The sequence below is a fragment of the Gymnoscopelus braueri genome (genome assembly GCF_963280865.1).
Source record: "Gymnoscopelus braueri genome assembly, chromosome: 21".
NCBI classification, from domain to species: domain Eukaryota; kingdom Metazoa; phylum Chordata; class Actinopteri; order Myctophiformes; family Myctophidae; genus Gymnoscopelus; species Gymnoscopelus braueri.
The window spans coordinates 766,266-838,354 of NC_137623.1; the positions used below are offsets into that span (position 1 = coordinate 766,266).

The window sequence follows — 72,089 nt, forward strand, 5'->3', positions numbered from 1 at the left end:
CTCCGAACCCACATAGGGACGAAGGCTCCGCCCCTCATAGGGACGAAGGCTCCGCCCCCTTGTAGGGACTAAGGCTCCGCCCCTCATAGGGACTAAGGCTCCGAACCCACATAGGGACGAAGGCTCCGCCCCTCATAGGGACGAAGGCTCCGCCCCCTTGTAGGGACAAAGGCTCCGCCCCACATAGGGACATGGCTCCGCCCACATTGGACAAGCTCCACCCAGACTCCTCACGTGGGCCAATGAAACATGTTGGAGAACCAACTGCTCACGGAAACCTCACACGTTCCAAAACCTTGACTTTTCTGGGTTCAAATTCAAAGGCATCAAGAGTTTCTTGCTGCATTTGGAGCTTATAGATCTGCTACTTATACAGACTTGGAGCTTGTAGATCTGCTACTTATACAGACATGGAGCTTGTAGATCTGCTGTTTTTGATGGCTTTGTGTGACGCTGTAATATGATCAAGTAGGCACGTTAATTTAAGGAAAAAAACTCAAAGAGTTAAGATAAGATGAGAGGTTTCTGTATGACAGCATCATCAACGTCAAGTAATTTATGAACAAACAGATGAATTATGAATGAAGAAGCTTTGTTTTGAGCTGGACATGGTGTACATATAGGGTTAATATGAATAATGTTTCATTATGTTTAGATTTTTATTTTTTCCTTCTAGAGATAAACGACAAATTCACAGATTATTGCTTTAACCCTTTCCCTCCCTTTATGAGAGGTTAGATGATACACGGCATAGGATGAGAGACAGACAGACAGACAGACAGACAGACAGACAGACAGACAGACAGACAGACAGATGAATGCATTTTGATTGGTCGTTAGATCAGAGGTCATTTTGATTGGTCATTAGAGTTTCTGTCATTCATCTAATCTCTCTGAAAGCGAGCCAGGTGATTGGTCGGTGGTGGTGTGGGGGCGGTCCTTAAAGGTGATATGTGGGTTAAATGTGTAAACTGGACAGATCTCTGTTTTATTTTAAATCCATCATTTCTATAGAGCAGAGCAGTGGTTTGTTTTTATTGTATTTTATTTATTTCTCGGTGCCCCATAAGAGTACAAATGGAACCAAATGGACCTGTAAGGGTCCATCTGGCGCCCCCTATAGGGCAGAGCAGGCCCTTTCATTTTCTCCATTTCATTTTTTCCAAAAATATTTATATCAATTATTTTAAGCCTGAATCAAGCCATCCAGTGATTCATAAAACATCTGATTCTGTGAGAAACATAAAGTGAATATTTAATGATATGATACATATACTATATTTAATAAATACCCTTTGTTCACCAGGATCCTGGATGTCTTAGTTCTAGGCTTTACATCATTTATATAAATATGTTTGGACATCTCTATGGGAAACATCAATGGGTTTTGGACCGGTGGAACTACAAAATGGCCGCCACTGCTCTGCCCTATAGGAACCATGAGGGTCTCTGGACCACACTGTGGTTCTCTATAGCAATGATGGGACAATATATACATGTGTTACTTTGAACCAAAACTAAACATCACGTACAGCACCTTTAACCGTAATAATGTTAAAGGTAACTCCATGTGTTTAACCCTCTGCTGCCTGGACGTCCAAACCAACCATTAAACAACTTCAACGTGTTCTGTGTACATGTTGTCACCTTTAAACATGTCTACCAGTGACATCATCATCCATGTTGTCTCCTTTAAACCTGTCTACCAGTGACATCATCATTTATGTTGTCTCCTTTAAACCTGTCTACCAGTGACATCATCATCCATGTTGTCACCTTTAAACCTGTCTACCAGTGACATCATCATCTAAGTTGTCTCCTTTAAACCTACCAGTGATGTCACCCCCCTCTCTGACGGGTATCAAAGTGATTGCTGTCTTTGATGCATTCATTGATTAGAGAGCACTAACGAGTTTGACACTTTTATGGACTGACAGAAATACTTTGTGAATATTACTGTTACTTGGATCAGATAAAAGTATTTTGGTATAAAGTATGTACTGGATGTATAACTCATGCATTTGTTACAAACATAACTCAACATTCAGTGAGTTCTGATGATGTTAATATTAGAGACTTTCTGCTTCATGGACATAAATGAAAGGCTCAGCTTCCATTTCCAACACGGTGAACACAGAGACTGGTGGCTCCAATGAACTGCAGCGACCAATGAGGTATCTACGTTTCTATATCTATGATTTAACCTGCATACCAGTGACATCATCCATGTAGTGTCCGTGCTCCTTTAAATCACTGTGTTTCCCAAACAGTGGGTCAGGACCCTTGTTTGGGTTGCTGACACTTTTGTATGGGTCATGAGTAAACATCCCCTTTGTTTAGTTTCCTACTGTTTCCTACTGTTGACTGGCTTTTTTTATGTTTAACATTGTGAAGAACAAAAAAATAATCCATGAATTCAAGTCTCCATGGGGTGACTAATTGATAGACAAAAAGTGTTTTTTTGGGTGAACTATCTTTTTTAAGTTGCTTGATTTAGTATTTAGATATTTGATATTAATTTTTATCAGATACGCCCCCTTCATTTTAACCATGATGGATTCATTGAAAACACCTGTCCTTGGTTCTGGTGAGTGATATTGTCCTTTTCAATTACTGTTTTCATTTATTTTAATTATTTTCTTTTGGGAAATTAAAAAAATAATAATAATGAAGAAGAAACAAATAATTAAATAAATGACAAGTAATTGAAGAACACGATCTCCTCACACACTAGAAGGACAATATCCCCCTTTAGACGAGAACAGTCTAGAGCAGGGCTGCCAACATTCCACTGTCAGAATCCAGGAGTTTTCTTTGGGGGGGGGGGGCAAGCGGGGGTCTGGGGGTCCTCCCCCCGAATTTTTTTAACAGTAGATGTCATTTCCTGAGCATTGGAAAATGATGGGTAGATTTTCATCCATTAAAACGCTAAAAGTAGGCCTACAGAAATTGATTTGATGACAATTATTACAAGCATTGTAAGACCCATCTTTAATAATAACCATTCATTACTTAAAAGTTAATATCTCTGTATGATGGCATGCACAGATAGCCTGGCATTGGCCCAGACTGATAACGTGGATTCACTCTCACGTTCCTCCCCGGTATCAGTCTGGACTTCGAGCCCATAGGGAGCGACCGAGCGAGCATGAGAAATCTGATTTTTTAAAAATTCTTTTCACTGTTGTACGGACAGCAGTTGAAAAGCAGTCACTGGTTGGCTCGATCATTTACTGATTTCTCAGACTCGCTCCCTATGGGCCGAAGTCCAGACTGATACCGGGGAGGAACGTGAGAGTGAATCCACGTTATCAGTCTGACCAATGCCAGCTGGGGGTCCTCCCCCAGAACCTTTTTAACATAGTAGATGTAATTTCCTGTGTCTTGGCACCACCTGATTCTTCGAATGCTATCAATGCATTGAATGGGAGATTATCACGTTTTATCAGACCTTTGAATGGGCGAAATAGGCGACCTACTTACCTACCCGCGATTTATCAGACCATTCATTGGGTGTTATCAAGACATACTGACCTACCAACTGACATGACTTAATAGTTCAGTTTAGGTTTCGCTTTTGGTTTGACCATGACGGAGGCGCGCAGTCACAGGCGAACTGTCACCCCGTGAAGGACCACGAGGGAGCTAAGGCGACCGAGTTGCCGTCCTGAACGGTGTGACGTTCGCCTGAGCCTACTCAGCGCCGTTCGAGTTATGTACCGATAGGCACAGAATCGTAAATATTGTTGTGGGGACTGCTCCGCCTCCAAGTAGGTCAGTAGCTCCTGAATGAATGGTCTGATAAATCGCGGGTAGGTAAGTAGGTCGCCTATTTCGCCCATTCAAAGGTCTGATAAAATGTGATAATCTCCCATTCAATGCATTGATAGCATTCGAATCAGGTGGTCTTGGAAGTCTGATACCAAATCCAGGAGAAATCCAGGAGGTTGTCAGGAGACATGGTTGAAATCCAGGAGACTCCTGCAGGATCCAGGAGTGTTGGCAGCCCTGCGAGAGAAGACAGCAAAATAAAGTATCAGCTGTGTCGTCCGTTTAGACGGCAACGCTGTTTTCGTGGGTTGAAAACGTAACAAAGTGAATCCTCCTTCCAGAGTGGAAACCTTTGAAAACGCTCTGCATCGCGTCTCCATGGAACGGCCAACGGGGGGGGGGGGGGGGGGGAATACGCTAAACCTGTGATATCGGGGCTCACGATAGCGAGTCGTAGACAGTGTTGACAGATTATCTGTCTATGAAAACAAGCCCAAAAGAAGCGACTATTATACGCCACATGAGCACTTTAAACGTATATACTGTACGTCGGCTATTTGAAAATAGCAGATCTACAAGCTCACAATGTGACACGTTGTGAGCTTGTAGATCTGCTATTTTTTTTTAAAATATATTGAATTAAAATGTGGAAACATTCGAACAACAACAAATCTGGCAAAATAACATGTTGAGATGGGGTTTAGACAAACACATTACACATCAATCTAAACACCACAATGATCAACCATTGTCCATCTGTGTTCTTTATAAACCACATTAATTAACCAGCTTAATTAGGCTATTTATGTTATTTACATTTACTGTATGGCACACATTTAATAACTGTAAACCACCAGTGATTAAACATTAAATGTTGATCATTTTATAGACAGACTATATCTCAATAATAACATTAAAGTTTAACAATTATTCATGGTTCAACTTTTCATTCATCTAAACATCTAAACAGACTCAGTGAATCCTCATCGTGTTTCCCTTTCAGACAAGCCTTTATATCCGGTCATTTCCACGCACACACACATGGCCACAAACAGCTGTTTCCGTGTCCGCTCTAGAACGGATGTACAAACTACAACTCGAAATGGACAGCGTTTGAAACGCGGTACAACCACGTCCTAAAACCATGTTCTTCATAGCATAGCATTGTGACTAAACACACCGTGTCATACATGTGTTTAATAATGTACTTTAGTTGTTCTATCGTTAAAGAAATCATATTTAGTCTGTGATAAAGTGTCATAAAGGCATAAAGACACAAACAAGATGGCTGCTTCTGCAAAACACTGAGAGCCCTTTGATTGGCTGGCAGAGTGAGAAACAGCGCCACAGACTCACCATAGAGTCCATACAGTGGCCGAACACGGTATCGCATCCGTAATGAGTGAAGACAACCACGTGTTACTGATCCGGTCTGGGTCTCTAGACCGGATACGGAAACGGTGTTCTGATGTAATGTGTGCGGCGTGAACTGCCGGACCGGATTCGGGCTTTAAGACCGGATGTCACTGTTCAGTTTGGAATGAAAAGCAGCCTTGGTTTGCAGATTTAACAGATCTATAAATAAACGGACGAAATCGAAAGTAAATGATAGTTTTCATCTAAACTCTGAGGAACAAGAAGACAAGATGGAGGATCTTTGTTCTTCTCAGTCAGTGTTTTATCTGTAAAGTAATGGATGTATTTATTTATACATGTTGATGTGGAGCAGCTGTTACACTGAGACAGGTAGAGTTATATTAATATTTATATTTATAAATATAAATATGTTTACAAAGCGTCTGAACTAAACTGTAACTTGTCAGGATCCACGCCCTGTTTTTCCTCCTAAGAATGTATATAGGACTGAAGTGGTTAATGTATGTTTTGTAATAATAATCTAAATCTACAAAGTAACTAGTAACTAAAGTTTACAAATAATTGTAGTGGAGTAAAAGTATAATATTTGCCTCTGAGATGTAGTGGAGTAAAAGTAAAAATACCTCAAAAGTGTACTTAGGTACAGTAATTGAGTAAAAGTACTTAGTTACTTTACGGCACTATGTGTGAGGCGTAGTGAGCTTATAGGTGCGTCACATGAAGTATGAATCGGGCCGCCCGTGTTCTCTCCTCTCCCGTGAAACAGCTCCCCCTAGGGTAACAGCTTTCTATGGGTCACAAAGCTTTCAGTAACGTAGGCTCGCTGGAATGTGTTTTTTTTTCTGTTTTAAAAATGATTTAAAGTTGTTGAGCTACAGAAAACCTTAAAGGACACGTGACACAGACTTCAGCACAACTTCTATTCTATGTGCTTAAAGGGTTAGTTCAGATTTTGAGTATTTTCTGTAGGAAATACTTACCATTTGTAGTGGTTGCAAAGGTATTAATTGATTGCCCGAGTCCCATGGTCAGAGTTATGGTCCGGTTCTGATAAATATGAAGTAGTTCCAACTTCCGGTAGATTAGTAGATTTGGTGGGGGTCATTAAAAATAAATTAATTAAAAAAACTAGCGTCATTTGTATTGTTGACCTATTTCTACCATATAAAGCAGGTTTCGTTCAACTTTGACCCCTCTGTCACATGGTACTATTTTTTGTGTCATATATTTTGTGCGTGAGTAGGCTGCCGCGGCGCAGTGATTCTGGACACAAACATTAGTACCATGTGACAGAGGGGTCAAAGTTGAACGAAACCTGCTTTATATGGTAGAAATAGGTCAACAATACAAATGACGCTAGTTTTTTTAATTAATTTATTTTAAATGAGCGGCCCCCATCAAATCTACTAATCTACCGGAACTGCTTCATATTTATCAGAACAAATACCCCTCTTTGTATTTGTTTCTTACATGTATTTATTATTTCAAAAGTAATTTTTTTTCTAATTAAAAGGAAAAAAATCACACATTTTCCTCAATTAAAAACAATTCCAATATTTCCTGTCTAATTTCTCTTTTAGGTCTATTAGTCTATTGAGAAATAACTATTGCATAGGCAACATAATCATATGTTAACCAGGGACCCCCCACCCTGATAATCAGTTGGAATTGTAGGAGTTGAGGCGTTACATTTAATTTGACTCGATTCCATATATGATTATTGTGAAAATAGCAGATCTTCAAGCTCATAGATCTTAGAGCTTGTAGATCGGCTATTTTCAAAATGTCTGCCTCTTTCTTATATTATTTGGCCGATGTTTGTTTCACGTTGTGTTGAGTTGACGGAGCTGAAGCGTAAAGTGTGACTCATCGTGTTCAACATTAGTGAACCATGTGACCCGGCAGTGACCGGCACCGACCAATAGGACGATGTGTCCTGTGTTGACCCAGCTCATCTCGGCAGCCATTTTGTTTGTAGTTTTTCCTCCAGTGAGTCAACAGTCCAAACACAGGATGATGTAATAATACAAAACCAACAGGCAGACACATGAGCTCCTATTTCACTAAATGTAAAAACATCTTTATGTTTGATGAATGGACTGAATACTTTACACTGTTTACAGATAGGACCCCCCCATCTGAATAGTTTATGTGAGCATAATGAAGAATAGCAGAATAATAAATTAATATCCCAAATAAATGATACTTTTTTTATTAATTCTACAGTTTCACATACAAACGTAAAACTAAACATCTCTGTGCTTTATTGTCATAAATGTCTCTTCTACCATGAATCTGTCATTCATAATTATTGATGTAATTCACACTTAAACCCTCTATTCTCACTTAAAAAACAAACATATGTTTCTTGGGATGTTTTTTTTCTGTCAACATAGATCTCTTTGGCAAAAATAGCTGATCTACAAGCTCAAAACGATGTGTTGTTCTGTGTTCTACAATCCATGCAACTCTGTTTTATATTTAATTTTATAGAAGGTTCTCTCTCTCTCTCTCTCTCTCTCTCTCTCTCTCTCTCTCTCTCTCTCTCTTAAAGGTTGTCTCATGTGAGGAGATGTTTGCTGTCCATTGATGTAGAGTTTACACACAACATTTAGACTGGTGAGTTCTGTGTACAATCCATGCAACTCTGTTTTATCCTTTATTTTATAGAAGATTCTCTCTCTCTATCTCTCTATCTCTCTATCTCTCTCTCTCTCTCTTATGGGGGACAAACTCAGTTTATGTAACGGGCCATACATGTCAATATTGGTCGGGCGGGGGTTGAGGGGAGGTTTGAGACTTGAGTATCAGGTACTTGCATTCAGGGTTGTCTTTGAGTGAACACAAAACACAACATCTACAAGCTATTATATTGTAATACCTAAATATTTTACCACTGCGCCATCAATCCAGCCCCCAGGCTGGAACAGTTGTTAGAAATTTGATACTAAAGTTCTTATTCATATTAAAAAAGGGAATGATAAAAATGCTGCTGAGATTAATTCACATTCAGCCTTTCTAAAGGTGAAGCTCACAACTTGTCTTCTATTTTCACTATTTGAAACCGGGCTTAAGTTGTTAATTCATAAATACACGTTTTCCCTTTTCACTACTGGCTCATACTGCACCTAACATGAAAACAATGACCCAAATGGGTCATGATTGTGCAAATTACACTGTGCAAAGATCTAAAGTGCTCAAACATCATCAATAAGATCTACAATACATTTGTAAACATACAGTAAGTAACAGAGGACCTCTCTGTTACATTGTAATCATTGCTATAGAGAGTTTGTTCAGTAACAGGAGTCTCCATGTCTCTCTGCTCTTTAGTAAACAAAATCTGAGCACCTGCAAAATTATAAATCAATACTGTAGTTCTATTATTTTATGTCCATCACTATTACACTGGAGTACCATTGCATTCCTGTGTAACCTGTTGTCTTGGAGGATATACAGTTCACAGTTTAAACATTAAGCTATTCATTCATAGAAAGTGTTTATGGAAGTGAAATATTGATTTGTAAAGCTTGTAAAGGTTAGGATATCTGCTGTATGAACACAAGTACACAGTTAGTATAAATGTCACTTTTGTTGTTGTTGTCATCTGTCACCAGAACCATTAGAAGAAGCAACAAGGAAAAATGGGGAACCTTCTATCCTGCAAAGATAGGACACATCAAAGGGTATGTTTATTTACACAAGAAACTAATTGAATACCAGAGTCCAGTGTTTAAATACATTGTAGACATTCACTGTAAGAACGAGTATTGTTTTTTAATTCAAAGAAATCAGTCCTTAAAGGTAGGATAAGTGACATTTTTAGATTTTTTTGTTTTGTTAAAAAGGTTAAAGTACTATATTCTGATAGTAATCATTGCTACAGAGCGTTTGTTCAGTCACGTGGGTCTCTCCAGCTCTTTAGTAAACAGAATATAGTACATTTTCAGGTAGGTGACAACATTCATATTATTATTTATATTACTATTCATATAGTAACAGTATTTAAACTATAAGGGGGCGTGTCCACAGATAACATGTCCATAGTGCTCACACACAGCACTGTTCCAACCTATCAATCATTTAGGTGCTCACCTGTCATCTGTGTTATAAATAGGGGAAGGACCAGATCGTTGCTGTCGGACAGAAACCAACTATCAATTATCTTTTTATTAATCAGTGTTGATGACATTGTGATCTGTAGTGAGAGCAGTGAGCAGGTAGGCTAGAGGAACATCTAGAGAGGTGGAGATACAGTATGCTCTGGAAAGGAGAGGAATGAAGGTTAGCCAGACAGAATACATGTGTGTGAATGAGAGGAACCCAAGTGGAACAGTGAGGTTACAGGGAGTAGAGGTAAAGAAGGTGGAGGATTTTAAGTACTTAATGGAGAGTGTGGAAAAGAGGTGAAGAAATGAATGCAAGCAGGTTGGAACGGGTGGAGAAAAGTGTGAGGTGTGATGTGTGATAGGAAAGTATCAGCAAGAATGAAAGGGAAGATGTACAAGACAGTGGTGAGACCAGCTATGTTTTGTGATTTAGAGACATACAGCTATGTTATATGGTTTAGAGACAGACAGACATCTATGTTGTATAGAGACAGACAGACTGCGTAAAAGACAGGAAGCAGAGACAAAAACATTGAGGTTCTTTCTGGGAGTAACACGGATGGATAGGATCAGGAACCAGTACATCAGAGGGACAGATGGATACGGTACAGTACGGTACGGGTAAAAAGTAATCAAACTCAGTAAAGTAAATAGATTGAGTAAAAGTACTTAAAATTAGTAAAAATTAGGGCTGGGACTCGATTAAAAAAAATAATCTAATTAATTAGAGGCTTTGTAATTAATTAATCACATTTTATTTGCATATCAATATTTGACCTGAGAACAGTGAAAAGCATTTTTTTCAAATGGATTTTGGCATACATCTTTAAGTACATGTACTCAAGAACTGTACTTAAGTACAATTTTGAGGTATTTTCACTTGACTCTCGAGTATTTCCAATTTCTGATACTTTTACTTCTACTCCAGGCTGGTAGAGTGTGTTGTTGTTACTGTTGTTTTATAGTCGTTTAATTAATTATTAATAAAAAGCGCACGCATGTGACCGATCATACCAGCGCACCAACCCGGGTTGGTGCGCTGGTATGATCGGTCCGTCTGAAACTCGTCCAGTGAGAAACGTTCCGCGGTGCAAAAATAGGTGCGATTAAAATGCGTTAATTTTTTAACGCGATAATTTTTCTGTAATTAATTGATCGAAATTAACGCCATAAAGTCCCGGCCCTAGTAAAAATACTAATCACAAAGATGCAACCAGTTACACTGATTAAACACTAACAGGAGACAGTGCAACACATGCGCCACTTAAAGACATGCACCCACACGCACAGGCTGAATCAGCACATGTGCGCGGCTGCGCGCACGCACACTTACTTGCTTAATAGTAGAGCGGATAGTAGGAACAATCGTTCACTTTGTGATACAAGCGTGAAAATTGGCATGAACATTCCTTTAGGTCAACTCTTTGACTTTTTTAATCGAGCCACTCAAAAATCCAAGATGGCGGCCATTTTTCAAGATGGCCGATACCTTAGTGGGCAGTTAAGTGATATGATGGTTTATTTGGTGATACAAGCATGAAAATTGGCATGAGCAGTCTCTGTGGGTCACTTGACAATAGGCCACCCACAGCTACTTGAAATTTCAAGATGGCGGCCATTTTTCAAGATGGCCAACACTTTAGTGGAGCATTTAAGTTATATAATGGTTCATTTGGTGATACAAGCATGAAAATTGGCATGAGCAGTCTCTGTGGGTCACTTGACAATAAGCCACCCACAGCTACTTGAAATGTCAAGATGGCGGCCATTTTTCAAGATGGCCACCACCTTAGTGGACTAGTTAAGCTTAAGAAATCATTTAGTTGGTGATACAAGCATGAAAATTGCCATGAGCCGTCTCAAAAGGTCATTTGACAAGAAACCGCCCACAGCCACTTGAAATTTCAAGATGTCAATCTTTAAATGATACCTTTTCTCATAGAAATGTATTGGGTTCCTCAAAAAGCTCTGTCAAGAGAGGTTGTTTGACTGTGTTTTGTCTGACTCCTCGCCCACGACCTGTCCAGTTTGGTAAGACCTGTCAGGAGTTGCCTCCCACCGGCATAGCTCTCAGGGTTCACTGAGGTAGGCCTAAACAAGCTCCCTTACCACGACAAGGTAACAGTCACAAGGGAGGATATATATATATATATATATATATGTATATATATATATATTGTTTTTTTTAAACTAACAGCCATTACATGTGTCAAATAAATACTAAGGGGTGGGGAAACAAAAAATAAGATGAATAAATTAGCACAGTTGTGGTGCTGATAAGCACAGTTGTGGTGCTGAACGGACAGTGCTCCAAAATTATGAGTAATGGCTAATACTGAATGGCAATAGCCACGGAACCATGACAAACGATACTAAGGAACTAAACTGAAAATGTGCTTCACTGTTAGATATGGCAGTGGAAGGCAGTGGAAGCAATGTTACAAAGTAACAACTGAAAATTACACAGTAATAGACTAGATAAAAAGTAAAACATGATGCGTCGATGTGACGAGGGGAAGCCGAGCCATAGGCCTCCACTTGAAAACACAGAGGACAACAGGGAATAACTCTGGCAAAATAAACATGCAAATAGGTTCTAGCAGGGGCAACTACATAGGCATGTGAAACTGAGTCCATATCTGAAGCAGTTACACCTTCCAGTACATGCCTTGGAGCACCCACATTTGGTCAACTCCCAACAACTCTCCGCAATAGGTGGAGTCCAGAAGACTTTCCACTTCTCGTCCTGTTCCACCCATCCCCAGTCAGATGGGCTCGGCATTTGTGGATGTCGCTTCAATGCCTGTCCCCACACGTATCCAGCCTCATAAGAAGCATGTTTGGCATGCTCTTTGAGTGCTGCTTGAGTTGGTGGGATCAAGTCATATTGTCTTTGCTTTCTGGCAAAGAGATCAAGCCTGGCCTCGTTCACAGTTGTGACATCGCTGGACCGGTCATACATTAGATCTTCTTGGCCTCTTGACATGGATATCTTTGGTATCTTCAGTGTCTTCAGCAGATGTAGATGCTCTCTTTTGGGTCCTTTCCAGCTCTGTGTTGTTGAACCTAAGTTTACAGCTTGAATTATATTTTGCTCTGTTTCTTGTCGATGTGCTTTCTATGCCATCACCTTCATCTAGTCGGGTTGGACTAAGTAAGATAGGCAGAGCATTGATCTTATGAAATAATGGAACATTTCTTGCAATGGTATCATAACCAGTACGATCGTGCTCTCTGTTGAATAAACTCGGCTGAATGAGTTTTTCCTTGGTGACCTGCTGACAAATTAAACATCTGTCCCAGTTAGTTTTCACAACTGTTATGATGGCTTCTGCCATGTCTGCAGCATAGGCAGAGGCCGAGGGTTTATCCTTTTACCACCTTTTACCAAGCACTTTGATGTATGGGATACAACTAAGTTCGTGCCTTAACCCTACACTTAGTTCGATCGTTCATCCAATGCCATTTAAATCCTGAGCGATCTGTACACCATCCGGTTAACTAAAACCCCATTAACCTTGGCTCGGCTCTCCCGTGCTGGCACAACCTGTCAATTCAGGTGCGGCTATCTAACTGTTTTGGGGTAAATTAGACAGCATTTGGGATACCAACTTTCAATTAGCTGACATTGAACCCCAGTGATATATCACCAGTGTGCCCTGGTAGTGCAGATATTCACTCTTATCTAATCTATCTATGATCAACAAATCAACACAACTATATTGTGATGTGTTAAAAGTTGTTCTTTAGCATAATAATAATAATCGTCCTTAATGAAAAAAAAACATACATTTCTATGAGAAAATGTATCTTTTGAGGATCCAGGGGGTGGCCATCTTGAAAATAGAAATGTAAAGTGGCTGGGAGTGTTTTCTTGTCAAGCAACCCTTAGAGACTGCTCATGCCAAATGTAATGCTTGTATCACCAAATAAACCATTATATAACTTAATTGCTCCACTAAAGTGTTGGCCATCTTGAAAAATGGCCGCCATCTTGAAATTTCAAGTAGCTGTGGGTGGCCTATTGTCAAGTGACCCACAGAGACTGATCATGCCAATGTTCATGCTTGTATCACCAAATAAACCATTATATAACTTAATTGCTCCACTAAAGTGTTGGCCATCTTGAAAAATGGCCGCCATCTTGAAATTTCAAGTAGCTGTGGGTGGCCTATTGTCAAGTGACCCACAGAGACTGCTCATGCCAATTTTCATGCTTGTATCACCAAATAAACCATCATATCACTTAACTGCCCACTAAGATGTCGGCCATCTTGAAAAATGGCCGCCATCTTTGATTTTCAAGTGGCTCGATTAAAAAAATCGATAAATGACCTCTAAAGATGATCTGTACCAAGTTTCACGCTTGTATCACCAAGTGAACGATTCTCCCAAAATATTGCTTTTATCCGCTGCACTATAAGGTTGTCCATCGTGTCTGATGATGACATTCCATCTCTACTTCTTGTGAGTCCACCTCATGTGGCTGTAAATGGTAAATGGTGCATTTATATGGCGCTTTTATCCAAAGGCTGTGTAGCCCAATCCGTGATCCACACTGTCTGCCACAAGCAGAGCAGGTAAAGACACTGAGTCGGGTTCAGGCCGCATTTCCTCATGGCAGTCTTTAGCTGGTCTTTGTAGCGCTTTTTGGCGCTGACCATAGAGCACTTTACGTTGTATGCGTTCTTCTGGCATCCTAATAACGTGACCTAGCCAGTGAAGTTGGTGCTGGGTGACTGTAGCCTCCACACTGCTGCAGTTGGTCTTGCAGAGTATTTCGGTGTGGGGGACTCGGTCCTTCCAGGATATCCCCAGGATACATTGTAGACACCTGATGTGGAAGGCCTCAAGCATCCTGAGGTGGCGGCTGTACAGCGTCCATGCTTCACAGTTGTAGAGGAGGGTTGTCATAACAACAGCCAGGTAGACTGCTACTTTAGTATGGAGTTTAAGGTCTTTGTTCTGGAAGACCCTTCTCCTAAATCTGCCAAAGGATGATGATCTCTTTGCCACGTTAACAGAGAGCCAGCCTGCCTGTCGGCCACAACTGCACAGTCATCTGAGTATTGTTGATGTTGTTGATGCAGATGTTATTTTTGTGACTGCTTGGAACCTCCGGATGTTAAACACTAAACAGGTTTCCATCAAGTCAGAAATCCACAGTAATCCACTGTCCTTCTTGATCCTCTCATGGAGCAATACAACAGTGTCACACACAGGAGGAAGATGTTGAAAAGGACTGGAGCAAGGACGCATCCCTGGCGTACACCGGTGCGCACCTTGAAGGGTTCCGATTCCTGGCCACCAATAGTCACTTGTGACATTATCCCTTCATGGAATTGCCTAAGGATGTTGACAAACTTCAGTGATAATAATATATAATATAATAAACTTTATTTATATAGCACTTTTCAAAAACAGGTTTACAAAGTGCTTAACAATACAAATACAATACATACACAGGGAATATAAAGGCAATACAATGATGGAAAATGTAAAAACAAAGGAACCATATAAAAATAATAAGACCAAAAATAAGAGTGAAAGCAGAGAAATAGCTGACTATTCCTTCTAGCTAAAAGGTTTTTAAAAGTGGACACCAAAGTGGCCTGTCTAATTTGCAGGGGGAGTTGGTTCCACAGAAATGGAGCCCTAGCAGCGAATGCCCTGTCACCTTCCGTTTGTGCCCTGTCACCCAGGTTTGTCTGGGGGGGTCAAGTAAAAGTTTATGTGCTGATCTAAGATTGGGTTTGTGGGGAGACAGGAGGTCAAAAATATAAATAGGAGCAAGTCCGTTCAGTGCTTTAAAAACAAACAATGACATTTTAAAATCAATTCTGAACGCCACTGGTAGCCAGTGCAGTGAAGCAAGAACAGGGGTGATGTGGTCATACCTCCTGGTTCTAGTAAGAACTCTAGCTGCTGTGTTCTGAATTAGTTGAAGGCGATTGATTGACTTTTTGGGGAGTCCAGAAAAAAGTGAATTACAGTAGTCCAAGTGGTTAGTGACAAAGGCATGAATAATGGTGTGTGCATCGCTGAATGAGATAAATGATCAGATTTTTGAAATATTCCTAATTTGGAAAATGGCTGTTTTGTTAGAAAAATGCTTTGTGAAGTTGAGGTCTGAGTCAAATAGGACTCCCAGGTTCCTTGCTTCATGGGTGCACTGTAACCCCTGTGTGTGTAGTAACTGCGTTACCATGTCTCTACGGGTTTTTGGTCCAAACACAATAATTTCTGTTTTGTCATTGTTTAGCATAAGATAGTTATTTGACATCCAGGATTTTATGGCAGAAAGACAGGCAATCAAGGGGGAGACAAGAGAAACCGGAGAAACTGTGGCAGGGTCTGATGGGTCTAAGGAAAAATAAATGTGTGTGTCGTCAGCATAAAAATGGAAGGAGACGTTAAAATTGCGAATAACTTGGCCTAAAGGAAGAAGATAAATACAAAATAATAACGGACCAAGGATTGACCCTTGGGGGACGCCACAAGTGACATCTGCATGGCTAGAGGACGCATCGCCAACTGAGACCGTGAAGGTTCTGTCGCTCAGGTAGGACCTAAACCAGTCCAGTGCAGACCCAGTCACACCCACCCAGTTTTCTAGTCTGTCCAGTAGAATTGGGCAGTGGGCAGCCAAACGTTCTCAGCAAACATCGCATCAATGACACGCTCATGCAGATTTCTCCTCTACAATATCAGGAGGATTCGCCCCTTCCTCACTGAGCCTGGATGAGGTGCTCAGCCAGGCTCTTGTCCTTCTCGCCGATCTACACGGTCACAGCTTTTTTCTGTTCTGGCCCCACAGTGGTGGAATGAACTCCCCACTGATGTTAGGACAGCAGAGTCACTGCCCATCTTTCACCGCAGGCTGTGAAAAACCACCTCTTCAGGAAACACTACCCTGACCCTTCCTCTTAGCCTTGCCTACTTGTTGTCAATTATTTGTACGAGCTCTTGTTTTATTGGATCTTGTTTACTTGATACACGTATTTGTTTTAGCTCTTGTTCATTTGTTTTTCCTATTTTTCTCATCTGTTTAAGAAAGTAGGTGGCTGATATATTGCACTTTTACCCTAGCACTAGGTATACTCTAAGTTGCTTGTTTTAGAAGAGAATGCACATAAGACTTCTGGTGATTAGTAGTTTTATTGCCTACTTATGTTGAATGCACTTATTGTAAGTCGCTTTGGATAAAAGCGTCTGCTAAATGACTGTAATGTAATGTAAACGGCCAATAGGGACAGGCTATAATTGCTTAAGCCCGCCCCCTCTGTGTCCCTATTTGCTGGGCTTTAAACAGCCATAACTCCAGTTCCCTGCATGCTAAACTTCCCAAACTTGCTATGAGCTCTTAGACGGCCAATAGGGACAGGCTGTAATTGCTTAAGCCCCGCCCCCTCTGTGTTCCTGTTGGCTGGGCTTTAAACAGCCATAACTCCAGTTCCCAGCATGCTTAACTTCCCAAACTTGGTAGGTGCTCTTAGACGGCCAATAGGGAAAGGCTGTAATTGTTTAAGCCGCCCCCTCTGTGTTCCTGTTGAGCCTTGAAATGAATGGACAGGGATTTAACATTGTTCCTCTACTTCATATAGCTTAATGAATTAACTCATCAAAGGCACCACTCACTTCACACTGGGTGTGATTTTTTTCTCTTTTTCTTGTGCATTATTGTGAATTATTTTGTGCTTTGTTTTTAATTTTCGATACTAATAATAATAATAATAATAGTCTTTATTTGTATAGCACCTTTCATGACATGAAATGCAGCTCAAAGTGCTTTACAGAGCCAGAATACAATTACAGTTAATTGTATAGCTAAATTAACAATAAAGCAAAAAAGAAAAGCAAAAGCATAAAACAACATTAAAATAATAGCAAAAAAGGCAGTGAATCAGGCAATACAGTGAGGACATGGATAACAACACAGAGATTAAAAAAAAAAGATCAGCTAAAAGCAAGAGTAAATAAGTAGGTCTTGAGCTGTGCTTTAAAGCTATCGACAGAGGCCGCCTGTCTTAGGTGTAATGGTGCTTTAAAGCTATCCACAGAGGTCTGTCTTAATTGTAATGGTGCTTTAAAGCTATCCACAGAGGCTGTCTGTCTTAGGTGTAATGGTGCTTTAAAGCTATCCACAGAGGCTGTCTTAGGTGTAATGGTGCTTTAAAGCTATCCACAGAGCCTGTCTTAGGTGTAATGGGAGTTTATTCCACGCTGTCGGTCCGTAGAAGCAGAATGCTGCTTCACCGTGTTTTTTATAAGTCATTGTAGGCACCTCGAGCAGGTCAGCACTTTATTTTACTATAAACTAGTAAAATAATTTTTAAATCAATCCTAAAAACAACCGGGAGCCAGTGTAGTGAAGCTAGAACTGGAGTGATATGTTCTCTCATCTTAGTTTTAGTTAAAACTCTGGCTGCCACATTTTGAACAAGTTGTAATCTGTCAGTTGTTTCTTTGGCAGGCCAGAGTAAAGTGCGTTGCAGTAATCAAGCCGAGAGAAAACAAAAGCGTGGATCAAAGTTTTTGCATCGTCCAACGACTCTAATTCGCGCAATATTTTTAAGATGAAAGAAAGCAATCTTGGTAACATGATTAATATGTGTATTAAAATTACATTCAGAATCAATAATAACCCCCAGCCAGGTTCTTTACTGTATTGTTACTTTCTACAGTCAGGTTACCGAGTCTACTTATTATTGATTCTCTCTGCTCACTAGAACTTCTGTTTTATCCTCATTTAGCTTAAGAAAGTTCTCACTCATCCAGCATTTTATACTGGACAGACAGGTCAACACAAATAGCTTCACTGAAACAATGTAAACATAGACTTTCTTCATTCTCTTTGGACAAGGCCCCTAAGACAGCTTTCACTGACCTACATGTGCCTACTGTATATGTAAATACATGTAATAAATCCTATTATGTTTTAGAAACATTGCATGTATAATTGTACATTAACACATTGCCTGCCGAAGACGTTTATAAACGTCTTTAGGTCTTTTCAGTGGATTACAAAATATGGCACTCTTCCCCAACCTGTCTAATATAGGACCTCTAGATGATAGAGAACCAGAAAAATCACGTGATTAGATCAAACAGCTCAAAACAGAGCCCTGAAACCCACGTGATTGTGCAAACCAAAACAAACAGGAGAGGAGAGACGAGTTGGGTGATCAAGCAGTGGCCGTGTTGTAGACAGAGAGAGTGCAGTAGCAGGAGACGCGAGCACACACACACACACACACACACACACACACACACACACACACAAGGAGTAGGCGCCGCAAGAGTGTTCCAGCTGAAGCTCCTGTGTGGTATGAGACAGACTGGCAGCCGAGGGAGGACGCTTTCTGGAGCTCTTCATATCTAATGAGCTGCTTCAGATGATATGCAAACAAACTAATGTGTACGCCGAGCAGTTCATCCCGGACGAGGAGCATCCATATGGCAGAGCACATGCGTGGAAACCTGTCACAGTGGGGGAGCTGAAGAACTTTTTGGCCTTGTTGTTCCTCACTGGGATTGTACGCAAACCTGAGCTAGAAGTATATTTGTGTACTGATGAGCCTGTATCTACACCCTACTCGGAACAGGTACCAACTCATTTGGCGGTTTCTGCACTTCAGTGACAATAGTACGATTGATGCTTCTGACAAGCTGTGTAAAATCCGTCCAGTTTTGACCTATCTGACCAACAAATTCCGAGACATGTTTATGCCATCAGAAAACATCAGCATTGATGAAGGTATGCTTCTGTGGCGTGGGCGACTTTCTTTCAAGGTGTACAACCCACAGAAGCCAATAAAGTATGGCATCAAGTCATACATGTTGTGTGACTCCCAGACAGGCTACTGCTTCAATATGAAGCCATACTGTGGAACATATTCTTCTCTAGAAGACACAATCACCTTTTTGATCGATGGTTTGGAAGGGTTTGGGTACAGGCTCTATATGGACAATTATTACAATTCCACAAAGTTGTTTCACCTTCTTCTCCGTAAGAAAATGCATGCCTGTGGTACCTTGAGAAAGAATAGAGGCGAACCAAAAGTCATTAGGGAGATGACAAATTCCAGCCTGAAAGCAGGCGAACGGAAGGTGCTCCACAATGGAGAAGTGATGGTGATGGCTTAGAGGGACAAGCGCATTGTTCGTATGATCACCACTCTCCACAAGGACGAGATGGACACTTGTTATGTGTGGCAGAAAGGCCATAAAGAAAAAGTGGGTCTGGAGAAGCCAGCTTGTGTCATACAGTACAACCAGCACATGGGACAAACTTGACCAAAACACCAGCTACTATCCGTTTGTCAGGAAGACGGCCAAGTGGACCAACAAATTTGTAGTTTATCTCTTCCAGATCTGTTTGTTCAATGCGTTTGTCCTTTACAAGAAAAAGTACAGAGAGGAGGGCGACTGTAAATGCATGTATTCGTTCATTCTAAGTGTCGTCAAGTCCTGGGCCAAAGTCTGGGTGGAACCCAGTGATGCCCCACCTGATGTCCCAGCAGGCCCACCTGGAGACCTACCACTACGCACTCCTAGGGCACCACACTTTGACCCTGAGACCAGGTTGAATCAAAATGTCGCTGGCCATGAAATCATCCAGATCCCCCCCACCCGCAAGAAAAAGAACCCCCCATGTGCAAAGGCTGTCAGATCCCGATACATGTTGGGAAATGCTACACAGCGTACCACTCAAAGCTGCAATATGCCCGATAATTTCATTGTATTGTGTACACACACACACACACACACACACACACACACACACACACACACACACACACACACACACACAAAATGTTGTGTCATTTTTTACTTTACAGACTGTTTCAGTTTCAGGGCCAAGCAACACACACAACTAAGCTTGCACAAGTTGCACTTGAATTGTGGAAATCTGAAACGTGAAAAAGCTATATAAAAAAAGCACTTTCTGAGTGTTGTTAGTCTGTGCAGATGTCTGATGTCAGTGATGTGCCACTGGAGGCCAAAATAAAAGGGTCAAATCAATTTTCTGCCTGAAAGAGTCTTTTTCACTAAAACGCTGTTTTCTCTGGTTTCTGTTCCCAAACAGCTGTTTTTGGTGAAAGCAAGCTATATTCAACTACCAATAGCGAAAGAACGGAACATGCTACAAACTCATTTCATTTCAATTCTAATCTTTGTTTTGAGATATTCCATGTGTTCATAGTCATTGCACAAAATATTCTGTGGGCCTTCAAAGATTAGCCAGAATGCTGAAAAACCCTGGCAGAGGCTACAGACTGCTCTAGAAAAACTCTGGCAGTCAATGTGTTAATGTGTATTCACTAATGTATATAAAGTATGGTTAGGCTTGTGTTCAGTCTCTTCACAACCAACACATGAAGAGAATGAAGCTGAGATGTTATCATCCTCTGTTTGTACCAGGACTCAACCATTGAGCCATTTGAGAAACACATCTTGAAAACTCTGGATAAGCTGGTAGACTTGGAGTTCGAAATGTTCAAGTTACATTTGCGACAACCTGGTGTCCTTGAAGGTCTGGCTCCGATCCCAAAGAGAACCCTGAAGAAGGCGGGCAAGAGGACCACCGCTCGTCTCATCGTGCAGAGCTACTCCAGTAACACAGCTCAGAGGATCGTGGTGAACGTTCACACAAAAAAAAAGAGGCTATTGGAGAACTTGATTTGGATAGGGACACATGATATGATGCAGGACAATGTCACTAAGACAGAAAGAGACAAGATGCAATAACGCGTTACTTAGAAATATAAAAATGTTTACGTCTGTGGCAGTGTATAAGTTAATGTAATACATGTGATCATTTAAAGAGGCATAACAGTAACAAAAGTGTTAGCGTGCTGGGATGTTCTGTGTTTCTGACGTGACGTTAATACGGGACTGTTTGCTCTTGTTTTGGGCATGCTGTTTGATCGGACAGACCACCATGTGTTGCGCAGTTAACGCATTAACTTTAGCGTGCGTTTTCTCTTCGGTTGTGGAGATGTGGTGGAGTTAGTAACTTACTAAGCTATCATCGGTCTAAATAGACCAATTATTTGTTTGCCAACATTGAGACTGGATGCACAGGTGATTGTTTCATTCAATCAACAACCTCTTGTGTGTTGGCTTCGCGTCCTAGCGAGACCTGACAGAATGGGTTTCATTTGGAGGCAGCATGACGTTTGGAGCTCGCCCCAAAACATAGTCGTCCCGGGACAAATCCGGCGGTACTATTCACCTGGTATTCCTAAACGTAACCTCAGTAAACTATGCCTAAACTAAACGTAACCTTATTCCTAAACGTAACCTCAGTAAACTATGCCTAAACTAAACCTAACCTTATTCCTAAACGTAACCTCAGTAAACTATGCCTAAACTAAACCTAACCTTATTCCTAAACGTAACCTCAGTAAACTATGCCTAAACTAAACCTAACCTTATTCCTAAACGTAACCTCAGTAAACTATGCCTAAACTAAACCTAACCTTATTCCTAAACGTTATCTCAGTAAACTATGCTTAAACTAAACCTAACCTTATTCCTAAACTTAACCTCAGTAAAACTATATTCCTAACCTTATCCTCAGTAAAACAAATACAAGAATACAAGAACCGCTTATCTGCAAAATAAATGGGGGTGACGTGTTTTGGGGCGAGTCTTCCGTTTACCATTTCCCCCGCAGCAGCACACTGAGCACAGAGCGCAGACTGAACATAATGGGACAGGAGGGTCCGGTCCATGGGTGCTACGCTACGACAAACTTACTGGCCTTCTCCTTGTGTTTTATTTTGTTGGACAGGGGGGATGTTTATGAAAATACGAACAACTTGCGTCCCATATTGGTTCAAAACGGGACGATGGGACTCTGGTCGGTAACGCGGCAAGTAACTTGGCTAATTATTATAGTAATTCATCCGCGATTGAGAAAAAAAACAACCTTCGAGATCCCGGGAACCGAAGCCAATTCCCGGGACGGTAAATAAATCTGTGATTCCCGGGATTAAACCCTAGTGAGTACGTGTTTAGCCTGACTAACTTTGTGTAGGCCTAGGTACTTTGGATTGATTATAAATGTGAAATATAAAGCCAGGGATTTAAACGTTTCATGACGTTCGGTTTTACCACACATTAAAAGTATTTGTCATGGTCCTTCAAACGTGTATAAAAAGTTTTTACCAAAAAGTCCACTCCATTGATCCATGGCAGGTGTTTTTCTCTCATATTTCTAAAGACTTTTCAACTGCAATGAAAAAATAAATCTTTGTCTGCGGGTGTCGCTGTTGAGGGATTTTGCCTGTCAATCATCGCCTCTGCTCCGCCCCCCCCCCCCAAAGGAAAGGATAGGGGAGGGGAGGGGCAAGGAGGAGAGTGGGCGGGATTAATCGGCTGTGACTTCACTGCCCAAGGGCCAAGCTTAGATTACTTTTCAGCCTAATTATTCAGAAAACCCCAGACCACAGAAAATCCACTGAATGTTCAAAGTTCAGATTTTTTGGGTGTAATTGAGGTCATAAAACCCCCCAAAAAACATAAAAAATATAAAAAGTTAAAATGAATGTCATAGAACCTTTAATATTGTAGACAACTAGAGGTCCGGGCGCCCTGCCCCCTAGCCGCACACAGGGCTCTAGTGAGGGCTGGCTTATTTTGTCGTGAGATCAAAATAAAAAAATACATGGGGGACCCCCTGGCCGTCCGCGGACCCCCTGGGAGTCTTGGGACCCCCGCGAAACATCGCGTACCCCTTCAGACCCCCTCGAAACAATTAATTATGCTTTGAGGAGGCAAATGTGTAGTGTGCAATGAAAAGTAGCCTACGCCACCCGTAAATTCATCGCGCACGTTGTGGCTAGTGTCGTGGTGACATGTGATATGTTGTTGTTGTTGTGTTTATCCCGAAACAATGAAATCAGTGTGGCGTCGGAAGCTGGGAGATCTCTTTCCCAAATGTATAAGTGTATAGGTGCTTAGTTCATTAAAGGAGTAGTTCACCCAAAGAAACTTATTTTCTATCAATTACTCACCCAATGAAGCCTTGAATTCATGGATATTTTTTAGTTTTTGTCTCATTCCTGAGCCAATAATGTGATGATCAGTGGAAAGATGCTAATGTCTCCGGTAGGAGACTCAAAGAGACTCTTTGTGTCTCCTACCGGAGCCGCTGCCAGTCATCAAATTATTGGCTTGGGAATGCGATGAAATTAAAAAGATCTCCATAACTTAAAGTCTCCATGGGGTCGATAGGAAAAAAATTATTTTGGGTGTGAACTATCCCTTTAAGAAAGTCTGGCTAGAATATTCACCATATGTTGCATGTGAACTACAAGCCTATATTTATACAGTACTTTAACTTTTCTGGTTAACATAAATAAAAAGTCCTTCATCAATGCATTTAGCTAGAACTCTGTCAGTCGTTGTGTTAAGTGACTGATCTTAACAGTTAGTTTCCATCTTTATCAGGCCATATTAGCTCACATATTTGTGTTTTAATTAAATTTTAACTTAACTGCAGCCTCTGCGTTATTTGTGGAGCCCTCTGCAACTAATGTAGTGAGTGTAGGAGTCAGACCATCCGACTCACGGGCAACCATTTTTCTAACAGCGAATAATAATGGTTATTGTCGCGATTTACAAACCTAAGTCTATTTAATTTCATCCACGGTCCTTTTCAATAACTGGAAGGGAAAATGGAGGGGAAATGTGAAAGCTAAAAAAGTATATATTGTGTTATATCTGCATCTGAGGTGATGGAACACCTTCCCGGGTGCAGCAGGCAGGTTCCAGAAAACAGTCCAGGAAAACCTTGTGCACTTTATTTGCTGAACACAAATGCAATTAATTTAATATCAGTTACAGTCAGGTAATACCAGGTTTCTTATTCAAGTCTGTTGTCTTTTCTAACTCAACAATAGTTGTAACATCAGACCAGCATGAAGCTACAGACACTGACCCACCAATGTCAACTCCAACGTTAACACGTACAGGAGTGTGTAAAGCTAAAGGTAAGCTGACACTATGAATAGATGTGCTATGAGCTGTTCACATTATTTACCTGTAGTCTGTAGAATTCATTTAAGTGCTTCATATACTGAGTTAAAACAGGGTCACATACATCATAATGAAACAGATCTAACATTCCATTCACATGATCACTTTGCATCCATATATTTTTTATACTGGAAGGCTTGTTGGCTATTCCAATGATTGATGAGCCCATTTAAATTCCCCCCAAAACAGGCATAGGTGTATACAAACATTTGCTATTATTCCATTAACAGAGGGATGGAAATCTTGGGATTTTAAAATGTAGAATGTTCAGAAACGTTTATAATTGGGTTTGGCACATCGTATCACCAAGAATTACATTTTCATTCCACTTATCTTCAGATAATCACTTTGTCGATGAACACCGGCTTGGCCTGGTTCAGAGAGTGACCATGGTCAAACCCATCCTGGATCTGCTCCTTCAAGAGCATGCTATCATCCAGGAGGGCTACAACAAAGTGATGGTCAAGTCCACCCCTCAGGATCAGATGAGGGAACTCTACACACTCCTGAACTGCAGAAAAGCCAAAGACATTTTCTACAAAGGTCTTGAAACGAATGAGAAGGGTCTTCTTGATGAGCTGTAAGTAATACTTATTTATGTTCATCTTTAGGCCAAACATTGTATTAGTACAAGACAATCTACCTTTTCAGGCCCTGATGCTTCATCATTTATCCGTCATTCTCATTTATCCTCTTTATATTTCCAAGAGATTCACACTTTAATGCCAGTATATTCATAAGTCTTACAACATTAACTAGAATTGTTTACCCAATATTTTCATATATAGTTCATCATTCATTGTCACTGTGGTGTTAACTTTGCATTAGGTGATCTTCAAGAGACAAAATATGTCTTAGTTATAACCTATGAAAATGTTAATTAAGTTACTGACAATGTTTGGTTCTATAATGTAATGTAGGATTTGGTAGCACTTGCTATGCATCCCATGTGTATAACACATTATACACACATTCTTAAAAGATATTGTAATGCTGATCATATTCCTTTATGATCATATTTATAAGAGCTTATAAATAATCATAATGCTTTATAACAATAACCATAATACATTATAAAGCTTATTATAATGACTTATAAGTTCAAATATAAATGCATTGTATTATGCTTATAACAAGTGATGATTACAGTTATGCATATTCATAACAACGTATAATGCCATCATAACACATTATACAGCATGTTGTAATGACTTATGTCAAGTATCATAATACTTCATTATTGCTCCCCACTTTGTAACACTTGCTATGCAACCCAAAATTAATTCTCATAGTTATAATCCATTATAATCAATTGATAATGCTTTATTATCACTGCTATAATGCACTATAATGATGACAGTTATAATTGATTAGAAGTGATAAAAAGGCGTTATAACAGTGATGAAAATGCGTTATGACAGTGAGTATAAGGCATTTTAGACATTATAATACAGCATTAAATGATCATAAAGTAACAAATGGCCACTTATAATAACTTATGATCATAGTGTAATGCATTATAACAGTAATTATAATGCATTATTACAGTGATTTAAAGGCGATAAAAATGTAATAATAACACCTTATAAAATTATCAGAATGTTACAAATGTTCACTTTATATTAACTTATAATCACAGTATAATGCCTTATAAGTGATAATAAGGCATTGTAATCGCGATAATAAAGCCTTATCAAAATGATCATAAAGTAACAAATGACTACTTATAATAACTTAATATCGTAGTATAATGCATTATAATAATTATGACACATTATAACAGTGATTATTAAAGCATTATCAATTGATTATGATGGATTATAACTATGATAATTAATTTGGGATAGCAAGTTTGGCAGCAATTATGAAGTATTATAACACTTGATACTTATAAATCATTATAAAAGGCCTTACAATGTGTTATGGTTGTGGTTATAAAGCATTATGAGTATTTATGAGCTCTTATAAATCTGATTATACAGGGTTATGAGCAGATTATAATGCCTTATAAGTATGTTCATGATGCGTTATACACATAGGATGCATAGCAAGTGCTACCTAGGAGGTATATAGGAGGGTAGATTTACTGTATATACAGTATAGTTAGTAAAGAAAAAACAATTTGAATTTCACAACAGCAATGCTCAGCCCAGTGCAACACAACCCAAAGGAACAGCTGCATCTGTCTCAGGTCAGTGCTGTTTAAAGTCATTTTTTTTGTTCTAATAATGATGGGTCATTCCTACTATTCGGTGCCATTTCAGCCTAGTAACTTCAATAAAAAATAATAAAATGTTTGTTTTGTATGATTTTGTTTTCATTGGACATTAAACTTACATTACACTTACACTCAATTACCTTACATTGCATTACATTACAGTTAACATGTTTCTGATAATGGTAGCATGTAGCATTGTTGCATCAGACATGTCAGATCATGCTGGGTAAACATGGGTCCTCAGGTTTGTACAAACCAGCTGGAATAAAGTAATGTAAAGTAAGCAAAGTCAAGTATAAAAGATCTGGACAAAAATATAGTAATAATAATGTCAAGTGAAAACATTTTGTTATTCATTATGTTAACACATCATGCCGATCGAATAATTTCCCTCAATATCTAAAGGAATTGCTTTGTTCCTTACAGATTTCCTGGTGGAAACAAAAATGCATACATATCCCATTACACACTACCAAGTCAAGCTTAAAACAAAAGTTGAGGACCCATTTGCGTGTGTACCTCACGGGACAGTCCAAAGGGCGGATAAGAAGGATTATGAAGAATGTTACACGCGTCTCACAATCGCACGTGTGAATGACACAGAGATCAGTAGGTCACCTGAGGTAACACAGATGGAGAGGAAGAAAGCAGGGCAGGAGATCCAACTCAGTGACATCTTTAAACACCCTTCTGGACAAAACAAACGCATGAGAACAGTGATGTCCATTGGCGAAGCAGGAGTTGGCAAAACCTTTCTCGTACACAAGTTTGTCAATGACTGGGCAAAGAAAAAAGATCAAGAACCCCATCTCACATTCGTGCTCCAATTCCGCCAGCTCAATTTGTTCAAGGGGCGAAAGTTTAGTTTGGCTCAGCTAATTCATGAATGCAACCCCACATATGAATGCATCTCAGAAGAAGCTCTTAATGACATCTTCACCAAGCTGCAGACGTCAGGAGAGACTAATTACGACAAGAGTCCCTGCAAAGTTCGGTTTGTCCTGGATGGTCTAGATGAAAGCCACATTACCTTAGACTTCAAAACCCACCCTGAATGCTCTAAGGACTTGTCCAAGGCCACCTCACTGGAAGCTTTGCTGGTCAACCTCATCAAAGGGAGACTGCTTTGCTGTGCTCAAATCTGGATAACCACACGCCCTGCAGCAGCCAAACAGATCCCTGATTGCTTCGTTGACGTGGTAACAGAGGTGAAAGGATTCACTGATGAAATGAAGGAGAAGTACATCTGGAAGAGAATCGGAGATGAGAAGCAGGCCAGCAGAACCATTTCACACATCAAAGCATCAAAGTACCTCCACATCATGTGTGAAACCCCAGTCTTCTGTTCAATCATTGCCACCGTTCTGGAGGACGTGTTGAAGACAGGTGCGAAAGGAGAGCTTCCCAAGACCGTGGCTGAGATTTACAGCCACTTCATCTTTGTCCAGACAAAGAGGAAGTGGCTAAAGTATGGTGAGAATCAACAGAAACTCACAGAGGCTGATAAAGCAGTTCTTCTGAAGCTGGGCATGCTAGCGTTTGAACATCTGCTGAAAGGCCGCCTCATTTTCTATGAAGAAGACCTGAAGAAATGTCATCTTGATATTAAAGAGGGTCCAGTGGACTCAGGACTGTGCACAGAGATCTTCAAACCAGACAGTAAATTCTTCCATGAAACCGTCTACTGTTTTGTTCATCTGAGCATCCAGGAGTTTCTGGCTGCAGTTTACCTGTTTGACTGTTTTACACAGAAGAACATGGAGGTACTGAAAGCATTCCTGAACAATGATCATTTCAACAGCAACAGTTCCCTGTCTGACTTCCTGAAAGCTGCAATTGAAAAAACCCTGCAGAGTGAAAGTGGCCACCTGGACCTCTTTGTCCGCTTCCTTCATGGAATCTCACTGGAGTCCAACCAAAGAGTGTTAGGAGGCCTGCTGGGTCAGACAGAGAACAGTCCAGAGGAGATCCAGAGAACCATCAACAACCTGAAGAAGATGGATCCCTGCAGTGGCTCTCCTGACAGCTGTATCAACATCTTCCAATGCTTGATGGAGATGAAGGCCCACTCAGTAAGTCAGGGGATCCAACAGTACCTGGAGTCAGGAAAGGAACTCTCTGAGACCCAGTGTTCAGCTCTGGTCAGATTGGTGCAGATGTCAGAGGAGGATCTGGAGGTGTTGGACTTGCAGAAATGCAACACATCAGGGAGGGGGCGATGGAACCTGGTCCCAGCTGTGAGGAACTGCACAACAGCCAGGTTAGTAGTCATTTAGACTGCCCTAGCGTGTCTGATATCTGGCATAGAGGGGTGGGTTAAAAATTTCCGGAGAAAATTTCCTTGAGATCCCATTGGTTCACCGATCTGTCCGTCAGCCCCGTCGAACACAACATTTGGAGCGACGCCCACTGCACTCTGGTTGGTTAGGGAAATGAAACACTTCCTATACCCGGAACACTGACTTGCTGGTCCAGGCTTTTTATTTGAGCAAAACTAAAAAATAAAAGCCTGGAGATCGAGGCTAGTAGTCACGTGAATGTCAGAGCACCATTAACTCATATACTCCTTTCATTAAAAAAAAAAAAAACACATTCAGAGAGAGAGAGAGAGAGAGAGGGAGAGAGGGAGATGAAAGAGGAAGAGGAAAGAGGGAGGGGAGGAGGAATGAGAACATCATTATAGTTAAAACGACCGTCATCAATTCAGTACAGTGAGACCCTCACTTCATGGTTCAAACAGTATAGTGATAGTATCATAGTGTATTTATTTGTGTGTGTGTGTGTGTGTGTGTGTGTGTGTGTGTGTGTGTGTGTGTGTGTGTGTGTGTGTGTGTGTGTGTGTGTGTGTGTGTACGCTCGCATGCATGCTGTGTTTTTCTTTTGCCACGCTGTAGCTTCTCTCATTCCTTTCTGCGCTCCACTCCTTTATTATTAATTTATTCATTCATTTATCAGGACAGTTTCTTGTGTGATATCCTCGTCAGATCACTCACTGGCAGTTTGGATGGAGTGTAAGGTTCCATATGTACACTCTCAGAGTTACAGACCTGTAAGGGTCCATTTGGTTCCATTTGTCCACTCTCAGAGTTACAGACCTGTAAGGGTCCATTTGGTTCCATGTGTACACTCTCAGAGTTACAGACCTGTAAGAGTCCATTTGGTTCTATGTGTACACTCTCAGAGTTACAGACCTGTAAGGGTCCATTTGGTTCCATTTGTCCACTCTCAGAGCTACAGACCTGTAAGGGTCCATTTGGTTCCATTTGTACACTCTCAGAGTTACATTAACACTGAGAATTTTATTGTGTGATTGGCGGAATATGTTTCTCATGCTGGTTCTGCTTTGTGATAATTAGACAATACATTGATTGATATATACTCTATAGCAGTGGTTCTCAACCTTCTTCATGTCAAAGACCCCCAGAATTAATTTGTATTTGGCTACGGACCCCATTCTGAAAATAAGTTGTGACAGGGACCCCCATACAAGATTTGTCTTGTTAAAATGGTTTCTTTGCAAGTTTTCCTTTAAATATCAGATCTACATCCTACAACGCATCACATTGTGACGCGTTGAGCTTGTAGATCGGCTATTCTCAAATAGCCAATGTACAGAATATAGGGTTAATGTGGTCAAACTGTGATGCTACATTAACTCATCTTGCTCCCTGGAACCCCTGTGTGTGTGTGTGTGTGTGTGTGTGTGTGTGTGTGTGTGTGTGTGTGTGTGTGTGTGTGTGTGTGTGTGTGTGTGTGTGTGTGTGTGTGTGTGTGTGTGTGTGTGTGTGTGTGTGTGTAAATAGAACATGGTTCCACACAGAACAAGAAGTCAAGTCCTCTCTGTACTATTTACAAGTGTCCTCATTATCATGAGAAATGGATCATACCGTTAGTGAAGGGGTGTACAGAGGATGGTCTTTTAAACAATGAGCTTGGTCATAACTTAGGTTTACAAGTTACTTAATACATCAATGCAAGTTCCATGCTGTAGTTTAGAGACAACTTTCCATCTGTTCTTACTGACATCCTGTTAATGTCTGAAGAACCAGATAGTAGATATTTTAGGTGCCTTTCACACACAAGGTTTGCTTAAAAGGTTCCCATCAAGGACCAAAATGTTTACATTGTTGCATTTTGCGTTTGGTCTGGTTAGCATTCACACAAAACTTTGTTAAGAGAACCAAAGTATGTAAACAAATGACATGCGGTCGTACAAGCTGTTCATCTATTGACAAAACATTTCTTCACTTCACTGCCACAGAGTGGAGCAACAGCAGCGTGTTGTGATCGTTTTTATCATTTAATGTTTGTATTCTAATCAAATGAGAACAGTGGAAAGTTATGAGCACATTTCAGTTAAATATGTGTTAATCACGGCTGCTTAATTACTTGGCCAGAAAAAAAACATTTCAGGCAGCACCACAGGGAACCTCCTTGACAGTGCACATGAACTGATCCGTTTTGTTCATCTCTGATTTTACATTTAATCTGTAATTACAGACTTGTTGGCTGTAACCTCAAAGAGGAACACATTAAGGTTGTGGCTTCAGCTCTCAGCTCTAATCCTTCACATTTGAGAGAACTGGACCTGAGCGGAAATGTCTTGGAGGTTTCCGGACTAGAACTCATCTGTGCTGGACTGAAGAGTCCACATTGTTGTCTGGACATTCTCAGGTCAGATTAATGTACAATCTTTATTTTGATCTGTATCACTTTTGTTATAGTGAGTGATTATAATGTAGTTATGATGGTGGTACTTTATTTGAAGAGTGTGGTTAAGGTTGAAATCATGGTAATCCACACTGACCATAATATTGATAAGATACAGTGACTAATGTATGTAGTATTTATGCTGAGATACTACATTTAAAACCTAAACACCTCTGGTTACACTATGAGTGGTGTTTTGTCAGACTGTCATCCCCTAGTTTTGAATGGTATTTATATTAAGGTTAATTCTTAAGTGGTGTGAGTATTCATTGTAGTAATACAGTTTTCACATACTGTAGATGGCCATCCTTGAAAGGCTGTTCAGGTAGAAAGTAAGTAAGTAATTAAGTAGTAAGTTTTCCTCCCTAGTGTGTCCATTATGAGTGAGTGTGTTTATCTCCTTCCTACAAGAAATATCTTTCTGAACTCTGTAGCTCTTAATCAGTGCTGGATAACTCATGTTATTATTATTATTATTATTATTATTATTATTACACTTATTATTATTATTATTAAGTGAAAGTAGCAATACCACCATATAAAAATACGTAAAAGGCCTGTATTCAAAATATCACTTGAGTTAAATGGTGCATTTATATATGCACCATTTAAATAACCCCCCCTCTATGTCTCTGCGCAGAAAGGTCCTAGGTTTACATTCCAAGCTGTAGCATTTGATTGCCTTGAAATATATCAAATTTCATAGGAAACCACTTCGACACTGAAGCTGGGGGAGCCCGGGATCGAACTGGGAACCTTCCGGTTGCCGAGCGGCCGCTCTACCCCTGAACCACTGCCGCCCCAAAGTCTTGGCAGTATATAGTTAAAGTACAAAAGTATTGGCATCAAAATATGTCATATATGATTATATATATGATTATAAATTGATAATAAAGAAAATCCAGTCCGGGGTTTTCTTCCTAATAAAAATTGTAAAATCAGCAGGAAGTTAAAAATTGTATTTAAAAAAAAAACAGTACTGGGTTTTGTGATGTTCTATATTGTCCGAATCAACTTTGAGTTTGTTTGTGCTAAAAGAGTGACTTTGAGAGCTGTTTCAGCGTACAAGACAAGTTCAACTAATGTATCATGTAATGAACCATAGTTATTCATCTTAAAGCAGTTCATTGTAATGGACACTAGAGGGAGTATCTCACCTCAGAATAGAAAGGGGTGGGAGCATAGACATATAAAGGTAGACGCCTCCTTCGGCTCTGAGGCATTGGTATCTCGGGCGCCTTTTTAGAGTAGGCAAGCTTCCGTGTGTGTCACAGAAGGGGGGCGTTCGGTAGGCCAATCAGAGGCAGGTGGGGGCGGGTATTTTCGTAAGAGGCAGCCGCGCAGCAAAAGTCAGTTAGACGCGTTGTGATTGGCCAGTAGTCTATGCGCTGTGATTGGCCAGTAGTCACTTTGAATGGTAACTTGCCTACTCTAAAATGGCGACCGCGATACCAGTCGCTCCAACGAACTGCAGAGGCCAATGAGGTATCTAGGTTTCTATATCTATGGGTAGGAGGGTGTTAGGAAGTGATTTAATGGGTGACGGAACATGTGTGTGAAAAGTTTGGAACTAAAGAGCAGGGACTCCATACTGTGCCTGTTCATCTAATTACAAATTACGTGTTTTTACCGAATGGTGTTAAAAATGAAAAAAAAATAAACAAAAGGTTTTTGAAAAACGTTCAGAACCCAAGATATCGTGATCCGAAGATTTATTGCTCCATTCACTTCTTGGTTAACTTATTACTTAAAAAGGCTGTATCTCTGCTCCTGTGTACTTTTTTTTTTACTATGTATCAATAGGTCAAGACATGCTATTTTCAAAGGCAGACTTAATTAATTAATGTCAATGAGGTCACGATGACCTCTCTCTCTCTCTCTCTCTCTCTCTCTCTCTCTCTCTCTCTCTCTCTCTGATTGGATTCTTCATTTAGACTGAAGAACTGCTGGTTGTCAGAGAGATGCTGTGAAGTCCTGGCCTCAGCTCTAACTTCTAATCCCTCCCTCCATCTGAGAGAATTGGACCTGACTCTAAACATGGTGACTGAGTCAGGAATGAAGACGCTGCTCTCTCTCGCTGGGCTGAAGAATCTCAAGTAAGTAGACTTGGGGCACTGTTTACCGGGAGAACCCGTTACCCGCTATTTGTGGGTAATGTTTGCATGTAGGGGCGTCACCCATCGCTATTTTACTATGTTCTGTCAAGTGCAACACGCAGCGCTGCCTCTAAACACCTGCGCTACACGCTAGATTATTCACAGGTGTGGTTTGGGCGTTACATTAATCAACCACTATGCACAGGAATTACGCACAACGAAGTCTTTGTAATGGTGTCGGCCCACGGCAGAAGAATCCAATTAACTATTCTTCAAGAGACATAAAGGTGGCCGCACACACTTTATGTCTCATGAAGACTAGTTATTTTGTTACATTTAAACAAATAAGAGTATCGGTTTACATTCCCTTTAAGACCAAGGTCACACCAAGGTCACGCTACATGCAAAACGCAGTGCTATGCTATGTGCTCTGTCTGAAAGAATCTGAAAGACCCGTTTCGTTTAATGACTATAGAGATGCTGTGATTTGCAAGAATCTTTGACAAAATTTGTAAGAGTACTGTCAAAAAATATGTTTTGCACAAAGCGGCCTCCTGGTGGCGCTATAAAAGGCCCATGTGAAAAAATTTGGGGCAGAGGTTCTGCTGTGGCATCCAGGGAGTGTGTGTGCTCAGTTTCGCTGCGATCAAGCCAACGGTGCCGGAGATTAGCTGTACACAGACAGAATGACACACAGACACACGGACGGACACACGGACGGACACACGGACGGACGGACAGGGGGCAAAACATACTCTCTCGCCATGCCTTTCGGCCTGGCGGAGACAATTAACACCCACATTCTGCTGATTACATAACTTTAAATTACAGCAATTGGTTCAGAATTGTGCAGTGAGTTTGTCAGGATGAGCTGCCTGGTCAGGATAATGTTAGGAGAAACACTGTAGTGTCAGGTAGTGGAGACGTTGTGTTAGACAGACATTGATGCATTGTTGTTGTTCTACTTCCTACAGAGTGACACATGGTGGAGAAGATCGGTTCAATCCTCATCTCATTAAAGGATGTGAGTATCTGTCAATATTAACATTTTATACATTGATTTTTAGGGCAGATTCACACATACTGTATAGTTTGGTAGACTCTGTGTGATTCAGGGGTGTAGTTGGACATCAAGAAACTCACCGTCATTGTCTTGTCTTCTATGGGACAGTAACTATGAAGCTGGATTTAGGGGTTAATGAAGTAACTTCAGGTGAAGCCCTGTTTCAGAGTTAGTCGTTAACTTCTTATCGGGTACATCACTATGGTAACATCCTGCATGCAACAGATCAACACATACTACCGTCTACTGACCAATCAATTCTCTTTGGATTACTGTGGAGCTCGGTGCGCAGTACAGTTAACAGCCACTAGAGGGAGTTATCTCTGTCAGCTTGCTGAGCTGTGGATCAAAGACATTTCATTGTGCTTTTGTACCCATGTCGTCCTACAAGCAGAGATTGATTGAAGGCTATTTGTTGTAGCTATGAAAAAAATAATACAGGTTATAATTTTCTTCTTTCTCACGACAACTTCACTGCTCATCATTACATGTACAACACTTAATAATTCATCTAATTGAGTTTAATAACAGGATTACATTTTGTACAAGGCAGTGGTGTTAAACTGGTTTCGGGGAGAGGGCTGCAACCAGTCGTGCGGTCGTGCATGTGGGCGTTTACTTACACAGCTGTCATTTGGCTTAGTTTATTAGCCTGTTGTCTCAGTCACTGCTATAACTTTACAACATTTGTATATTATTAAGAAGAATAGATACTTTAATTATTGACTTTCATTATTGGTTAATAGGCAACAGGAAATATCATATGAGAGGTGATACATACAATATAATTTGTACAAACCTTTTTTACGTAGGCCTACTTTCAACAATCAAACTCAGTTAGGCCTAACTCAGTTTGTTGTCTGTTTTATTGTGTGACACACGCCTGAACAGTCACAACGCCTGATTTGATGTTGGGTGTGTGTGTGTTGGTCATACACCGTAGCGACGCCCCTGGCTGAGAGCTTAAGTCAGACAATAGAATTATGTGGGAGTTTGGAATGACAGAAACCCACTCATTCACTTGTTCGCACATTGTGAGCTTGTAGATCATCTTTTTTTTTTTTTATAGTAAAACATAGCCAATCTACAAGCTCACAATGTGTTGCTTAGAGACAAGTTGTGAGCTTGTAAATTGCCTATATTTAAAACATAGCAACATTAGCCGATCTACAAGCTCAAAACCCCTTACATCATGACACCTGAGCTTGTATGTCAGCTATACTTCATGAAATAGTCTGTATATTTCCAACTAGTATCCCGGGTGATTTGGACCCCAGGCGTTTAAAAGAACCAGGCGGGTATTTGCAACAGGCTTTTATTGACTTATTTATTTATACCATTATTTGGTTACAGTTCCTGTCCAGCATGTTGTTTTAGTGAAACATTACTGTATAAGACATACCGTTAATGTAAACATATTACAAGCATATAACTAAACAACAAGATATACTGTACGGTACTTTAAACAAGAGGTACGGTAGCCAAGGCATCAACATGCCAGTAGTTACAAGATACTGTCTGTAAACAAGACGTAAAAAGATCAACATGTAGTGAAAATATTGTCTACGGTATACTGTAATAAAAGAAAAACATTAAAAAAACAATAAATCAAAGCTTCGATACATCTTAAATACCGTAAAACAGTGCATAAAATAAAGTGATGGTATCAAGTACTGTATCAAACTGTTTACAGTATAGTGTATAAAACAACAACCTCACCACCATCACAACAACACAGCGGCAACAATAATACTGAAGCTCAATGCCACTCATCATCATCATCATCATCCTCTTCCTCATCATCATCATCATCTTCACACACACACACACACACACACACACACACACACACACACACACACACACACACACACACACACACACACACACACACACACACACACACACACACACACACACACACACACACACACACACACACCTCACTCTCTCTCTCTCTGAAGGGAGACTATTCCAGTGATGGGATGCTCTAACAGAGAAGACTGTTTTACCAAACACACTCTGTCTGAATGGTACCTCACAGTCTCCTCTGGTAGTTGTTATGTCTGAATGGTACCTCACAGTCTCCTCTGGTAGTTATGTATGAATGGTACCTCACAGTCCCCTCTGGTAGTTGTTATGTCTGAATGGTACCTCACAGTCCCCTCTGGTAGTTGTTATGTCTGAATGGTACCTCACAGTCTCCTCTGGTAGTTATGTCTGAATGGTACCTCACAGTCCCCTCTGGTAGTTGTCATGTCTGAATGGTACCTCACAGTCTCCTCTGGTAGTTGTTATGTCTGAATGGTACCTCACAGTCCCCTCTGGTAGTTGTTATGTCTGAATGGTACCTCACAGTCCCCTCTGGTAGTTGTTATGTCTGAATGGTACCTCACAGTCCCCTCTGGTAGTTGTTATGTCTGAATGGTACCTCACAGTCTCCTCTGGTAGTTATGTCTGAATGGTACCTCACAGTCCCCTCTGGTAGTTGTTATGTCTGAATGGTACCTCACAGTCCCCTCTGGTAGTTGTTATGTCTGAATGGTACCTCACAGTCCCCTCTGGTAGTTGTTATGTCTGAATGGTACCTCACAGTCCTCTCTGGTAGTTGTTATGTCTGAATGGTACCTCACAGTCTCCTCTGGTAGTTGTTTTGTCTGAATGGTACCTCACAGTCCTCTCTGGTAGTTGTTATGTCTGAATGGTACCTCACAGTCCCCTCTGGTAGTTGTTATGTCTGAATGGTACCTCACAGTCCCCTCTGGTAGTTGTTATGTCTGAATGGTACCTCACAGTCTCCTCTGGTAGTTATGTCTGAATGGTACCTCACAGTCCCCTCTGGTAGTTGTCATGTCTGAATGGTACCTCACAGTCCCCTCTGGTAGTTGTTATGTCTGAATGGTACCTCACAGTCCCCTCTGGTAGTTGTTATGTCTTAATGGTACCTCACAGTCCCCTCTGGTAGTTGTTATGTCTGAATGGTACCTCATAGTCTCCTCTGGTAGTTATGTCTGAATGGTACCTCACAGTCCTCTCTGGTAGTTGTTATGTCTGAATGGTACCTCACAGTCTCCTCTGGTAGTTGTTATGTCTGAATGGTACCTCACAGTCCCCTCTGGTAGTTGTTATGTATGAATGGTACCTCACAGTCTCCTCTGGTAGTTATGTCTGAATGGTACCTCACAGTCCCCTCTGGTAGTTGTTATGTCTGAATGGTACCTCACAGTCCCCTCTGGTAGTTGTTATGTCTGAATGGTACCTCACAGTCCTCTCTGGTAGTTGTTATGTCTGAATGGTACCTCACAGTCTCCTCTGGTAGTTGTTTTGTCTGAATGGTACCTCACAGTCCTCTCTGGTAGTTGTTATGTCTGAATGGTACCTCACAGTCCCCTCTGGTAGTTGTTATGTCTGAATGGTACCTCACAGTCTCCTCTGGTAGTTGTTATGTCTGAATGGTACCTCACAGTCTCCTCTGGTAGTTGTTATGTCTGAATGGTACCTCACAGTCCTCTCTGGTAGTTGTTATGTCTGAATGGTACCTCACAGTCTCCTCTGGTAGTTGTTATGTCTGAATGGTACCTCACAGTCTCCTCTGGTAGTTGTTATGTCTGAATGGTACCTCACAGTCCCCTCTGGTAGTTGTTATGTCTGAATGGTACCTCACAGTCTCCTCTGGTAGTTGTTATGTCTGAATGGTACCTCACAGTCCTCTCTGGTAGTTGTTATGTCTGAATGGTACCTCACAGTCCTCTCTGGTAGTTATGTCTGAATGGTACCTCACAGTCTCCTCTGGTAGTTGTTATGTCTGAATGGTACCTCACAGTCCCCTCTGGTAGTTGTTATGTCTGAATGGTACCTCACAGTCTCCTCTGGTAGTTGTTATGTCTGAATGGTACCTCACAGTCTCCTCTGGTAGTTGTTTTGTCTGAATGGTACCTCACAGTCCTCTCTGGTAGTTGTTATGTCTGAATGGTACCTCACAGTCCCCTCTGGTAGTTGTTATGTCTGAATGGTACCTCACAGTCTCCTCTGGTAGTTGTTATGTCTGAATGGTACCTCACAGTCTCCTCTGGTAGTTGTTATGTCTGAATGGTACCTCACAGTCCTCTCTGGTAGTTGTTATGTCTGAATGGTACCTCACAGTCTCCTCTGGTAGTTGTTATGTCTGAATGGTACCTCACAGTCTCCTCTGGTAGTTGTTATGTCTGAATGGTACCTCACAGTCCCCTCTGGTAGTTGTTATGTCTGAATGGTACCTCACAGTCTCCTCTGGTAGTTGTTATGTCTGAATGGTACCTCACAGTCCTCTCTGGTAGTTGTTATGTCTGAATGGTACCTCACAGTCCTCTCTGGTAGTTATGTCTGAATGGTACCTCACAGTCTCCTCTGGTAGTTGTTATGTCTGAATGGTACCTCACAGTCCCCTCTGGTAGTTGTTATGTCTGAATGGTACCTCACAGTCTCCTCTGGTAGTTGTTATGTCTGAATGGTACCTCACAGTCTCCTCTGGTAGTTGTTATGTCTGAATGGTACCTCACAGTCCCCTCTGGTAGTTGTTATGTCTGAATGGTACCTCACAGTCTCCTCTGGTAGTTGTTATGTCTGAATGGTACCTCACAGTCCCCTCTGGTAGTTGTTATGTCTGAATGGTACCTCACAGTCCCCTCTGGTAGTTGTTATGTCTGAATGGTACCTCACAGTCTCCTCTGGTAGTTGTTATGTCTGAATGGTACCTCACAGTCCTCTCTGGTAGTTGTTGTAACTGCCCCTCGGCCTTGTAAGTATGGGTAATGATGAGACAGTAGAGTTTCATACTGATGCTGTTTTATTCTCTCCGTAGCACCGTGAAAACTATGAAAAATATGACAAATGTACATGGATGTCAAGTCACAAAATACAATAGTCATTCAACAAACAGTAGACCAAAATAAGCTTAAACTTGACAACAAACAAATAATATACATCTTAAATGGGCAAATAGGCAGTCTTAGGACAATAACACATCAGTAGGCATGCAAATAACCTTTGTATAACAAACCTATGCCTTAGGTAGACTTAAGACTTAAGACACAAGACTGTTGCATTCATTATGCATTGTTACATTAAAGCAACAAAAAACGATATTTTTAAATGGAAATAAACATACACTCTTGGCACACTATGAAATGTTCATCTCACAAACCTCAATCCGCCTTCCAAGGGGTGTTAAACATGAAATAGACTGTATATTTATAACTTATATCTCAGACAGAAGTTCGTTTTGAACTGGCTGTCGCCATCTTGGATTTATAGAACCTCTCGCGAGATTCCCACAACGTGACTATATAGTGACTGAATGTACAGAAAAATGGGGAAACACTGCCACTCAGTGGACCTTTTTGTGAACCACACACATATAAAACAGTAAAAAACGTAGCAACAAAATCACACACCATGGCATCACAAGGGTAAATAAACAGCTATCAAATCAATAAAGATGGACAACTATAACTGTATAGCAAATATTGAAAACCCCTTTGGTTGGTGGTCATTTACAGTTGTTATGTCTGAATGGTACCTCACAGTCCCCTCTGGTAGTTGCCCTTGTTGTTCTGTCACCACTTTCTCTTCGCTCTATGAACTGTTTTAGTGGTGGAGGTGCAAGCCCATTTAAAACCTTAAAAATGAGACAAGCATCTGCAAAATGTTTAAAGCTATCAAACTTAAATAAATTATACTTTTAAAAGTATTGGCTATCACCTCCCGATCTAGAGTTAAAGTTCCATTCACTTTAAGTTCATATTCCTTTGTTTTCTGATCCTTATTTCTCCCAGTTAATGTATTAAGGGTTTCTCAAATCAATTTCCCATTTCCCCTTGCATCTATTACTTTAATAAAAAAATAAGCTTTTGCTTTCCTTAAATTCCTTACTACCTTATTTCTAAGACTTGTGAAAATCTGCCTATCACTGCTGTAACCTGATTTTAGTGATCTCTTTAGTGCAAAATCTCGCTCTCTCATCTGCTGCCAGAGGGCGCCATTGAGCCATGGCAGGGTGTTCTTTTGTCTAGGTTTACACAGAATCTTCTTTACAAAGGGTGACACTACTCTGTTTGTAGTTTCCACAAAAATACTGCTGCCACTCTCTACATCTTGACTACACAGTAGATTAGACCAATCAGTTTGTTTTAGAGCCCTATCAAGATTTTTGGAATAATCTGGTGAAAGGATTTAGGTTTTGTGGTATTGTCAAACCGTTTACTGGTGAGTTTCCTCACCAGTAATGTGAATGTGTAATGTTATGGTCAGACATACCAGTTATCAAATGATATGATGTTGTTATTCTCTCTGGCCTATTTGCAAACATTAAATAAATTTGTGTCTGTGAGGAATTTGTTATTCGTGATGGACTTTTCACCAGTTGAGTGAGATTGAACTTGTCTGTTATCTCCTTAAGTTTTTTCCTATCAGATTTGTTAGTCCAATTAAAATTCAGATTACCAAAAAGTAAAAGTTTATTATTACTATCACATTCTTTAAGCATAATATGTAGGTGGTTATAAAACAGACTGTTGGTTGAAGGTGCTCTATATAAACAAATAACAATAAAATACATTTCTGGAGACAGTGTAATATTCAGCCCAATACATTCAAAATCTATTGCATGATGTGACCATTCAATAAGACTACACTTAATTGTATTTTTAACATATATTAACCCCCACACTTTCCCCCCTATTCTATCCCTCCTAAACATGTTATACCCAGGAAAATGAATAGCTGCCACTGAAGAAGTTTGGTTTAGCCATGTTTCTGAAAGACATAGAAAGTCCAGGTTAGAGTCAGACAGCAGGTGTTCCAGTTCAGTGTTCTTTGCACGGACGCTACGGATATTTAAATGTCCGCCCAATAGTCCCTTTGTTTTGGACTTTGGGTCCCAGATAATTTTTGCATGATTAAGAGTTGTGAAAATGTTCGTCTTGCGGTATTTCTTGATCGCTGGATTTAGTCCCTTTAGTTTTTGTTTCTTGGGGCGCAGTGAAGATGTCACGGTGGGTGTTTGGTACTCACCACCACCACCACCGCTGTTTGTCTGTGGATACAACAAGCATCCCACGCCGTACACCTTTGCGGCCGCAGATACGGGTGGAACCACTGCCTGCACCCTCAGCTCGTCCAGCGGCGGAGACTGCGCCACGCCAAGAGCAGCCATGGCTGTCTGTGGATACAGCAGGCGTCCCCCGTCGCACGCCATCACAGCAGCCTCAGCTACAGGTGGAACTGTGTGCGCCCATGGCGCCTCCAGCAGCGCAGATTGTGCCACGCCATGATGAGTTTTCACTCCTGGCGTAGTGATTACGGACATATCGACCAAGGCACCCCCTCCACTGCCGTCAACTCCCCGCGTTTGCTGGTGTCTCCCGCTGCACGCCTCCCGGCCGCCGTCGGTCAGGTGAGGTCCTGGGTTTGGATGGTGGATATCACCTGCCAGCAGGAGAGTTGTTAGTAAGTAGAGGATCACTCGCAATGGTCGCTTTGATCTCTCTACTCTCCCTGTCGAACTTTTATGTCTCGTTGTTGGTGGAGTGGCGTGGCCGTTGTTTAGCAGAGTGGAGTAGGTTGCGTGTTGGCTCCATGTATTGAGAGCGATATCTCTGTGATCAGTCCGGTTTGAAAAACAGCAACGCACAGACAGTAGGACTAACACGACCACATAACATAGAACAAACGCTCTTTGAGCAACGTCAGAAGTGGTCTGTCGCTGCAGTATATTAGCTTTGTGTGTATGGTTGAGACACAAACCGGGTTGTTAAGTTTGGCGTGTTTTTTTGTGTGTGCTCCAGCAGCACCTGCCTGACTGCCGGTCCGCACCGCCATCTTGCCATCTATACTCAATGGTTTTCTCATGGAATGAGGTGGGTCAGGGGCCCCAGGCCGAGGAGAGGTCAAATCAGGTTGTTTTGGGAGGTCTACAGTAAAGCTTAGTCTTTAGTGACATTGAGATGTTGGAGAACCAAGAGTTAGCTATAGTCACAATGACATTGAATGAGGCTCCAGATAGAGTCTTGAGAGGACTTTTGTTGACAAAACAGGAAATTCTGCCCAAACATCTTTGATTTACTTTTTTGATGCCATGTTTTCACCTGTCAGTTTGTTGTCATTAATAAAGTCCTAATAGGTATTAACCTCTTCTTTGCTTGAGATTACTATATCATCAACTCTGACCTTGAAATCATTTGCATTTATATTACTAAGGGAGTGTTTGGACCCAAACAGAATGGATGGTGTTTTATGAAGGTGTAATGACAGTTTGTTATCAGAAAGACAAGTACGGAGTTCAGAACTGACAACTTTTCATTTCATATTTTAATTATGCTAATAAGTTAGACAATAAATCAGATCATATGAAATAACTTAATAGTATTTTCATTATTTAATATTTACTTTTACTTCTGCTTGAGTCATTATTTAAAGTTACAGTTTTTGATTACTATACTCTGTCTGTCTGTCTGTCTGTCTGTCTGTCTGTCTCAAAGAACCTTCTTTGAACCATTAACCACTTAAACCCCTGCATCCCATGTTGACATGTCTTAATATGTGAACATTCATCTAAAATAGCAGATCTACAAGCTCACAACGCATCACGTTGTGACATGGCTGTGAGCTAGTAGCAGTGGTGGAAAAAGTGTGTTAACTTAAGTAAAAGTATCAATACTGCAATGTAGAAATACTCAGTTATAAGTTAAAGTCTGGCATTAAAAATGTACTTGAGTAAAAGTACAAAAGTATTGGAATAAAATTATACTTAAAGTATCAAAAGTAAAAGTACTCATTATGCAGAATGTTTGAAATGCAAATGTCTGAAATGTATATAGGGCTGAAGTGGTTAATGTATGTTTTGTAATGATAATCAAAATCCACAAAGTAACTAGTAACTAAAGTTTTCAAATACTTGAAGTAGTGAAGTAAAAGTACAATATTTGCGGACCTTTTAGACAAAAGTATTATAACTGAGTAACTGTGTTGTTTTACATTCTTTTGCCTAATAAAAATCTCAATCAATCAATCAATCAATCATACTTTTACTCCACTACAATTACATGAAAACTTTAGTTACTAGTTACTTTGTAGATTTTGATTATTATTACAAAACATATATTAACCACTTCAGCCCTATATACATTTAAGCCATTTGAAAATAGCAGATCTACAATTGTGAGCTTGTAGATCTGCTATTTTTATAAGATTTTAATACATTTTATACATTTGAAATCTTGTGAAATGGGATATTCTGCATAATGAGTACTTTTACTTTTGTGCTTTGTACTCAAGTATATCTTGAATTCCGGACTTTTACTTGTAACAGAGTATTTTTATATTGCAGTATTGATACTTTTACTTAAGTTCCCTGGACCCGGGTCCTTGGGGGGGTTCCAGGGGGTCCCCAGCAAAATGTTTAATACAGCATCACAATCATTTTAACTCCTTTATCCATATTTTATATGTTGGCTGTTTAAAAATAGTAGATCTACAAGTTATCTGCTATTTTAGAAAGTTTTGAAAAATATTGAATAAATATTTTGATACATAAATCTTCTCTTCTGGGGGTCCCTGGCACAAAACATTTTCAGATGGGGGTCCACGGCCAAATATATAAAAACCTGGGGGTCCTACACTAAAAACTTTGAGAACTACTGCTTTATAGAAGCATTTAAATAGTTAAATATGTGTTCTTTAAAGAACTGTGTGTGTGTGTGTGTGTGTGTGTGTGTGTGTGTGTGTGTGTGTGTGTGTGTGTGTGTGTGTGTGTTCAAGGGCGGGGGTCCTGACCCAGAGGTTGAGAACCTCTGGTATAGAGCCCTGGGAGACACCAGTTGATGAAGGGTTAAAGTGGTTAAGGTGTGTGTGTGTGTGTGTGTGTGTGTGTGTGTGTGTGTGTGTGTGTGTGTGTGTGTGTGTGTGTGTGTGTGTGTGTGTGTGTGTGTGTGTGTTCAAGGGCGGGGGTCCTGACCCAGAGGTTGAGAACCTCTGGTATAGAGCCCTGGGAGACACCAGTTGATGAAGGGTTAAAGTGGTTAAGGTGTGTGTGTGTGTGTGTGTGTGTGTGTGTGTGTGTGTGTGTGTGTGTGTGTGTGTGTGTGTGTGTGTGTGTGTGTGTGTGTGTGTGTGTGTGTGTGTGTGTGTGTGTGTGTGTGTGTGTGTGTGTGTGTGTGTGTGTGTCACTCAGTGAATGATGTGTTTAATGTTTACTGTGTTGTTTTTCTCATCAGATTATCATCGTCTCACACTGGACACAAACACAGCACACAGACACCTCTCTCTGTCTGAGGACAACAGGAAGGTGACATATGATGGACAGGAGGTTCATCAGTATCCTCCTCATCCTGACAGGTTTGATGTATGGGGTCAGGTTCTGTGTTCAGAGGGTCTGACTGGACGCTGTTACTGGGAGGTAGAGTGGGGGAGATGGGTTTCTATAGCAGTGACTGACAGAGGAATCAGCAGGAAAGGAGCGGGTGATGACTCTCTGCTTGGATACAATGACATGTCCTGGAGTCTGGAGTGTAGTGGTACCAGTTACTATGTCGGACACAATAGTAAGGAGACTCACCTCCCTGTCAGTGCCTCTAGAGGCTCTAACAGAGTAGCAGTGTATCTAGACTGTTCTGCTGGAACTCTGTCATTCTATAAAATATCAGAGGACATTCTGATACACCTGTACACCTTCAGGGACACATTCCCTGAACCTCTCTATGCTGGGTTCAGGTTACACACCTACCCCTCCTCAGTGTTTCTGTGTGAGCAGAGATAGAGTCTCTATGTGAGGGTGACATCAGGTCGTCATGGTTACTCAACATGTCTGAGTGAGTCCACGTTGTCATGGTTACCACAAGTACTTCAATCTGTAGATCAGTGTTTCTCAAACATTTTCATTCAAGGACCCCCATATGAACATATTCTGTTCCAGGGACCCCCATAAGACGAGATATATATATGTTTAAAAGTCACATTTTAATAATAAGAAAAACAGCAGATCTACAAGCTCACAACACATCACAGCTTGTAGATCTGCAACTGCATCAACTGATTCAATCATTTAGCTGGGGACCCCCTGGAACCCCTGGGGGTCCCCAGACCACACTTTGTGAACCACTGATCTAGACACTGTTTCTCAACATCAGGTCCGGGGCCCACTAGGGGTCCATATGGACTCTTACAGCAGTGGTTCTCAAACCTGTTCAAGTCAAGGACCCCCAGATTAATATGTATTTGGGCTGCGGACCCCCATCTGAAATGTGTTGTGCCAGGGACCCCCATCTGAAAATGTGTTGTGTCAGGGACCCCCATCTAAAAATGTGTTGTGCCAGGGACCCCCATCTGAAAATGTGTTGTGCCAGGGACCCCCATCTGAAAATGTGTTGTGTCAGGGACCCCAATCTGAACATGTGTTGTGCCAGGGACCCCCATCTGAAAATGTGTTGTGCCAGGGACCCCCATCTGAACATGTGTTGTGCCAGGGACCCCCATCTGAAATGTGTTGTGCCAGGGACCCCCATCTGAAATGTGTTGTGCCAGGGACCCCCATCTGAAATGTGTTGTGTCAGGGACCCCCATCTGAAAATGTGTTGTGCCAGGGACCCCCATCTGAAAATGTGTTGTGCCAGGGACCCCCAGAAGAGAAGATTTATGTTTTACAAAAAGTCTAAATTATTCTAAATGTTCCAAACTTTTCTTTTTTTGCCGCACTTTGTGCCGCGCTGTGAGCTTGTAGATCTGCTGTTTTTGTGTAGCCAACGCATAACATTATAAAGTGGTTAAATGATTGTGATGTTATGTTAACTACTTTATCTGGGGACCCCCTGTGTTAACTACTTTATCTGGGGACCCCCTGGAACCTTCATAATGTTATGTTAACTACTTTATCTGGGGACCCCCTGTGTTAACTACTTTATCTGGGGACCCCCTGGAACCTTCATAATGTTTCATTTCATGTGTTATTGTACGATCATTAAAGATGATCATCTTCTCAGAGAGAGAGAGAGATTATTTTAAGGTCATTTGTAGAATAAACTGTAATTGTTTAATAAATGTTTTGAAAGTCTGTCGTTGTTCCTGTGTATTAATATTATTAGGACATCATTTCTGTTGCATGCAGTGGTGGAAAGTAACTAAGTACATTTACTCAAGTACTGTATATATGTTTTACTTTACTGGAGTATTTCCAATTAATTTTTTACAGTTTTACTTCTTCTCTATTACATCTCTAAGGCAGATATTTTTACTCCACTGCAATTATTTGAACACTTTAGTTACTAGTTACTTTGTAGATTTTGATTATTATAACAAACCACTTCAGATCTATACTTTGGCAATATGAAAATAGCAGATCTACAAGCTCACAACGCATCGCTTTACGACGTGTTGTGAGCTTGTAGATCTGCTATTTTTAAAGGATTTTATACAAAACTTTTGCATAATGAGTACTTTTACTTTCGGTACTTTAAGTGCATTTTGATGCCAATACTTTTGTACTTTTACTCAGGTAAATTTTGAATACCAAACTTTGACTTGTAACAGAGTATTTCTACTTTTACTTAAGTAAAACATGTGAGTACTTCTTCCATCACTGGGCAAATATTGTACTTTTACTCCTTAAACCCTCTGACTCTGTACTTGGTCTGCTCTTTTTTTACCTTCTAAACCGTTGGCAAAAATATCTGATCTACCAGCTCACAACACACTGTGACGCATTGTGAGCTTGTAGATCTGCTATTTTCTGCTAATGTTCAACCCAGAATATGGATGCTTGCTAGGGTTCAAGTGGTTCATGTAAAAAAAAAATCACACCCTGTGTGAAGTGGGCGGTGTCTTGCTAGCTGATCACAATACTGAATGGAGTCAACCAATCATGTACAAAAGATAAATACATTTATTGAAACACTCTTTATGATGGAAGAAACCATAACTTTAAAAAAACAAATTTATGTTTTTTTTAAAGTTATGGTTTCTTATATAGGGCTATGCACATGTGTCATGTGACACTGGCCAATCACAGTCCTGAATAGACTGTGATTGGCCAATCACGGTGCAGGGTTAGGCGGGGTACATTTTTGGCCAATCACAGTGCAGGATTTGTTGTACAAATATCCAAACCTCACTTATAGGGGCGGTTTCACCGCCCAAAAATCACACATAGATTTGTAGTAACTCTGAGGACCCCCTGTAGTAACTCTGAGGACCCCCTAGGGGTCATGGACCCCCTGTAGTAACTCTGAGGACCCCCTAGGGGTCATGGACCCCCTGTAGTAACTCTGAGGACCCCCTAGGGGTCATGGACCACCTGTAGTAACTCTGAGGACCCCCTAGGGGTCATGGACCCCCTGTAGTAACTCTGAGGACCCCCTAGGGGTCATGGACCCCCTGTAGTAACTCTGAGGACCCCCTAGGGGTCATGGACCCCCTATAGTAACTCTGAGGACCCCTTGTTGAAGACCCATGCTATAGTGTGATGTATTATTTAGTCTGTGTTAAATAAACATAGAATTCAAACAGAAGTCTTTCTCTATAGTTATGTCTAAAGTGTGCTTGATTAAAGGGACAGTTCACCCCAAAATGACTTTTTTCCTATGTATTAGTCTCACCATGGAGACATGAATTCATGGATATTTATTAGTTTTGGTCTCATTCCTAAGACAATAATATGATGACCAGCAGCGGTTCCGGTAGGAGACACAAAGAGTCTCCTTTGTGTCTCCTACCGGAACCGCTGCCTACCGGTCCTCTGGTCATCACATTATTGTTTTAGGAATGAGACACAAACTAAAACATGTCCATGAATTCAAGTCTCCATGGTGAGACTATTACATTAATTTTTATTTTTTGTGTGAACTATCCCTTTAATCCCTGGGGGAAACATCATAAAGGTCAATAGTTTTAAATAAAAGGTAAAAAAGTGAATTGAGACGATGAATAATGTGTTATTGTCAGACGGTCCCTAGAACACTGTCTGCTTCTCAAACCTTTACATGTCAAGGACCCCCACAATGATATTGTAACGAGGGAACAACTGCCAGCCTATCCCCAGTATCTGTGTTGATGCCAGCCTATTGTGTGTGTGCTGCTGAGTATAATCTGTCCGTATTGGCTCTCAGGCACAGAGGTACTGTTGCATATTGGTTCAGCCCACCTGTAGGAGTCAGTTGTATTCCGGGTTTAAAGTGTATGGACGTTCGAGTGTTTATCCTCCGCCTCTACAAAAGAACCAAGGACTTATAACTCAAAGACTGACAAGGTTATAGAATAACTGTGAGTTCTGTAACACATACCTGTACTGCTGTTTATATCGTGCTGTTGTCCTGTAAAACTGCCGGTCCGACAAGTAAACAAAGTACTGGATAATCCTTCTTGTGGCTTTATTACACACTCGCCTCCACCATTCAGAAGTACACAAAGTATCCACACCACAGAAAAGTTACATCGCCACAAATGGTGTCAGAAACGGGACTTTAAAAAGAAAGAAAAAAACGTTGAATTAAGTGACTAGGACAGAACGGACTGTAGCTGTACACTGTATGTTAACAGTTAGCTTAGCGTCCGTCTGTGGCTAACAAAAACGTCACGTGACCTACGTTCGCCGGCCGGCTTTCCAACTGATCACGTGACTCAGTCCAATTGCTCCTACAAAAGAAAGAGACGTCGCTGCTCAAAGCAAAGACACTGAAAACTCACCGCATCGGACGCACCGCCAATCTCCGCCAGGATAGGTGAAGTGAAACATTTATGAAAAAAAAAAAAAAAAATCTAAAAATTCAAAAATTCAAAAACAGCAGAAGAGGAGATAATGTCAAAAGAGGGAGAAAATGGAACAGGTGCTAGCCAAGAACAGGCACCAGCTTGGCTGGGCACCATCCTGCAGCAAATGCAGCAGATACAGCAGGAAAATCTGCAGCAAAAACAGCTAATACTGCTACAACTGCAGATGCTGGGGGCATCCAAAACTCCCCCAGGGCCTCAATCACAGGACCAGGCAGACATCAGTCAAGGCCTGGGAGCAACAGCCCATACTCGTTCTCAATCTTCTACTCCCCTCCCAGGTGATCATCACAGCATGATTACCATCAATAGATATGAGGCATCGACCCTGACAGCCGGGGTAACCCCAGACTTCACCCCAGAGCTAGAAGTCATTTGCCAGTGCTCGCCCACCTTAGCTTCTGTGGTGTCCCGGGAGTGGTTCCAGTGGCCCCAGCTGGAGAGCTGGTCGGATGATGAAGCGGCCTACCCCCTGGATGCTGGGACTGAAGGGGGATTCAACTTCTTGCTGACGGCTGATGTGGCCTTGCAGGAGGGAGGAAGGGTGTGCATTGGGAGCAAGCCAGTGCCAAACTGCATCGCTGGAAGGTCAGTGGGGAGCGGTGCAGTCTCCAAGGTGCTTCTCGTGAGCCCTCCAACCTTCTTGCCGCACGGTGGGAGTGATGTATGGGGTGAGGGCTCCAGGCTTGGAGCTGCAGCAGTCCTGCGGCTAGCTGACCTGACGGACGGTTTACCCGGAGGCCATGGCCTTGTGGACGTTAATGGGGAGAGGCCCATTCAGGTCTCAGGGCTGCTTCCCCTCGGCACCAACCCGCCGAGGGACCCCTGGCTGAGGATTCTCAGTGGAGCCGTGGAGAGCTCTCCCTCACCCACCTGGGAGTCACAGCAGCCTGTTGACGGCATCCATGGGGCCGGTGAGCTGCGGACATCGGATGAGGCGCCTCCTGGCAACTTTGTTGGACGGTCACCGCCAGTCGGGCTTCCCGGGAGGCCCCCCTGACCCCCCAACTCTACCCAGCCTGCGTCTTCCTGAGAGCCTGCTCAGCCTTCGTCTTCCTGAGAGCCTGCTCAGCCTTCATCTTCCTGAGAGCCTGCGTCCTCCGGAGACTCCACTCATCCCTTGTCCAAAGAAACCTCCTGACCCCCCTACTGTACTCAGTCTTCCTCCACCAGCGACTCTACCCAGCCTGCACCCTCCTGTGATCCTACCCAGCCTGTGGCCTCCAGTAACTCGTCTCAGCCTGCATTCGCCACTGACTCGAGCTCCGGGTCAGACAAGGAGATTACTGTTCCAATGACCAAAAGAGGTAGGCCAGTAAAAAGACCTGCCCGCTACCGAAATGACATTGTTTGAACTGAGACATTAATTTTAGACACAGACGGCTAACTAAATGTGTCATGGAAATTTTTTGAGTTTAATTGTTTGCCTTTTGAAGCAACTGAAACGTTATTTCCTGAAAAGTTCAACAGTATTGCATAACTGTTATTGTTCTGTTATTATTGAGTACCTAACCTGAAGATGCTGAAGGGACTCAGCAGTTTAGAAGGGGGGTAGCGTAACGAGGGAACATTACATTACATTACATTACAGTCATTTAGCAGACGCTTTTATCCAAAGCGACTTACAATAAGTGTATTCAACATAGGTAGGGAACGAAAACTACTAATCACCAGAAGTCTTTAGTGCATTTTCTGCATAAACAAGCAACCAAGAGTATACCTAGCGCTAAGGTAAAAGTGCAATATATCAGCTACCTATTTCCTTAAACAGATGAGACAAAATAGCTAAATCAAATGAGCATGAGCTAAAACAAATAAGTATATCGACTAAACAAGATCCAATAAACAATCCAATAATCCAATAAACAATACAGCAATAGAAAACAAGCGTTCGTACAACTAGTTAACAACAAGTAGGTCAGGCAGGGAGGAAGGGTAGTGTTTCCTGAAGAGGTGAGTTTTCAGCCTGCGGCGAAATATGGGCAGTGACTCTGCTGTCCTAACATCAGTGGGAAGTTCATTCCACCACTGTGGGGCCAGAACAGAAAAGAGTCGTGACCGTGCATGTGGATCGGCCAGAAGGACCCTTGAGTGACGAGGCAATCAGTCGCCCCGAGGTGGCAGACCGAAGTGGTCGGGCAGGGGTGTAGGCATCGACCATAGCCCGGAGGTAGGAAGGAGCTGTTCCTTTCACTGCCCTATAGGCTAGCACCAGGGTTTTGAACTGGATGCGAGCCGCTACGGGGAGCCAGTGTAGAGAGCGGAGAAGGATGGTTGTGTGGGAGAACTTGGGGCGGTTGAACACCAGACGAGCCGCAGCTTTCTGAACAAGCTCCAGAGGTTTGATGGCAGATGCCGGAGCACCAGCAAGGAGGGAGTTGCAGTAGTCCAGGCGGGAGATGACGAGAGCCTGGATGAGCACCTGGGCTGCCTTCTCCGTGAGGAAGGGGCGAATCCTCCTGATGTTGTAGAGCAGGAATCTGCAGGACCTCGTCACTGATGCGATGTTTGCCGAGAACGTCAGTTGATCGTCCAGGGTCACACCCAGATTCTTTGCAGTCCGAGTTGAGGTCACCACAGCATTATCAATGGTGATGGCCATGTCTCGGTGCGGACAGCCCTTCCCCGGGAGGAACATCAGCTCGGTCTTGTCCAGGTTGAGCTTCAGGTGGTTTGTCGACATCCACTCCGAGATGTCAGCCAGACAAGCAGCAATGCGTGCCTCCACCTGGGTATCAGAGGGGGGGAATGAGAGGATTAGCTGGGTGTCATCGGCATAGCAGTGGTAGGAAAAGCCATGGGAGTGGATGACAGCACCCAGAGATGTAGTGTAGAGAGAGAAAAGAAGAGGACCCAGAACCGAGCCTTGGGGAACCCCAGTTGTGAGCCTGTGTGGTTCTGACACAGACCCTCTCAGCATCACCTGGTAGGAGCGACCCGTCAGGTAGGATGCAAACAGGGAGAGTGCAGAGCCTGAGACACCCATCCCCTCGAGGGTGGAGAGGAGGATCTGATGGTTCACCGTGTCGAATGCTGCAGACAGGTCCAGGAGTATCAGCACGGAGGAGAGAGAGTTCGCTCTAGCGGCATGGAGCGACTCCGTCACTGCCAGGAGGGCAGTCTCTGTCGAGTGACCCACAACTGCCAGCCTATCCCCAGTATCTGTGTTGATGCCAGCCTATTGTGTGTGTGCTGCTGAGTATAATCTGTCCGTATTGGCTCTCAGGCACAGAGGTACTGTTGCATATTGGTTCAGCCCACCTGTAGGAGTCAGTTGTATTCCGGGTTTAAAGTGTATGGACGTTCGAGTGTTTATCCTCCGCCTCTACAAAAGAACCAAGGACTTATAACTCAAAGACTGACAAGGTTATAGAATAACTGTGAGTTCTGTAACACATACCTGTACTGCTGTTTATATCGTGCTGTTGTCCTGTAAAACTGCCGGTCCGACAAGTAAACAAAGTACTGGATAATCCTTCTTGTGGCTTTATTACACACTCGCCTCCACCATTCAGAAGTACACAAAGTATCCACACCACAGAAAAGTTACATCGCCACAAATGGTGTCAGAAACGGGACTTTAAAAAGAAAGAAAAAAACGTTGAATTAAGTGACTAGGACAGAACGGACTGTAGCTGTACACTGTATGTTAACAGTTAGCTTAGCGTCCGTCTGTGGCTAACAAAAACGTCACGTGACCTACGTTCGCCGGCCGGCTTTCCAACTGATCACGTGACTCAGTCCAATTGCTCCTACAAAAGAAAGAGACGTCGCTGCTCAAAGCAAAGACACTGAAAACTCACCGCATCGGACGCACCGCCAATCTCCGCCAGGATAGGTGAAGTGAAACATTTATGAAAAAAAAAAAAAAAAATCTAAAAATTCAAAAATTCAAAAACAGCAGAAGAGGAGATAATGTCAAAAGAGGGAGAAAATGGAACAGGTGCTAGCCAAGAACAGGCACCAGCTTGGCTGGGCACCATCCTGCAGCAAATGCAGCAGATACAGCAGGAAAATCTGCAGCAAAAACAGCTAATACTGCTACAACTGCAGATGCTGGGGGCATCCAAAACTCCCCCAGGGCCTCAATCACAGGACCAGGCAGACATCAGTCAAGGCCTGGGAGCAACAGCCCATACTCGTTCTCAATCTTCTACTCCCCTCCCAGGTGATCATCACAGCATGATTACCATCAATAGATATGAGGCATCGACCCTGACAGCCGGGGTAACCCCAGACTTCACCCCAGAGCTAGAAGTCATTTGCCAGTGCTCGCCCACCTTAGCTTCTGTGGTGTCCCGGGAGTGGTTCCAGTGGCCCCAGCTGGAGAGCTGGTCGGATGATGAAGCGGCCTACCCCCTGGATGCTGGGACTGAAGGGGGATTCAACTTCTTGCTGACGGCTGATGTGGCCTTGCAGGAGGGAGGAAGGGTGTGCATTGGGAGCAAGCCAGTGCCAAACTGCATCGCTGGAAGGTCAGTGGGGAGCGGTGCAGTCTCCAAGGTGCTTCTCGTGAGCCCTCCAACCTTCTTGCCGCGCGGTGGGAGTGATGTATGGGGTGAGGGCTCCAGGCTTGGAGCTGCAGCAGTCCTGCGGCTAGCTGACCTGACGGACGGTTTACCCGGAGGCCATGGCCTTGTGGACGTTAATGGGGAGAGGCCCATTCAGGTCTCAGGGCTGCTTCCCCTCGGCACCAACCCGCCGAGGGACCCCTGGCTGAGGATTCTCAGTGGAGCCGTGGAGAGCTCTCCCTCACCCACCTGGGAGTCACAGCAGCCTGTTGACGGCATCCATGGGGCCGGTGAGCTGCGGACATCGGATGAGGCGCCTCCTGGCAACTTTGTTGGACGGTCACCGCCAGTCGGGCTTCCCGGGAGGCCCCCCTGACCCCCCAACTCTACCCAGCCTGCGTCTTCCTGAGAGCCTGCTCAGCCTTCGTCTTCCTGAGAGCCTGCTCAGCCTTCATCTTCCTGAGAGCCTGCGTCCTCCGGAGACTCCACTCATCCCTTGTCCAAAGAAACCTCCTGACCCCCCTACTGTACTCAGTCTTCCTCCACCAGCGACTCTACCCAGCCTGCACCCTCCTGTGATCCTACCCAGCCTGTGGCCTCCAGTAACTCGTCTCAGCCTGCATTCGCCACTGACTCGAGCTCCGGGTCAGACAAGGAGATTACTGTTCCAATGACCAAAAGAGGTAGGCCAGTAAAAAGACCTGCCCGCTACCGAAATGACATTGTTTGAACTGAGACATTAATTTTAGACACAGACGGCTAACTAAATGTGTCATGGAAATTTTTTGAGTTTAATTGTTTGCCTTTTGAAGCAACTGAAACGTTATTTCCTGAAAAGTTCAACAGTATTGCATAACTGTTATTGTTCTGTTATTATTGAGTACCTAACCTGAAGATGCTGAAGGGACTCAGCAGTTTAGAAGGGGGGTAGCGTAACGAGGGAACATTACATTACATTACATTACAGTCATTTAGCAGACGCTTTTATCCAAAGCGACTTACAATAAGTGTATTCAACATAGGTAGGGAACGAAAACTACTAATCACCAGAAGTCTTTAGTGCATTTTCTGCATAAACAAGCAACCAAGAGTATACCTAGCGCTAAGGTAAAAGTGCAATATATCAGCTACCTATTTCCTTAAACAGATGAGACAAAATAGCTAAATCAAATGAGCATGAGCTAAAACAAATAAGTATATCGACTAAACAAGATCCAATAAACAATCCAATAATCCAATAAACAATACAGCAATAGAAAACAAGCGTTCGTACAACTAGTTAACAACAAGTAGGTCAGGCAGGGAGGAAGGGTAGTGTTTCCTGAAGAGGTGAGTTTTCAGCCTGCGGCGAAATATGGGCAGTGACTCTGCTGTCCTAACATCAGTGGGAAGTTCATTCCACCACTGTGGGGCCAGAACAGAAAAGAGTCGTGACCGTGCATGTGGATCGGCCAGAAGGACCCTTGAGTGACGAGGCAATCAGTCGCCCCGAGGTGGCAGACCGAAGTGGTCGGGCAGGGGTGTAGGCATCGACCATAGCCCGGAGGTAGGAAGGAGCTGTTCCTTTCACTGCCCTATAGGCTAGCACCAGGGTTTTGAACTGGATGCGAGCCGCTACGGGGAGCCAGTGTAGAGAGCGGAGAAGGATGGTTGTGTGGGAGAACTTGGGGCGGTTGAACACCAGACGAGCCGCAGCTTTCTGAACAAGCTCCAGAGGTTTGATGGCAGATGCCGGAGCACCAGCAAGGAGGGAGTTGCAGTAGTCCAGGCGGGAGATGACGAGAGCCTGGAAGAGCACCTGGGCTGCCTTCTCCGTGAGGAAGGGGCGAATCCTCCTGATGTTGTAGAGCAGGAATCTGCAGGACCTCGTCACTGATGCGATGTTTGCCGAGAACGTCAGTTGATCGTCCAGGGTCACACCCAGATTCTTTGCAGTCCGAGTTGAGGTCACCACAGCATTATCAATGGTGATGGCCATGTCTCGGTGCGGACAGCCCTTCCCCGGGAGGAACATCAGCTCGGTCTTGTCCAGGTTGAGCTTCAGGTGGTTTGTCGACATCCACTCCGAGATGTCAGCCAGACAAGCAGCAATGCGTGCCTCCACCTGGGTATCAGAGGGGGGGAATGAGAGGATTAGCTGGGTGTCATCGGCATAGCAGTGGTAGGAAAAGCCATGGGAGTGGATGACAGCACCCAGAGATGTAGTGTAGAGAGAGAAAAGAAGAGGACCCAGAACCGAGCCTTGGGGAACCCCAGTTGTGAGCCTGTGTGGTTCTGACACAGACCCTCTCAGCATCACCTGGTAGGAGCGACCCGTCAGGTAGGATGCAAACAGGGAGAGTGCAGAGCCTGAGACACCCATCCCCTCGAGGGTGGAGAGGAGGATCTGATGGTTCACCGTGTCGAATGCTGCAGACAGGTCCAGGAGTATCAGCACGGAGGAGAGAGAGTTCGCTCTAGCGGCATGGAGCGACTCCGTCACTGCCAGGAGGGCAGTCTCTGTCGAGTGACCCACAACTGCCAGCCTATCCCCAGTATCTGTGTTGATGCCAGCCTATTGTGTGTGTGCTGCTGAGTATAATCTGTCCGTATTGGCTCTCAGGCACAGAGGTACTGTTGCATATTGGTTCAGCCCACCTGTAGGAGTCAGTTGTATTCCGGGTTTAAAGTGTATGGACGTTCGAGTGTTTATCCTCCGCCTCTACAAAAGAACCAAGGACTTATAACTCAAAGACTGACAAGGTTATAGAATAACTGTGAGTTCTGTAACACATACCTGTACTGCTGTTTATATCGTGCTGTTGTCCTGTAAAACTGCCGGTCCGACAAGTAAACAAAGTACTGGATAATCCTTCTTGTGGCTTTATTACACACTCGCCTCCACCATTCAGAAGTACACAAAGTATCCACACCACAGAAAAGTTACATCGCCACAATATGTATTTGGTCAAGGACCCCCATCTCAAAATATGTTGTTCCAGGGACCCCCAGAACAGCAGATCTATGAGCTTGTAGAACATTTTTGTGCAAATCTTTGAATATATATATTTTTAAACATTTTTAACTTTTAACATATTTTGAGTTGGGGGTCCCTGGAACAACATATTTTAAATGGGGGGGTCCCTGGAACAACATATTTTGAGATGGGGGTCCCTGGAACAACATATTTTGAGATGGGGGGGGTCATAATTTTGGGGTCCTTGACATAAAGAGTTTGAGAAGCACTGATATAGAAACATACATTGTTCAGAAAACTGACAAACTGACTAAAAGACATTTTCACAGTGGTGGAAAGTAACTAAGTACATGTACTCAAGTAGCCTACTGTACTTAAGCACACTTTTGAGGTATTTGTACTTTACTTGAGTATTTCCAATTTCCAAAACTCTTACTTCTACTCCACTACATCTCAGAGGCAAATATTGTACTTTTACTCCACTACAATTATATGAAAGCTTTAGTTAATAGTTACTTTGCAGATATAAATTAATATATTATAAAACATACATTAAAGAGGTGGTGCCATGTTTTTGCACTTTTTCTGTTTTTCATGTGTCTCTGAGGTTGATAGAACTTCATTAAGGCCCCCGCTGGTGGTTTTATGGTGTTTCATGTCTTCTCTGACTATTTGGAGTTTTTTCCTGGCTGAAACCTTGAGAGTCAAATGTGCCAATCCAAAAACAGCGACATACTGACGTAACAATGCCCATACCCACCCACCGCACCTCCCCTCATTATCATTGTCATTTATACTACAACCTTTTGTGGGCGGAGCTGCCTCAAACACACGTGTGTGACCATGGCATGCTGTGTGACAGCTATCAAACAGTCGTTTCACACTTTGCCCATTGACACGGACAAACGTGATCAATGGCTTAATTTCATTTATAAAGACAGGATTATTCCCTCAGCCCCCTCTACCAGGCTTCGGGTGTGTAGTTCCCATTTTGTTGATGACTGCTTCACCAACTTAGTGCAAGTCAATATGGGATTTGCAAACAGGAAAGTACTGAAGCCAGGTTATATTCCGACGATTTATCCTGGAGACACAGAAAGCAGCACCTCAGGAGCGTTACCGGCGGTAAATTAAAACATCCGCCAGCCCCAATAAAATGATTTAGGAGCATGAATCGGTTTGACATAGCCTTGTGTCTGTGACCTCCCCCACCGTTTAGTTGTGGGATTCAGTTCAGCGTCAATAAGATCGCTTCTGAACATCGTATGGAAAATGTAACGGTAGTCGCGGTAACCTACAGTCGTCTGTTGTTACGACGGTGTGAAGAAATTAATGGATGGGTTGAAACAACCTTTTAAACCGGGGTTTTGTGCCGGTCTGCGACTCTGCGTTGAATTCAACGTGCAGAGACAGTGCTGGTCATGAACGCGCATCGCAGTTAGATCAGGGACGAGCCTCCATGTTAATTCAACGCAGGCTGCCAACAAACTAAGGTTTTAAACGGTTGTTTGAGCCCATCGATGCGTTGTTTCACGCCGTCGGAACTACAGACATATGTAGGTTACGGCGCCTAGCTTTAGATTTTTCATACGATGTTCAGAAGGTAAAACATTTACATTAAATCGGCAGAACATACCGACGCGGGCGGGACCTACTCGAGTCATACAGTCTCAGCCAACGTTAGGGTCGCTAGAGCTAGTTCAGTTGGATTAGATACATAGCGTGATTGTTTGTCAATATAATAAAAAAGAGACAAATTATCTGTGCCTCTGCAAACAGAAGTGTATTATCAAGGTAGAAATGGCTCTGAATACATTATGAGAGCATCTAGTTAGACGTTTTATATGCATATGCCTACTGTAATATACTGTAGCTTATATTTCCATTTTCTAGTAAGGGGATGTATGGAAAGAATACATAGCCCATTTAAATGGGAATGTCAGGTTGAAGGAATACAAATGCATTGTAATGATAGTAAAATGTGTGCAGTGATGCTATAAATAATGTCACTGATGTAATGGATACCATAGTCATTGTAAGATAAAGTTCTACTTGGATCACAGGATATTGAACATCACCATGGCACATCTGTAAGAATGTATGACAACTGATGGTTCTGTTTAAGCCTTTTATTTATCCGTTGCACACATGAGCATTTGGGATTTGAGCAAAGGGTTGATGAGGCTTTCCGGTTATGGAGTAGTTCTTCTTCCTCCTCATCTTCATCTGAACCAGATTCAGGTTCAAACATAATGGCTGTATTTGTCCAATTTGTCCTCCTGCCATTTTGTAAACAAATGGGCAGAACCATGGGCAGTCCTTTAGTGATAAGGGGGAAGGACTAGGACAGGTGGGTGGGTGGTCTTATAGGAGGAGGCGGAGGGACTGGATTAGATGGGTGGTGCTAAGTGAAACCAGGTATACTTAATGAACTGGTGGGTGTGTCTACATAAAAACAACATTTTAACACTTACTGTACACTTTTTTTTTTTTTTTTTAATCCTTACATAATAATAATACCTTATGATCAGGTTTTAGGGTTGAAAAATATCATGGCACTCCATCTTTAACCACTTTATCCCTATTTTATACATAGGCTGTTTGAAAATAGCAGATCTACAAGCTCACAACGCGACGCGTTGTGAGCTTGTAGATTTTGATCTTGTAGATCTTGTAGATCTTGTAGATCTTGAAAAAGTACTCAAAGAATATTTGAGTACTTTTTAAAAAAGTGACTTGAGGCAGACTGGGCACACAGACACGGAGACACTCATGCACATTCAGTTATACATGATTGTTTTTCAGTCTGTTGTCTCAGTCACTGCTATAACTACAGTATATCACTTTAAAAAAATGTATTATGAAGTTTATATATAAATTAATTATGAATTAATTAATTGCACGTCCCACTGGAAGGAGACCCCGGGGCAGACCAAGGACCAGATGGGGGGATTACATCTCCACACTGGCCTGGGAACGCCTCGGGATCTGTTGCCCCCGCGACCCGGCTCCGGATAAGCGGTTGAAGAATCGATGGATGGATTATAAAAAAATGATAAATATTTTCAGTAAATAGCTACAGTACACAACATTATTTTTTTAGGTCTACTTTCACACATTGAAATAAAATAGAACTTATGTAATGTGAATCACTGAGTAGAACTTATTGTATTTTTTCAGTCATTTCAAATATGCAGAAAACAAGTTTTACTCATATGGGAGAAGCTGATTTCATCCCATTTTAATTATTTATGAATTGCATTTTGACCCAATTTAGTTTGAATAAAATCAGCTCAATGACTGAGTAGAAGTTAATTGTATTTGTCACTAAAGTCATAGATTTGACTCATTGGTTAGGGTTAGGGTCTTAGATCATACATGGGCAACTGGCGGCCCGGGGGCCACATGCGGCCCCCACCTTCACTTAATGCGGCCCGCAGGTTAATATCAGAATACTGATATATTATTGATTTCAGCTGTTATGATTCATAACATGCAAACATGACCCCCAGCTGCAGATCAAGAGTGTGACTGCGGACCAGGCCTCTCCATGGAGCACGACCGTGGATTTCTACTACATTACACTATACCACTACACTGTATATTATCTTAACATTCTTATATTATACCATTATATACTGTATACTGTATACACATTATTGTTGTACTATATTATATTATCATATACTATCTTACACTATTATATTTGCTAATATTGTTATTGCTACTACTTGTATCTCTCTCTCTGTCTCTCCCTCTATCTCTCTCTCTTTCCCCCCGACACGGTCGAGCCCCCTCCCACCCTAGAGCCTGGCCCCTCCCACCCTAGAGCCTGGCCCCGCCTACCCTAGAACCTAGGGTCTGCCTGACGTTTCTTCCAGTTAAAGGGGAGTTTTTCGTTGCCACTGTCACAAAACGTCTTGCTCAGGATGGACTGTGGGGTCTCTGCTCTACATGTAAAGTGTCTTGTTGTTCAGGGTGGGACTGTGGGGTCTCTGCTCTACATGTAAAGTGTCTTGTTGTTCAGGATGGACTGTGGGGTCTCTGCTCTACATGTAAAGTGTCTTGTTGTTCAGGATGGACTGTGGGGTCTCTGCTCTACATGTAAAGTGTCTTGTTGCTCAGGCTGTGGGGTCTCTGCTCTACATGTAAAGTGTCTTGTTGCTCAGGATGGACTGTGGGGTCTCTGCTCTATATGTAAAGTGTCTTGTTGTTCAGGGTGGGACTGTGAGGTCTCTGCTCTACATGTAAAGTGTCTTGTTGCTCAGGGTGGGACTGTGGGGTCTCTGCTCTACATGTAAAGTGTCTTGTTGTTCAGGATGGACTGTGGGGTCTCTGCTCTACATGTAAAGTGTCTTGTTGTTCAGGATGGGACTGTGGGGTCTCTGCTCTACATGTAAAGTGTCTTGTTGTTCAGGATGGACTGTGGGGTCTCTGCTCTACATGTAAAGTGTCTTGTTGTTCAGGATGGGACTGTGGGGTCTCTGCTCTACATGTAAAGTGTCTTGTTGTTCAGGATGGGACTGTGGGGTCTCTGCTCTACATGTAAAGTGTCTTGTTGTTCAGGGTGGACTGTGGGGTCTCTGCTCTACATGTAAAGTGTCTTGTTGCTCAGGATGGACTGTGGGGTCTCTGCTCTATATGTAAAGTGTCTTGTTGTTCAGGGTGGGACTGTGAGGTCTCTGCTCTACATGTAAAGTGTCTTGTTGTTCAGGATGGACTGTGGGGTCTCTGCTCTACATGTAAAGTGTCTTGTTGCTCAGGCTGTGGGGTCTCTGCTCTACATGTAAAGTGTCTTGTTGCTCAGGATGGACTGTGGGGTCTCTGCTCTACATGTAAAGTGTCTTGTTGTTCAGGATGGACTGTGGGGTCTCTGCTCTACATGTAAAGTGTCTTGTTGTTCAGGGTGGACTGTGGGGTCTCTGCTCTACATGTAAAGTGTCTTGTTGTTCAGGGTGGACTGTGGGGTCTCTGCTCTACATGTAAAGTGTCTTGTTGTTCAGGATGGACTGTGGGGTCTCTGCTCTACATGTAAAGTGTCTTGTTGTTCAGGGTGGACTGTGGGGTCTCTGCTCTACATGTAAAGTGTCTTGTTGTTCCGGATGGACTGTGGGGTCTCTGTTCTACATGTAAAGTGTCTTGTTGTTCAGGATGGACTGTGGGGTCTCTGCTCTACATGTAAAGTGTCTTGTTGTTCAGGATGGACTGTGGGGTCTCTGCTCTACATGTAAAGTGTCTTGTTGCTCAGGCTGTGGGGTCTCTGCTCTACATGTAAAGTGTCTTGTTGTTCAGGATGGACTGTGGGGTCTCTGCTCTACATGTAAAGTGTCTTGTTGTTCAGGATGGACTGTGGGGTCTCTGCTCTACATGTAAAGTGTCTTGTTGTTCAGGATGGGACTGTGGGGTCTCTGCTCTACATGTAAAGTGTCTTGTTGTTCAGGATGGACTGTGGGGTCTCTGCTCTACATGTAAAGTGTCTTGTTGTTCAGGGTGGGACTGTGAGGTCTCTGCTCTACATGTAAAGTGTCTTGTTGTTCAGGATGGACTGTGGGGTCTCTGCTCTACATGTAAAGTGTCTTGTTGCTCAGGATGGACTGTGGAGTCTCTGCTCTACATGTAAAGTGTCTTGTTGTTCAGGATGGACTGTGGGGTCTCTGCTCTACATGTAAAGTGTCTTGTTGTTCAGGGTGGGACTGTGGGGTCTCTGCTCTACATGTAAAGTGTCTTGTTGTTCAGGATGGACTGTGGGGTCTCTGCTCTACATGTAAAGTGTCTTGTTGTTCAGGATGGGACTGTGGGGTCTCTGCTCTACATGTAAAGTGTCTTGTTGCTCAGGCTGTGGGGTCTCTGCTCTACATGTAAAGTGTCTTGTTGTTCAGGATGGACTGTGGGGTCTCTGCTCTACATGTAAAGTGTCTTGTTGCTCAGGCTGTGGGGTCTCTGCTCTACATGTAAAGTGTCTTGTTGTTCAGGATGGACTGTGGGGTCTCTGCTCTACATGTAAAGTGTCTTGTTGTTCAGGATGGACTGTGGGGTCTCTGCTCTACATGTAAAGTGTCTTGTTGTTCAGGATGGGACTGTGGGGTCTCTGCTCTACATGTAAAGTGTCTTGTTGTTCAGGATGGACTGTGGGGTCTCTGCTCTACATGTAAAGTGTCTTGTTGTTCAGGGTGGGACTGTGAGGTCTCTGCTCTACATGTAAAGTGTCTTGTTGTTCAGGATGGACTGTGGGGTCTCTGCTCTACATGTAAAGTGTCTTGTTGCTCAGGGTGGGACTGTGGGGTCTCTGCTCTACATGTAAAGTGTCTTGTTGTTCAGGATGGACTGTGGGGTCTCTGCTCTACATGTAAAGTGTCTTGAGACAACTTGTTGTGATTTGACACTTTAATAACATTGAATTGAATTGAATTACTTCAGTCTATATTAGTAGCTTAATGACTAGTATAACATTATATTGTCTTTTTTTATGTCCAATGTATTTGGACATAAAAGTAGAAAGTAGACAGTGAGTGAATACAGGTTATTGTCAGACAGTCTCTATAGAAAGTAGACAGTGAGTGAATACAGGTTATTGTCATACAGTCCCTATAGAAAGTAGACAGTGAGTGAATACAAGTTATTGTCATACAGTCTCTATAGAAAGTAGACAGTGAGTGAATACAGGTTATTGTCATACAGTCTTTATAGAAAGTAGACAGTGAGTGAATACAGGTTATTGTCATACAGTCTCTATAGAAAGTAGACAGTGAGTGAATCCAGGTTATTGTCAGACAGTCTCTATAGAAAGTAGACAGTGAGTGAATACAAGTTATTGATTGACACTCCCTAAGCAGGCTGGAGGCGGGCTCTTCAAAATCCTCTGGTAGCCCCGCCCCCTCCCCCCCACACACACCTGTTCCAAACAGACACACAGGTGTTTGATACAAACTCCTTCATGTCTGGAAGTAAAACAGTAAAATAACAACTTATAACATAACTTTCACCTCATGGAGGTAGAGGAGAGTTGTCAAACTGCTGAGTCACATGAGTGACAGATGGAAGAGAAGCGTTTTGTTTCCAACTGATGGATTCTCCATACGGGTGAGTTAGCATACCTGCAGCTAGCCGCTTAGCATTAACCCCTTCAGCCCCAGCATCCATATTCTGGGGGGAACCTTAGCCAGAAATAGACACACAGACACACCTGATGAAGTCAGTTTGACCCTGGTATCACTGACACACTGATGAAGTCAGTTTGACCCTGGTATCACTGACACACTGATGAAGTGAAGTAGAAGACGGACGGCTCAAGGTAGGAACCTTTTGTCTTTGTTGCTGTGTGTGTGTGTGTGTGTGTGTGTGTGTGTGTGTGTGTGTGTGTGTGTGTGTGTGTGTGTGTGTGTGTGTGTGTGTGTGTGTGTGTGTGTGTACACACTAATGTGTTGCATTGTTGTCATGTTGTGACTCAATGACTGGGTGGCAATGAAACATGTTCACTGACTGTTTGTGGCTCTGGAACTGAATCTACACTACAGTATGTGTGCTGCGCTGTGCTGTGCTGCGCTGCCTTGTCTTGTGTTGTCTTGTGCTGTGCTGTGCTGTGTTGTTTCTGCTGTTGAGTGTTCAGTGTTCAAAAATAGCAGATCTAAAAGCTCACAACGTGTCACAGGCGCGTTTTGAACTTGTAGTTCTGCTATTTTGAGGTTTGGTGTAGAGGGGAAAAAAGAGCAGAACAAGTAACGAGTCAAAGGCCAAAGTATTGAGGGTTTAAGTTGTTAAATATCTGAAAACACACATTTAACATGAATCCAATATGTAGTGGGGGTCCCTGCTTCATCTCTCTCTCAGCTAAGGGGTCCCTGCTTCATCTCTCTCTCAGCTAAGGGGTCCCTGCTTCATCTCTCTCTCAGCTAAGGGGTCCCTGCTTCATCTCTCTCTCAGCTAAGGGGTCCCTGCTTCATCTCTCTCTCAGCTAAGGGGTCCCTGCTTCATACATCTCTCTCAGCTAAGGGGGTCCTTGCTTCATCTCTCTGTCAGCTAAGGGGTCCCTGCTTCATCTCTCTGTCAGCTAAGGGGTCCCTGCTTCATCTCTCTGTCAGCTAAGGGGTCCCTGCTTCATCTCTCTGTCAGCTAGGGGGTCCCTGCTTCATCTCTCTCTCAGCTAAGGGGTCCCTGCTTCATCTCTCTCTCAGCTAAGGGGTCCCTGCTTCATCTCTCTCTCAGCTAAGGGGTCCCTGCTTCATCTCTCTCAGCTAAGGGGTCCCTGCTTCATCTCTCTCTCAGCTAAGGGGTCCCTGCTTCATCTCTCTCAGCTAAGGGGTCCCTGCTTCATCTCTCTCTCAGCTAAGGGGTCCCTGCTTCATCTCTCTCTCAGCTAAGGGGTCCCTGCTCCATCTTTCTCAGCTAAGGGGTCCCTGCTTCACCTCTCTCTCAGCTAAGGGGTCCCTGCTTCATCTCTCTCTCAGCTAAGGGGTCCCTGCTTCATCTTTCTCAGCTAAGGGGTCCCTGCTTCATCTCTTTCTCAGCTAAGGGGTCCCTGCTTCATCTCTCTCTCAGCTAAGGGGTCTCTGCTTCATCTCTCTCTCAGCTAAGGGGTCCCTGCTTCATCTTTCTCAGCTAAGGGGTCCCTGCTTCATCTCTTTCTCAGCTAAGGGGTCCCTGCTTCATCTCTCTCTCAGCTAAGGGGTCCCTGCTTCATCTCTCTCTCAGCTAAGGGGTCCCTGCTTCATCTCTCTCTCAGCTAAGGGGCCCCTGCTTCACCGTCACCGGTCCTTAGGCTGAAAAACGTTGAAGACCCCTGGTCTTACTGTTAAGGATCATAACATGTAAACCTTTGGATCTGAGCTCATTACTAAAGCCTGTGTAATGCACCGGTTAAACCAGAGGAGGGCGCCAGAGCCTAAGAGGACTGAGGGTAGAGGGCAGGCAACAACATTCCTGCCAACATCACGTGTTCCATATCGTCGTCTTGCAAAACTAATGGCCTAAGTAATTTTTTTAAGTTTTTCAGGAAAAATAAAAAAACGATCCAAAACAAAACTATACATTAGATTATGACTATTTAAATAGAAATAACACTGTCTGTCAGTTATGTAACATAAGAGATTTAAATAGGTTTAAATAGGATTAAATCTGACTTTGGCCAAAAAAAATTAAATACAAAATGGCCTAAATCAGTAAATAATAAACAAAACCATGTGACTTGGGCCAAAAAAAATGCCTATTTTGGCCTAAGTCACACTAGGGAGTTAAGGCATTATACTAAAAGGTGAGTGAACAGCATGATCCTTTTCAATTAGGAGATGGGCCATTTTACCAGAGGTGGCCAGTGTCATGAGCTGACTTAGGCAAACATATCATTTTCCTCAAAAAATTACTTTAGTAATTAGTTTAGCAAGGTGACGATATAATAATAATAATAATAATAATAATATTGTCAATGATATTGTGTCAATGTGTTAGTGCAGGGTGATGCAACTTTGATGATGGAGAGGGACACTATATATTTCCACACTCACTCCAGAGGAACACATTACATTTACTGTCTCTCGTATTTTAACTTTTTTCGCCATTCTATATCACACAAAAGTAGCAAAAATAGCAGATCTACAAGCTCAAGACGTGTTGAGCTTGTAGATCTGCTATTTTTACAATATTGGATTGGAATCCAGATTTAATGTGTGTGTGTGTGTGTGTGTGTGCGCGCGCGTGGGGGGGGGGGGGGGGCAGTGTTGTGAAGTCATTGCCATCTACTTTTGGCAAACATAACACTCAAGCCGGAGGCACTGCCCCGATAACCTATTTACACACACACACACACACACACACACACACACACACACACACACACACACACACACACACACACACACACACACACACACACACACACACACACACACACACGCGCCTATTGAAGACTTTCAAGATGCAAGAGCCAGTGAGACATGAAGATGCAAATATACATCAGATGTGTGTAGCTGCTACAAAGCTACAGTACACACAAGTTGAGCTGCTCTCAACTTCAGATACAAAGATACAAACATGCTTTGTCTCTTTGTATCTCTATATCTCTGTTATCTCTGTTATCTGTCAGTGTTAACACAGCATCAGGGCAGTGTGTCTTGTGGTAATAAGTTGTTCAGGTTGTGTTATTGTTTTGCTGAATCTCACCATTTCACATAAACTCTTTCTCACGCTCTAACACTGACACAGATATTGTGGTAGTTCTGTGTCAAACTGACTCTATAGATGCCTCATCACCAGTGGTGTAAAAAGTAACTAAGTATATTTACTTAATTACTGCACTTAAGTACAATTCTGAGGTATTTGTACTTTACAGGAGTATTTCCAATTTTCAATACTTTCACTTCTACTCCACTACATCTCAGAGGCAAATATTATACTTTTACTCCACTACTATTATTTGAAAACTTTAGTTACTTTGTAGATTTAGATTGTTATTACAAAACATACATTAACCACTTCAGCCTTATATGCATTTAGGCCATTTGAAAATAGCAGATCTACAAGCTCACAATGCGCCGCATCGCAACACGTTGTGAGCTTGTAGATCTGCTATTTTCAAAAGATTTGTATACATTGTACACATTCGAACACTTGTGAATTGGGAGATTCTGCATAATGAGTACTTCATACTTTTGTACTTTAAGTATATTTTGATACAAATACCTTTAACTAGTAAAGGTAGGCTCATGCCTCCTTCAATGTATGAGAGCTAACAAGCCTTCTTTTCACCTGACAGGGGGAGTATAGAGACCAGGATTACTGCATGTTTTTGTGAGGGTAATAACTACCCTAGGAGACACGGGGAGAACATACAAACTCCACACAGAAAGGCCCTTTCACCAACCCTACCTAGGGTATGGGCACTGATGACGCGGAGGAGAGGACACGCCCCCAGCGCCCACAGCGTCCACGGCGGGAATCGAACCAGGACCTTCTAGCTGTGAGTTGACAGCGCTACTGACTGCGCCACTGTGCATCTATATACATTCTTTTTTTCTGAACAAAAAGTGCATTTTTGACGTGACGGGGGGACTCCGAGTGTTCCCACTAAGAAAAGTAGGCTTTCAACATATTAAAACCATCCTTGTTTTGGTGAGTAGCGAAAGTATATATTTATAGTTTTACTACAGACGAGAGGCTGCGCTACCGGGCGTGTGCAGGCAATGCCCGAAAAGTCACATAGCGTTTAGGAGAACTCCTTCTAACGCTATGGACCAGAGCTAAAGTCACATAGCGTTAAGGAGAACTCCTTCTAACGCTATGGACCAGAGCTAAAGTCACATAGCGTTAAGGAGAACTCCTTCTAACGCTATGGACCAGAGCTAAAGTCAAATAGCGTTAAGTAGAACTCCTTCTAACGCTATGGACCAGAGCTAAAGTCACATAGCGTTAAGGAGAACTCCTTCTAACGCTATGGACCAGAGCTAAAGTCACATAGCGTTAAGGAGAACTCCTTCTAACGCTATGGACCAGAGCTAAAGTCACATAGCGTTTAGGAGAACTCCTTCTAACTCTATGGACCAGAGCTAAAGTCACATAGCGTTAAGGAGAACTCCTTCTAACGCTATGGACCAGAGCTAAAGTCACATAGCGTTAAGGAGAACTCCTTCTAACGCTATGGACCAGAGCTAAAGTCACATAGCGTTAAGTAGAACTCCTTCTAACGCTATGGACCAGAGCTAAAGTCACATAGCGTTAAGGAGAACTCCTTCTAACGCTATGGACCAGAGCTAAAGTCACATAGCGTTAAGGAGAACTCCTTCTAACGCTATGGACCAGAGCTAAAGTCACATAGCGTTAACCCATTGAGACCTGAAACCGATTCTACATGTCTCCTAAATCTCAACAGTTTTCTGAAAAACGTATGTTTCTATATCAGCGGTGCTCAATCTTTTTCATGTCAAGGACCCCCAAAATTATATGTATTTGGCCACGGACCCCCATCAAAATATTTAGTTCCAGGGACCCCCAGAAGCAAAGATTGTAGTTAAAAATGTTCGCTTTAAAAATATATATATTCAAAGATTTGCACACATTTTCACGATTTTTCAAAAATAGCAGATCTACAAGCTCGTAGCGCGGCACTCGGTGCCGCGCTATGAGCTTGTAGATCTGCTATTTTTGAATAGCCCAAAGTGTAAAATAATGCTTTTTAGCTCAAATCTAAAAATGACACAGTTCCAGGCCTTAATGGGTTAAGGAGAACTCCTTCTAACGCTATGGACCAGAGCTAAAGTCACATAGCGTTGAGGAGAACTCCTTCTAACACTATGGACCAGAGCAAACAACACGAGACAGACAAACAGGGGAGAGAAAAGAAGAAAGAAACTCCTCCTATTTCACATTTCAGTATAATATGACAGAGCCAACCATACAATCCATGACACAATACTTTAAAATGTAAAGTTTAAAAGTTTAATATAACTCTGAGAGTGTGAAGAAACAAGACTAATCCAGCTTACGTTTTATTTTTCTCTAAATGTAGAGTAGCCAAGTTTTTTTTCATCACTTTTTCTCCCCAATTTAGTCGTTATGCCAATGAATTCCTCCCCACATACATTACATCTCTGTGCTGTCACTGCTATTGTATCCTATCGACTCCCCTACCAGTGAGGAGCCTCCACCAGGAGGACGTAGAGCCTTCGTCCTACTCCTCCCGCCCAACACTCCCTGCTGATAAGCTCCACCCTCCAGGCACACATTGTACATTTACTGTACACTTACACTACAAGGATTTGAAAACTTTAGTTACTTTGCAGATATAAATTATTTAAAAAAAAAACTTCAGCAGCATGAACACAGTGATACCTTTCTCCTCTCTCCTCTCTCCTCTCTCCTCTCTCCTTTCTCCTCTCTCCTCTCTCCTCTCTCCTCTCGTCCTCCCTTTGGTTGTGTGGGTTTGTGTCCCATTGGTACAATCCTAATTAACCCTGTACGGATTCACGCTCTAGTAAGGCCTGCCACTAATTCTACACCCGGGGACCCGCTCCCCGGAGTTTCTTTTATCTCCCACGTCGCAGGTCCATGGACTGTCACTACGGACCCCCAGCTGCAGCTCAAGACTGTGACTGCAGACCGGGCCTCTCCATGGAGCACAACCGTGGATTTCTACTACATTACACTACACTATACCACTACACTATACTGTATGTTATCTTAACAGTCTTATATTATACCATTATATACTCCATACACATTATTGCTGTACTATATTATATTATATTATCATATACTATCTTACACTATTATATTTGCTACTATTGTTATTGTTACTACTTGTACTGTATCTCTTTCTGTCTCTCCTCTGTCTCTCCCTCTCTCTCTCTCTTCTTTCCCCCGACACGGTCGAGGCAGAAGGGGTACCTCACGGGTACCTTGACATGGCGTTTACAACAACACCACACAGACATGCTCAAGGATATGCATTCTGCCGTTTCTCCCCTTGCCATATTGAAATTGATTGAAATTTGATTGATTGAAATTTTTATTAGGCAAAAGAATGTAAAACAACACAGTTACATTTATAATGCTTTTGTCTAAAAGGTCCGGCCAAAAAAGTCCTTGCGGACTTGTTTCCGTTGGGGTCCTTGAATTAATTTCATAGACATATATAGTAGCAACCAAACAGTTCAAAAATCAACATGAAAATACAGATAATACAGAAAAAATACAACTATGTACAAAAAAAAAAAAAGGAGCATGAAAAAAAATTAAAATAAAAAATAAATGTACAAAAAAAGGGGGGGGGTGAAGCATGGAAAAATAACGATTATATACAAAAAATGCATGAGGAAATACAAAATATGTACAAAAAAGAGGAGGGGGGGGGGGGGGGTCGTCTGTCTACAGGGAAACTGGTACTATCTCCTCTTTCGGCCTCCAGAAAGATGAGTTTTTAGGGCTGTTTTGAATGAGCCCAGCGAACTGCATTTTTTGAGGGATGGGGTTAGACTATTCCATTCCTTGGTGGCTGTGCTATAGAAGGAGAATTTGCCCATGTTTGTTTTATGGGTGGGTGGTACCAGATTGTTGTTTACGCTCCCTCTAGTTTCGTGGCTGTGGGTGTCACTAACAGCGAACTGCATTTTTTGAGGGATGGGGTTAGACTATTCCATTCCTTGGTGGCTGTGCTATAGAAGGAGAATTTGCCCATGTTTGTTTTATGGGTGGGTGGTACCAGATTGTTGTTTACGCTCCCTCTAGTTTCGTGGCTGTGGGTGTCACTAACTTTTTCGAGGTATTTATACAGATATGCGGGTATACGGGGCATTTCGGGCAAATCTGCATTTACAATTTTGAAGACCAGACCCATTTTTTGTTGTTTAACCCTGTCTTCCACCCTGAGCCAGCCTAGGCTGGCAAAGTGAGTGGGAGAGAGGTGGGTCATGGGCCCCAGTCCGAGAAGTAGTCGGATCAGTTTGTTTTGGGAGGTTTGAAGCTTAGTCTGCAGTGACACTGAGGTGTTAGAGTACCAAGAGGAGCTAGCATAGTCAAAAAGAGGCTGAATCACGGCCCCCGAGAGGGTCCTGAGGGCCTGAGGGTTGACAAAAGAGGAAACTCTGCCCATAAATCTGGTTCTCTGGTTTACTCCTTTGACCACCTTTGTTGCCATGCTTTCACCTGACAGGTATTTGTCAAGAATACATCCCAAATAGGTAATCTCTTCTTTGCTAGTGATGATTGTGTCATCGACTATGACCTTGAAGTCATCTACCTTCATTTTACTGAGGGAATGTTTGGTCCCAAATAGGATGGATTCAGTTTTCCCAAGGTGTAGTGACAGTTTGTTATCGGTAAGCCAGGTACGGATTTTTGAGAGTTCAGAGCTGAGAGCTTCCTCAACTTGCAACTTGTCCTCACCCGAGATCAGGAGTGCCGAGTCATCAGCGAACAGGAACAGTTTGCAGTTACAGGCAGCATTCATGTCGTTAATGTATAGAAGGAACAGTAACGGCCCTAGAATGCTGCCTTGAGGAACCCCGCAGCTCACCGGGAGGGATGAGGACGTTCCGTTGATGTCAACCACTTGTTCTCTACCCTCCAAGTAAGATCTCATCCAATTTAGTGATGTGCAATCAAAACCAATCGCCCTCAGCTTATCAAGTAGAATTGCGTGGTTTACAGTGTCAAACGCCTTTTGGAGGTCCAGCATGACCATGCCACAGTATTTGCCCGAGTGTACCTCACGTTTGATGTAGTCGGTCAAATATAGTAGGCATGTGTCAGTGGAGTGGGATGTTCTGAAGCCCGATTGGAATTCAAACAACAGTTTGCGCTCACTGAGGTAGCTGTTGATTTGTTCTTGGATTGATCGCTCTATAACCTTTGAGATGGAACAAAGGATGGAAACAGGCCTATAGTTGCCAGGATCTAGTTTGCTTCCTTTTTTAAATAGAGGGATTACTCTTGCCAACTTGAATTCTTGTGGG

The 72,089-nt window shown here is 42.5% G+C and overlaps 2 protein-coding genes across 3 annotated transcripts in view; both read left to right on the forward strand.

The window, feature by feature from the left end:
* Window positions 1–461, forward strand: part of LOC308077553 (uncharacterized protein) — a gene marked incomplete at its 5' end in the record, with an annotated part of 19,137 nt that extends 18,676 nt beyond the window's left edge. Inside the window, one exon of the mRNA XM_080418302.1 lies at window positions 1–461. This exon is cut by the window's left edge and continues 484 nt beyond it.
* A 4,944-nt stretch (window positions 462–5,405) lies between these two features.
* On the forward strand, window positions 5,406–46,474 carry LOC308077344 (protein NLRC3-like). 2 transcript variants are annotated; one of them, XM_080417992.1, is made up of 11 exons: window positions 5,406–5,517; window positions 7,703–7,767; window positions 8,766–8,834; window positions 24,170–24,259; window positions 24,645–24,885; window positions 26,444–26,496; window positions 26,950–28,783; window positions 31,024–31,197; window positions 33,168–33,329; window positions 34,304–34,353; window positions 44,643–46,474. In XM_080417992.1, the coding sequence occupies exons 4-11, from the start codon at window positions 24,214–24,216 to the stop codon at window positions 45,182–45,184; spliced, it is 3,102 nt and encodes a 1,033-aa protein (XP_080274118.1). In that variant the 5' UTR covers window positions 5,406–5,517; window positions 7,703–7,767; window positions 8,766–8,834; window positions 24,170–24,213; the 3' UTR covers window positions 45,185–46,474. The 2 variants fall into 2 exon arrangements, with proteins under 2 accessions (XP_080274118.1, XP_080274119.1); XM_080417993.1 differs by lacking the exons at window positions 24,645–24,885; window positions 26,444–26,496.
* Window positions 46,475–72,089: the final 25,615 nt, after the last annotated feature.

Coding starts and splice junctions, on each gene's coding strand:
- LOC308077344 (XM_080417992.1), top strand. CDS start 24,214: ATGTCAACTCCAACGTTAACACGTACAGGAGTGTGTAAAGCTAAAG. Junction 31,198..33,167: donor TGTTGTCTGGACATTCTCAG/GTCAGATTAATG, acceptor TTCTTCATTTAG/ACTGAAGAACTGCTGGTTGT. Junction 34,354..44,642: donor TCCTCATCTCATTAAAGGAT/GTGAGTATCTGT, acceptor TTTTCTCATCAG/ATTATCATCGTCTCACACTG.